We start from the raw sequence: 63,508 nt of genomic DNA, 5'->3' as shown, positions 1-63,508 counted from the left end.
CAACGATCACCACTTTGGATCGGGGGCTTTTCATCTGGGCGGGCAAGTCGTGTAACCGCCCAAAGAAATGGAAATGACGCAGGCCCATCGGTTGGCCATCGAGTGGGAGGAACATGGGACAGGCCCAGCATGTAAGACAGGAGGTTTGTGGGAGGTTTATGGGTACAGATAAGAATGCGAATCCATCTATTGGGAGTAGGGCTTGGGTACAGATGTCAATACAGCCAAACTAATCGCAAATCGTGTGCAAAGTCCCCATAAATACACATAATTATGAGTAATCTTTATAAATAAATTACTTAACATTATGGGAAAGCTTCCTATTATGGGAAACCACCTAGATAAACTATATATTGTAACTATAAGCTGTTCATACCATGTCAAGCATTTATAATAATTTATAATTTGTTCATTCTCAGAATAATTATCTTTGATTGCTTCTAATATTTTCGTGGAAAATGTAAAAGATCAACATTCCAAAACTCAATTAGGGAAATTTTCGATCACAGATATACACCTAAGTACACTTATTTTACACTATAATCTCATTATCAACAATATCTATTAAGCTTCTTAAGCAATTACCTTTTATTGCACGTAAATACAGGGTATTAAATTTTTTTTACGTACGAATTCAAAGCTTCAATGAAAGCAAGATAAATAAGGCAGTTTGTCGATGTTTATAGTAGCTGTTAAGTAAGCAGTAATCCTTCGATATAAGATTCATATTTGATATTGGAAATAACATTTTTTAGATAAATCACACCGTCAATATAATACTTTTAATGATTGCTTTATTGGAAACGTGAAAAATCTAATTCTTCCTGCTATCCTTAGAAAGTTTAATAACTTTAATTTTTTAAGAGTGTATTTTTAATGTACAGGGTATTTTCGACGTCAACTTCCCTTGTTTAGTTTTTTGTCTTTGGAAAATCAACAACCTTTGTTGTGATTTTTCCGCACGTGCAGGCACCGAACATGGGAACCGCAATTTAATGCAACATTACAATTCCAGAAAAGTATTTTATTGCATGCTAATTGATCGGATTTTCACACCCTGGAGTTCTTGTTAATCGACGGAGGCCAGTCCCAAAAGGTTTCTTGATCTGTTTTGATCTTCCCATGGGATTAGCAAATATCTCAGACTTTTTAGCAATTGTAATGAACAAATCGAATGAATATTAATGAAATGGAACCATTCGTCGAGGATGAACGCCTGTCAAAGTGATTTTACTTATTTCTAGTAGATGTACAAATCTCGCAACAGTCCCAAAACTTAGCAAAAAGTAGCCCAACTTTTTAACCCCTATATCTTTATGGCCCCCCACAATCGCGTGCTACTGACGGCTATCGTTTTTCGACACGGGAAATCGATCAGTCGTTGGTACACAGCGCATATAAATCAGTTAGAAGAGTGCGCTCCATAAATCAAGTATACGGCCAAGATAATGGCCGGAATTTGCCGGGACTCGAGAGCGCCACTCCGCCCTGAGTAGTTGAGATATTGACTATTTTGGCATCACTTTGAACCGGTTACCCTGTCAATCTGTCAACCTATCAGTCAGCTGTGGGTCGCATAAATCATACAACCAACTACGTCTGTAATTTGGATTTGACGTAGAAATGTATAAGAAAACACCACAAAAACCAGACTGGTTTTATCTCCGCGACACTTCTGGTTTGGACCGCATTTGATCGACCCCATTTGCATGCAAAGAGTTTTTCTGCAGAATCCCAAACTTGGGGAATCCAAAGGTGGGGATTTTTTATTGGGATTTTCCTCAACGACACGCTCTGGCTGCATGCCATCTGCTGTCTGTCTGGGTCAGTCTGGGAGCCCTCCAAAATTGCGGCTCAAAGTACGATTTGCTATTAATCACTTCAATAGTCATTTCCAAGCACAGTCTTCTCCCCAAATGGCAAACACGCGTCAAACGGCTGATCGATGGCGCAGAATCAAAAACGAATAAGTTACGAACTATGATGATCCAAGCAGACTAATGCAAATCAAATCAATTTTTTATGAAGGCCGAAGAATGCTTACCCTTCTCCTTGGAATTTCACAACAAAACGCTTCTCTTTCTGTGTGAAAATTCTCCTCGTGTTTCCTTCTCCTGGAAATTTAAAATTAAACGTTTACAATTAAGGCGAAAATAATAGTACAACTACTATGTTTACAAAATATATTTGTATCATATTTCAAACCAAATGCTTGTATTTTTACAATTATATCATCACTTTGAACCTCTATATAATATGTGATCTATTTTCCCTTGTAAGTAGATTTCGCAACGTCATTTCGCACCGACATTAAGTCTAGTCTGATGAAAAATATTCACATAATAGCAATAACATTAAAAATTGGGTAACCCATGATTTGGCTTAAATTGTTTTTGATTAATAGATGTAAATGGAACTTAATTTGTCAATTAAAGATGAAATATATAAAAATTTACTGAAAGTCATACTTAATGAATCATCAGTCATGGCGATCTATTGAACTTAAAGTATTTTTACAGGATTAAAGAATATATAAGCTGAAATTCAAACCTATATATTGTATAGAAAAGAAAGCGTACTTTGATGACACAGATATTTTAGAGATATTGATTTGACCACAATTGTATATCGATCTGGTGTAACAATTGATCTCTGCCCGATCAACATTGCTGGGATACTTTCGCGGCATTCGTTATGAATATTTATAGGTCGCTGACTTGTTCAGGTGATTGGGCGGCGATTATGTGTCGCAGTTAGATATGTAACACTCGTGCGGTCAATTTGCATTACTCATACGCAGCGTAAGCCCCCGAAGGGGAACGGTGGGTAAACACATTAGGCAACAATTAAATGTACATAGCTAACCCGCCAGCAAGTCAATTATAATTTTGAGCAAATTTAATTTGCTTTTAATTTCGCTGGCGTGCGGATAATTTGGTGTTTATCGTTGTGCTGTCTCCCCGTTGATTTCCCTTCTAACATCTTGAAAAACAAGAAGATTCCGTCGCTTGAGGCCTCTTCTTGGGTCTTTGGACCGCATCATAAATCTACTGTGCGCGTGGGCGGCCTACTTAAGGTGAGATTATACATATATTTTGGCGGCCCTTGAGCATGGCCAGATTTCGGCAGCTATCTGGTTGGAGAAATCTCAAGGTGTGCGGGTATTATGATAAGGGGAAACTCATCTCTCCTTGAGGGTCACATGCCGGAAAGGCTTGTCCATTTGTATGCACTGCTTATGGCTCACAATCAAACATGGACAACACGTAGGTTAACTGTTTTCGTACAGAGAGAAAAATCATCACGAAATGGATTTCCGATTGTCCGTTTTTGCTTGGCTTGCAAAGCCTCATTTGTAAAGAAAACAAACAAAAACAAGAGAACGCTATAGTCGGGGCCCCGACTATCAGATACCGTTACTCAGGTAAAGGAGTGCAGGAGAGGAGATAGAAACTGATCACGCATAACTTTTAACGAATGGTCCGATTTGAAAAATTTCTTCACATTTCGATAGGTATTGATAAACACAATAAAACTGCATTTTTACTTTTCCGAAATATTTAAATTTTAAAATCGTATATAAGCGATTGTGGGCGTTAAAGGGGCGTGGCACCATTTTGAAACAAACTTGCGCTGCGTAGGAACTTCAAAATCTACATGCAAAATGCCAATCTTCAGCTTTTATAGTTTCCGAGATCTCAGCGTTCATACGGACAGACAGACAGACAGACAGACAGACAGACAGACAGACGGACAGACAGACGGACAGACAGACGGACAGACGGACAGACGGACATGGCTATATCAACTCAGGAGGTGATCCTGATCAAGAATATATATACTTTATAGGGTCGGAAACGCTTCCTTCTAGCTGTTACATACTTTTGCACGAATACAATATACCCTTTTACTCTACGAGTAACGGGTATAAAAAACATAACAATTATTTACACCATTGATATTCTATTTACTTGAGGTTTTCTTTGTTTAGTGTTACTGATTCTGATTAATAAAGAATCTAATGATTTATATTTAGAAATTATAGCATTATCATAATAACCGTGAACCATATATATATCAATCAAATAAACACTATTTGGATAAGAATGTGTGATATATAAATTATTATTACTAAGCAAAAAAAATATATTTTCTCTGTGCATCGGTATCTTTGGATCTGAAACTGCATTGTCAAGCGGGTAAACAAAGTTTAAGTTAAGCTCAAGCAATTGCAATGAATGACAATCGCCGCTCAAATAAAACTGTTAATTGTGCATTCAGTTAATTGTATAAGATCCCAAACATTACGCAAGTTGATCAGCCGTCGGCCCCGCCCCCTGGACAACCCCCGCCCCCTTTACCGCCCGGGTGCAGCGGACTGCATTGAGGCGTGTAAAGTACCCGACGTAAGGCTTCACGTGACTCAAACCCGTCGATCGGGTATCCAAATTCATGATCGGTCTGAATTTACGAGACATTCTGAGGTCAGCCTGTGCAGCTTTGGGAACACTTCGGATGGAGGAAGTTGGCGTAAACCGTGTCACGGACCAAGTTCAATGACGGGCAGGTATCGGGTTACTATCCTTGCCAAGAATCGACCCAGGAATCCCCGCCATAATGAGGCACCATTTTCGAAAGAGGTTTCTTCTCCTCACGTGATCCGAACCGCTTTGATCCGGTGAACAGTTTTGGGGGAGTGGAAAGATGAGGCGTAGCTTGTTTTTTTATCACGGCATTAACCGCAGTGGCAACGAAACTGAATTAATTTGGTCACATGACCGAGCCAGAAGAAAACAAAATGTAGATATATACCTACACAAAAAAAACAAAAACACATAAGCATCTGGCAGTCGTATATTTTTATCCATATCACACACTCATCAGGGGTACTCAAAAGCTATGGCGAAAGTTGCTCGACTGTAACTTAAAAAGGGAAGAGCAATACAAAATTATGGGACTGCAAATGTTGTCAATAAACCAATAATGATACTTGCTCTAAATGTTCTTCGAAGAATTTGATTTTTTTGATAAGGAATGTTTGATTTTCATATTATTTGAACAACCCACAACCTGCACAAATCAAAAATAAATAGAAAATCAATAAGATAAATTAATTAGAACTTTATTTAATAAGGATTAAATTAAAAACCATTAAAAAATTCAGATCAAAGCCATTTCTAAGAACTTTATATTGAAGGGAAAGACCATCCCGCTATTGAGTAACCCGAGCGGCGCTTGTTAAAAGGTAAAGCATATTCCAAATCATCAAAATGGTAATTTCGAATGGCCAACAGGCCAGGTCGTGTGACTTGTTTGTGTTTGCCGCTCTACTCAAATTTATTCGTTCAGCCAGACATAACGCAAGTCATCTGAATATTGGGGAGATATTATTTCCCCCGCAGACAGCTAATAATCATTATGGACAGGTACACCCACACAGGAGCCACCAGAGCGTGCTATCCAGATTATGGACCATTATATTTTAGACAATTGTGAGGTGCTAAACTGCTGGCGTTCGAGCCAATTAATTTATGGTCCCAAAGTGCCGTGCTAATGACTTGCCAACAAGCCGGGCAAATTAACAAATCAATTTTGGAGTGATAAACAAAAAGTCAAACAAGAGGAACAAAAAGCGGAAACAACAAACAGAGTCAACAGTTATCGGGTACAAACAATTGGCATTGCAATTGGAATGCCATGGGAATGATAAAACAAATTAGCCGACAGGCTCTATTAAAAGTAAAATGTGATGGACTGTTAATAGGTGGTGTAGGTATAAAATCCCTGACGGAAGTCGGTTCAATGCACGCCGAAGCAAAACAAAACAGGGCTAACATGGCGTATGCGCAATGCGGCTGCTTCACGTGACTCGTTGTTGTTACCTGAGAAATTCAAGATACCCCTTCGATCTCGGCTAGGGCTTGATTTGCATTTGTTTATGCCGCCTTATTCAATTCAAATCCAGCAGGTGCCTGAGATTGGTGGGATTAGCTTGGGCTTTGCAATGTTTTTGTTTGCGATAAAAAAAAGCAGCAAGTGTCACGCTGAAAAGCGTAGCACAATTTCTGTTTGACTTTCTGGCGGGCAAACAGCGCTGAGTTTATCGCACTTGGCCTAGGCAGAGACCTAGCAAATATGCGCCAATGGGCCGGCCCAAATATTGTGTTTATGAATCCAATCCAATATCAGACGGTCTCGTCACCGCCGCTGGAACCGCATTCTTCGGTCGTCCCTCTGGCATTTAGCAATGCAAATTTACCGACTTCGAGGTGCTGTAAGATAGGGACTGACATATCTGATGCTTGATTAATGGACCATGATTTATGTATGAGCCACTTGCCGAAGCGGGATTCTCCGGTTTTCTTGTCACGAGGAATTGCACGGAGATGCATGCACTATCTTATCTGTGCTGCACTCGTTTCCGCAACAATATTTGTCAAATTAGAGCGATGTGAGACATCTGCCTGGTACTTTATTTGCGTACCAGGCGAACGCAGAATGCAAAGCGAGTGACTTTACGTCTGCAACTAATGTCCGTCCATATAATTATTTATGACTTGGACGGCTACGGCTACTCAATTAAGCGTGTTCCATTTCGACAGGTACCATAAATTCAGACAAGCGTCAAGTGCCCCGATTGAACTTTTATGAGGCCCCAAACTTTCCACAGTTGAGTACAATCAGCTTTTATTTGGACAAAGTTGTGGGATCTTAGACTTACAAACTAGAAGAAAGTGATTAACCTTCGATGAACGTACAACGTGTAGTACAGTGTGGAGTATAGTGTCGGGCCTATAAGTATGCTACAGTATGTTGGATCATTCATTTTTTTTATTTGAGCAAACGCACGCTGGGCGCACTTTCCAATGGCGTCTAAAAGCGATAAACAAACAAGTACCGGCCCAAAACGAGCCGGATGCAACACTATTTTTGTGACTTCAAGCGGTGAACTAGGGGCTGTGAGTGGTTCTATGAGTGGATATGCACACTAATCCTCCAGCGTTACGTTGCGGAAAAGATAGGACATGGACTCCTTGTTGTGGATACGGCGTATAGCCTCAGCAATCAGAATGGAGATGTCGATCGTCTTGATCTTATGGCACTGCAGCTTCTGGATCTCGTGTGGAATGGTATTGGTGACAACGATCTATTGTAGGGTAGAATATATAATCAGATTACAAGTGATTTTTATGGAAATACACTCTGGGACACACCTCATCGATAGGCGATTCATCCAGTTGACGCGGTGCATCCGAACTGAGCAGACCATGCGTGGCCAGCACGTAGATCTTGCAGGCTCCGTGCTCCTTCAGCATCTCAGCGGCGGCCACAAAGGCCTGCACATCGTCGATCAGGTCATCCTGAAATAGTAAAGGTAAATGAAAATGAATAAAATGGCATTCCACACGCAAAATATATTTCGGAAGGAAACGAATACTTACCACCATAATGGCGATGCGTCCGCTGACATCTCCCACAATGGTCAGTGGTGGCTTCACCTTGACAATGTGCTCCGGAACACCCACCGAAACCGAGGTGGTTCGCTGCCGGTTGCTGCTGGTTGGGGCGTGTTGTGGAGTAGAGTTTCTAGTGGTTAGTGTGCGGAAGTTTCACGAGGTTTGTGGTTCGAGTGGTGCAATGTGGTGCATTGTGGTACATTGTGGTACATTGTGGGTTGGTTTTTGGTGGTGTATTTCATTGGTTGGTCGAACCGTTATCGAAACCAAAAAAGAAAAGAATCATGTGGGTGGGTTGGGGTATTTGTGGAGTGGCGTGGGTTGGTGGAAAAAAGTACAAATGTCAATTGATTAAAAATTATAAATTAAATGAAATGAAACAATAGTTAAAAATACGAACCTAGGCGCCGCTGGTAAGCACATTTCAACTGAATTTCCTAATAAATTGCTATACGCACTGCATAACACAAATAAAGAGAAATTTCGATTGTTTTTCTGTTTTTTGAATTTAAAATTTTGACAAGTGGACTGCTCCCCATGCCCACCAAAAAGTATCGAGGTTTTTGTGGCATGTGGGGAGCGTAAAAATAAAGCAATAATATTTCCAAAACGCAAAATACAAAAACACTTCAAAAGTCAATAAAGCGGTCAAATAAGATAAAGCAGATATAGCTCAAAAATCTACAAAAACGTGTCAGCCCTGGCTGTGGAGTACGAACATAAGCCATTGAAGAATATTGCAACACTTATGTCATGGCGATTGTGATTTAATGGTAACGTGCGTTTTAAAACAATATACAAGTTAGGGGCTTAAAAAAGTTTCCAGGTATATATGAATTAAAACAAGTTAAAAGTTAGTTTTCTTATCAAAACTATTAACTTACCACTTTATTAGCGGTATTATAAAAACTGCCAATAAAGATTGTTTTATTCAATCAATATCATGTTAATAATTAGATTGCAGCAGGTATTTATAGGAATAAACCCCTTTGGAAACTGTAGCCATTAAAAATGTATTGAGTCGTTATGCTCTATTCATAACACTTAATATAACAAATGGATGGTCGACATTCGAGTGATCTTTGATAAACGAAACAGGGTGTAGTGCAGAATGCAAAATAATCGATTTCAAGTTCGTCCAGCTTCTGTCATTTACGGACCCGAAAACTAACAAAACAAGCTAACAGCAAACCAAAATTAAATAAGTACTAGATCAAACAGAAGCCTTAAAAAAACTTTACAACTTAAAAAAATCAGCGAAGCCTGCTTCCAAGATTAGGGGAATGCAACTCACCTGGTCGGAGGAGGGGAGTACCGACCGTCGACCTCATCGGCATCCGTCTCCTTCTGTTCTCCATGAATGACGGCCAGGCCAAGACGCAGTCGCTCCGCATAGGAATTTGCCTTTTTGGCCACGCCCGGATTGCGGGCGACAATCACCGAGTTGCGATAGTCAGGAATCTACAATGTGTTTTAAGTTTGATTCTTTCCTTAGGTTAGAGAACTTAAAGTACTCACGCTCTCCTGAATATATTGGAGCAGAAAGGGCGATGCCCTCAGATTGTCCACAGGTATGTCGAAGAATCCCTGGATCTCCTTCTGGTGCAGATCCATGGTGATGATGTGCGTCAGGCCCGAGGTGCACATCATCTTAGCCAGCAGCTTGGACACGATGCAACCGCGCTTGCGCATCTTGCATTGCTTGGAATACGGCAAGTATGGAATCACTCCCACAATCGAACGGGCCGAGGAAGTTTTGCAGGCATAGGCCATGATCAGCAGCTCCATAATGTTATTGTTGGCGTCCCTTTATGACAAAAAGAGGGTAGTTAACAAACTGATACGAAATACTCATTTAATGCTTACTTAGTGCCCGTTTGGATAATGTAGATGTCCTTGCCTCTTACGGAATCACTAATCTCCACAATAGTCTCCCGATTGGACTTGTGGAACACAGAGCAGCCTCCATTTTTAATGCCCATACGCTCGGCCACCATGTTGGCCAGATCCGGATGCGAGTTGCCATTGATAATGACAATGTCCGAGGTGGATGTATTGTCCATGTCGCTCCTGCAACGCTTTGGTGGCCTTACGCTGCCTAATCTGTAAGTGATTCAAACGATTAGAACAATAAAAATATAAGGAAAGGATAAAACAAAACCATAACAAAACATTAAAAAGATGTTTAAGAAAAGCTACCTGCGTTTGGACATGCTGACTTGGGTTTTTTGGTTTAGGAGTTAAGATGTTAAGAAAATGGGGTGTTGGCGGGTTCATTCACTGACATAATCGTTAAAGTAACACACACGCAGTCGTTACGGTTCCCACGTTGCGATGTGCGACCGTATCGATTAGCCCCAGTGAACCAAATAGCCCCCGGCTCAACGCAATTAGTACTGCCTCTCCTCTCGGTTGCCCAGTTCTGGAAACTGCTCTCGCTGCGGCGGAACCGAAAACCACAGGCGAAGCAAAGCCCCTAGCCGGAAACTACTGCGAATTATCGACCAAACAGAAGGCGACACACGTGAGTGGCGTGGCAACGTCAAAGTGCCAACATGCGAATCACGGTTCCGGAATCCGCAGCCCGGATTCCAAGGCAGTCTGTGCGGTGCGGAGGAAGCGGCGAGGAGCGACCAGGAGCTGCCCAGGATTAGCAGATAGAGATCGACCTCCATCGCCAAGACTTCGCACGCGACTTCCCCGTCTTGGAGACCCACTCGAGAAAAGTGAAAGCCCATGTCGGCGCTCTAAGGAGGCGTTCGCTAATTGAATTTCTATTTTCGATCCTGCCCCGGGTCAGGTCACTGAGCTGCCACTCCAAAGAAAGCAGCCTCAAAGCAAAGAGAAGTTTATGGGTTGAGACGGCGGAATGGGCGATTCAGGTGAGTGAAATTGCCATAAATGTGCGCCACCGATAAGAGTTTAAGGGAATTCCCCCGCAGAATGAAGGTGAAATGCACTAAGGCTAATAAAAATATACTATTTTAAAAACTCAAGTAAAGAAAAGCAATGTATTCGAAAAAAATTAAGTCAATAATCTACAATCTTTGGGTAAAGAGCCTTTATAGATTTTATTCAGAATAAGTGTAGGTAAATTAAGGAAACTAAATTTGCAGTAGAAAAATAGCTTAGGTATTGTCAAAGGCTTCTAAACCAGTTATAAATACATAGGTAAAACCATGAGGGAAACATTGACTTAATCATCCCTACCAAAAGTCATTATACTTCCAGTTAGGGTATAAATGAAGCTATTTCAAGACCTTTCAAGTCTCCAGACATTTACCTCCGGCGCTCAACTCAGGATTTTGTTGGTTTGGGTTTGGGGGCCGACGCAACCGCGAGGCGACTATTCAATTTTAGACGTTTGACGTCTCGAGTTGTTCGAAGCTCAACTAAAAGGCGTTGGCAGGTGCAGCGAATGCAATGGAAACTTGCGGCACGCATATGTGGCACAAGGAAAGAAGGAGCGGGATGAGGAGAAGATGCATTGGTTTAAAGATAGCAGCTGGGTGGGATTAGAAGGACTAGGCACCTCAGGCCAAGAAAGTTATGACAGGCCAGGCTGAGGCAGAAACCTCGAAGGATTAGGGCCACAACACTCGACTCAGTTGCAATAGAAGAACCTAGATTTTTGCCAGAGAAAGACGCACTAGCGGAAAAGAGTCATCATGTTGGGAATAGCCTGCGATCCGCTCCAGCACACGAGCATGTACGAACGCGGCTCAGATGGTACTAAAAGTGATCTAAATTTAGAAATTAAGTAGTGCGAGCTCCAAAAGTGATAGTCAACTTAGATTACAAAGGCTGAGATCAAGAACCAATTCGTATTCTTGAGAATGTTTGATTGTTTGTTTAAGTTTAGTTTTTGATTCTTATCAACAAATTCAGAATTCAAGACTACTAGTACTTAGTTCTTTTCAGTATTATATTATATTATTTTTCAAGGAGAAATACCGTAGCTAACTCTTTTAAATTGTTATTCCCTTACAGATAGCGAAGATAGCGATGGAGAGGGCGGCCTGGGAAACGTTTCCCGGGTTATCATCCGACCGCCCGGTCAAAGTGGAAAGGCCAAGAGAGGTCATCTCTGTTTCGATGCGGCATTCGAAACAGGAAACCTCGGAAAAGCGGAGCTGGTGGGCGAATTCGAGTACGATTTGTTTCTGAGACCAGACACCTGTAATCCGCGCTTTCGCTTCTGGTTCAACTTCACCGTGGATAATGTGAAACAAGATCAGCGAGTGCTCTTCCATATTGTAAACATCAGCAAGAGCAGGAATCTGTTTTCATCGGGACTGACTCCATTGGTGAAAAGTTCCAGCCGACCAAAATGGCAGAGGTTGTCCAAGCGGCAAGTGTTCTTCTACCGATCGGCCATGCATCAAGGACATTATGTGCTGAGTTTTGCTTTCATTTTCGACAAGGAGGAGGATGTCTATCAGTTTGCATTGGCCTGGCCATATAGTTACTCCCGTTTGCAGTCGTATTTGAATGTAATTGATGCCAGACAGGGAGCAGATAAGCGGTTCACTCGATGTGTGCTTATAAAATCGTTGGTGAGTACTAAGAGGATCTTGCCAAAAGTGTTCCCCAAGATTTTTAGTCGTATTATTCAAGCAAAATCGCAATGTGGACCTGCTGACCATCGACCATGTGACCTGCAAACAGCGCTCTACAAATCGTTTGGATCGCAGCTTTATCCGGGTGATTGTTATCCTTTGCAGGACGCATTCGAGCGAAGCTCCGGCATCCCATGTGTGCCAGGGTTTAATAGAGTTCCTTGTGGGCAATCACCCCATTGCCGGCGTCTTGAGGGAGAACTTCGTCTTCAAGATTGTGCCCATGGTGAATCCGGACGGGGTGTTCCTGGGCAACAATCGATGCAATCTGATGGGTCAGGACATGAATCGCAACTGGCACATTGGATCGGAGTTCACGCAGCCGGAACTGCATGCGGTAAAGGGCATGCTAAAGGAGTTGGATAATTCGGATGTAAGTACAAGCTTTAAGGGCATAATTTCAAATAATCTCGTGATACTCGCTTTGATTGATTTTTGTATACGATCTCAGTTGGTAGCATATCAAATTATCATACCAATACTAATTAGTCATCAGCTAGAAACTTTAATATATGATATTCTATATTATCGCCTAACATAATAGTAACAACCACCTTCGTTTTAAGTGTTAGTATTCAATTATCAAAATTACTATTCGTCAAAAAATAGAAAATTGACAGATAATGAATGAGACAGCTTTCATTATATTTCGTAGGTAATTTAAACTATGCATATAAATTCATCTTGTAACTATTTACAGTTTTATAGCCCATAAATAATTATTTACTAATTTTAAAAATCATTGAAGTAGTATCACATGGTTATCGTACAAGCTGAATCTAAATTTGTGACTATTTTTTCAGACCTATCAGATTGACTTTGTGATCGATCTGCACGCCAATAGCAGCATGCATGGCTGCTTTATTTACGGGAACACCTACGAGGATGTGTACAGGTACGAGAGGCACCTGGTATTCCCGCGGCTCTTCGCCAGCAATGCTCCGGATTACGTGGCGGACCACACGATGTTCAATGCGGATGAACGAAAGGCGGGCAGTATGCGGAGATTCAGTTGCGAGAGACTCAGTGATACGGTGAATGCCTACACCTTGGAGGTCTCCATGGCGGGTCACTACCTCAAAGATGGAAAGACTATATCTCTGTACAACGAGGACGGATGTGAGTATTTGTTAAGCAGATATCAGTTTGGTTCCAAATCAAACGCTTTGGTCTTCCAGACTACCGCGTTGGCAGAAACCTGGCGAGGACACTGCTGCAGTACTACCGCTTCATCAACATCCTGCCCATGCCGATAGTGACTGAGGTGCGGGGCAAACGACGGGGGCGAAACCGCCATGCCCACCACTCTAGATCTCGCTCGAAAACCCGCTACGAGGTGAAGCCCCGACCCAAAACCCCGCGATGCCACGCCCCCATTGCCTACACAAACCTCAGTATCTGCTACGATTCAGGGGGCGGTGGAGGTGGATCCTCGGACGAGGGAGGATTCTCACCCGCTCGACCTTTGGCCCCCGGGAGCAGCAGTTTCAGTGGATATAGAAATTATAGGAGGGCTGCCACAGCAAGTTGCTCCCAACATCCTGGGCACGATCAGTATTCCCCCTTCGCTTTGGGAGCCCTGAAAACGGGTAGTGACCATGGAGGAGGCGGAGGCGCAGGAGGTGGTGTCAAAAGCAAGAGATCGGCAGCGGTCACTATCGAAGTTCCTCTGCCCGTAAATGTACCTCCCAAACCATATCTCTCCATCATCGATTTGAATCAACTGACCAGGGGAAGCCTTAAACTCAAGTCCAACAGTTTTGATGCCGCCGACAGAAGATAGGATGAGTGGTGATTTGGTAAAGGGTTAGTGATCTCGATCGTTAAGGATGCGTTAACTTAGGGTGCTAAGTTGTTTTAGATATAATCAAGTCTTTTCTATGCTTCTTGCTTGTTTTTCTAAATAAAAAGTTATAACAATGAACAAAAAAAATTGTAATTTACAATTGTAATTTGATGTTGGTAGGATCAAAATCAATAAGTAGTTTTTCATTGTTTATTCTACAACTTTGAATGTAAGATTCAAGTCTTAAGGCATATAAATTTTATATTTTTTTAATATTAAATGATTTTCAATAGCTTAATTGATATTTTCAGTTTCAGAGATTTCGATGTTTTTTAAAAACTAGTGAAATTGCGTAAAAATACGTAGAAGAAAACTAAGATATTATTTGTAATTTACTAACAGATCGGCTTACTGAAAGAAAATAAATCTTTTGCAATATTTAAACAGTAAATCGATTTACAACAGTCAAAACCATAATCCCACTGCATTGAGTTCTGTTTATAAATAAATTTTTTCTCTTTATAAGTTCAGCATCTGAGTCCTCAAATTCTTCGAATTCCTTTCAATCGATTACAAATATTATTAAACAAATGAGTGTCCTTATAAAGGTATTCAGGGTTCTGATCTCTGAAAGCTAACACAAAATGTATGAATTTTTTGGTTTCATTTGATAAGAATTCTCGCTTGTAAATATACTTTTAAGATTAAAAATTATAAGTGTCCTTGAGTAAACATTATTGTTTTGTCCAATTATTGTTGTAGTCCAATTAGAATCAATTCACCCCCTCTCCTTTATATCCTTCTTCTAAACAAACAGTTATGCGACAACTTTCCACTCAGAAGAGCGAAGGGCAACAAGTCGCGCGATTGAGCAACACTTTTGAGTGATTTGGCTTATCTATGGAAGCTTTGTTGTTGCCTGTTCGCAATTTGGCTCGAGACCAAAAAAATAACAGATTTCGCTCATTTGGCGACATGTGAGTTTTTTATCACACATTTTAAATGCGGTTATTCACTGTTTTGTACATATGTAAATATAGCAAACAAAGAACCGTAATGAAATTGAGTGTGACTGAATTTCACTCGCAGCGCACGTGAGTGTAAAAGTGCCTTTGTCAATCACTCAGCGCTAAGCAGATGGATTAGCGGTCTTTTTTATCTTATCTTTTATCAAACACGATATTATTATAACCTCCATGGAAATGGAAATGCAGTATACAGCAGACACTCACTCACGCAGGGAAAACACGCGCGAAAAGTGTTGATAAGAGCGCAACTTTGCTGGCGACTGACCAAGAGCGAGCTTCTCGACTGATTAACGCTTTCAATTAACACCGATTCGGAATCCGAATCAATAAAAAAGCCAGTGCGACGGCACTTTTTACACTTCTTTTTCTTATAAATAAAAGCGAATGACTGTGGGCGACGTGGAGCACAAAAAGCGAGACCTATTCGGCGTTGCCAGATCGCAGCAATGAGGTGGTGGTTGAAAACAGCTGTTGCCGTTTTGAGTGGAAACGAGTGGGGCAATTGGGAATAATTTCAATAAATAAAATTTAATTTTATTTTAACTTAACTTATTCGCAATTCTTTTAGTTAGCAACAGTGGAGGATCGAAAACGTGGGCATTAGAAAAACCACGGAACAAAAGAAAGATTAATAAAGAGTGTATTCTCTCTTCATCTTTTTAAGTATTTGTGAGATTTAAAGAAAAGCTGAAATTGAAATCAAAATACCTATGTATAAATTGTTTGTATCTCAATTATGAATCTTAAAAATAAATTAAAACCAAGTTTAAATTAAAATCAAAATTATTCCACATATTCCTTGCAGTTATTTATTTATTATGTTTAAATTAATTCAATTTCACTTCATTAGGATATAAAGCTAGGATGTTAACAAAAATAATTAAAATGCTGGGATGTTGTGCAAAAAATAAAAAAAGGAAAACAATTTGTTCTTTCAGTGTACACTCTCTTATTTAGCACTGAGAACAGAGAGAGCGCAGAAAGTGGAGAGCAAAACAAAGTGGAGAGACAAACGGCGATGAAGTAACAAAAACGAGAACGGCAAACACAACAACAAAAGCGAGGCTAAAAATAAAATGCAAACACAAATTCCAGTAGAAAAAAGTAACAAAAAGGGGGTGAGGTTTCTATCTCTTGTTAGCACGCAATTGATAAAAAAAAAATTGGTTAGACAAACAGAACAAGTAATTGAAATCCATCAACCTGGTTAAAATCTTCGCGGGCACTGGAATAAAACAGGGAAAAATGGATTAAAAACAAAGTTAAGGGGAAAAATGGAAATATAAATGAAAAAGGAGGCAAACACACGCAAACAGCGGGACACTAATTAAATTATACATGGAACACAGAGAAATCAAAGAAAAAAGCGAGAAATTAGCCGCTTTTAAGTTTTACTTGTTCCGCTGCAGCAGCATGTTGTTGTTTTTCTGGGGATTTCACTGTATATTCTGACGTTTGTAAGTTTATATTAAGAGTTAGTCTCTTTTTGTTTGCCTATATCCTGTTTTCAAATGTTAACCGGCAGTCAAAAATGGATCAAGATTTTATTGTTAAAACAGAGCCACAATCACACACTCGCTATCAACTATGAATAATTAGTAATTACTCTTTTTTGCACGACACTCCGACTTTCACTTCCGAAAACTATAAAATCCTCTCAACTTATTCAGTTCGATTTGGTCGAATTAGAACAGCTGATTAATCGAGTTTTTATTATCGATTGCCAAGAGCTTTGTTTAGTGATGGCCTTACGAAGAATCGCGATAGTTCGTCGTAGCCATGTATATGACTCTTCACACTAAACTCTTGTTGCGTTCACACCGTTGTTGCAATGCCGTAAACTAAAACAGGACGTAAGATTTCGTTATATTATATCAATAATATAGTATATTTTAATATTTGTTCATGTAAACAATTATATGGTATGGTGGTACTAAGGAAAAACCTGAATCCTTGGGAAAAGTGTGTTTAACCAAAATCCTGAACATCTAAATTATATTTTAGAACCCTTTTGCCACAGAATACACTTAAATGGTATTTCTCATGGCTCGTAAATGATTTTATTAATTTTTTGTAGAGATGGTAATTCTATGAGAAAGTTTTTGAGCTGTGGAAATCCTTGAAAGATCTTTCTTCAGTAAGGGTTCGCTGTATCTTCGAAAACTTTAATTATGGGGAAAAGTGTGTTATCATGTGCTTCTGAAGAATGGAATTTCGGTAAAAATCCTTTGCGCAGTGGGAAGAAAAAAATTGGTATTTTGGGTAAAAGTCTTTGAGCAGTGTCACTGAAGTTTAAAATTCTGTTCAAAAGCCCTTGTGCAGTGGGTACACTTGAATGGTATTTCCCCTGCCACTCAAATGATTTCGTAAATTTTTTAGAGATTCTTCAATTCGACACTTTTCACACTTTCTTTTTTCCTTCGCTCTGCAATTTAATAGTAATGTGAAATTTTTTGTAAATGTATTTGCGATCAAGGATGAAAATAGTCCAGGCTTAAAACGTTTATTTATTTTCTCGCTATTAGAGATGGGAGAATATCAGCGATGTTATCGATTTTGAAAAAAAAATGGCCAATCTGGCAGCACTGTTAGGGATTAAAGCTCCGCTAATGAAAAAGGTGCCAATTTTGGTTAGGAGCATGTACTCGCTAAGTGCTCAATAAACTGCGATGAACAACAGGATAACTGTTTTCGGAACATCATGGTTTCAAAACTTGATGAGTTATTCTAAATACTTTTTCTTAAAAAAAAGGCGAGCTGTTTTTGAAATGTATCGGAAAATTGACATTGAATTGAAAATAGTTTAGCCAAACAAATGATAGCGATTTTGGTGGTAATAACTAAGCGGGGAAAGCCAGCGCAGAGCTTTTAAAAATTATTAAATTCAAAGAAAACAAAATGTGTGTGGGGCAGAAGGTCAAAAACATTAATTATGTTCTGGAAAAAAAAATAGTCGGGGTCACTGTTGCTACTGTGGATTGACTGACGATGTGAACAGATAAGCTTTGGAAAATCCCTACATTATGGGGCTTGTCTCAGACAAATATATAAATTCATATAAATTCTTACAAATAGCGGTCAATCGAGGATACTTTTTGACATCAGAAAAAATGTCAATAATGTTAAAATTATATGCCAAATTGTTTCGATAACAGGGCTCTGTCAATATCACAGTTTACACAAAGATTGAGTTATGGATTCCATTAGCTTATGATCCCAATGAACCGTTTAATCGTAATGGTGACTAAGATGATATGTACATATATGCATACATACTTCTTTCTGACGTGTACAATAAAAAAATATAGTATGCTTCTGTATAAAAATACGTCGCGACCTAAAATTCAGATTAGTTCACTTCAGACGGTACAACAGTTCGCATACTCAACATTATGAAATCCGTGTTTTTTGTGCTTTTTCTATCGATTTCGGTCTCGGTGCGGATGTCTTTCGTAGATAGTGTCTCCTTGACGCCAAATGCATATAATTCGGATATCCAACCTTACCTCGATTTTATTGAAAATCTAAAACGGGAATTGGCTAGCAGCACTGAACTACAAAGAATAATACCTAGTATGACGGGTATTATTAACAATTTGGGGATAGAGTTTTCAGTTGTTAAACAGAAAGTTGCGGATCAAGAAAAAAAAATAATATACAAAGATAACTTAATAAATAGTATGGCAGCAAATATTTATAATTTGAGCAGTCAGTTTGAAAATGCTCAAGGTCAAATTAATGACAAAGACAACTTAATACAAATAATGGTTAAAAAAGTTGTGGATCAAGAAAAAATAATAAAAAATATTGATAACATGATAAATAGTATGACAGAAAATATTAAAAAACTGAACAGTCAATTGGATATTGCTGAGGGTCAAATTAAAAACAAAGACGAGATTATAAAATTAAAAAATAAAAATATCGATAATATAAATTCACAAGTCACAAATCTTAGTGCTCAGAATAAAAACCAAAACAACTTAATACAAATAAATGTTAACAAAATTGCGGATCAAGAAAAACAAATAAAAAACAAAGACGAGATTATAAAATTAATATATAAAGATATCGATAAAATATCTTCACAAGTCAAAAATCTTAGTGATCAGAATAAAAACAAAGACAACTTAATACAATTAAATGTTAACAAAATTGCGGAACAAGAAAAACAAATAAAAAACAAAGATAAGAAGATAAATGGTATGACAGAAAATATTAAAAATTGTAGCAGTCAGTTGGCAATGGCTGAAGGTCAAATTAAAAACAGAGACGATATTATAAATTTAAAAAATTTGAATATCGATTACATATCTGCACAAGCTAAAAATCTTAGTGCTCTGATTTCGATCGCTTATGATCAAATCAATAGCCCAAACGATATGATTAAATCTGATTTGGAAAAAATAACCAAAATAATCGAAGTACTTTTAATGCTTAGCGGAACGGAAAGTTGTCCAATAGGCCAGAAAAATGATATTTACAAAATGAAAGTACCCGGATTGCTTTCATTCAAAGCTCCCTGCATTTCCAGTGGTTGGATGGTTATTCAAAGACGACAGGATGGATCGGTTGATTTTGCTCGGAAATGGAACGATTATAGAGCTGGATTTGGAAGCTTAACTGGAGAATTTTTTATCGGACTTGAGAAAATCCACCAGATGACCAAAAATGTGAAACACGAACTCTTTATTTGGCTAGGAATGCATGATGGATCCAGGAGTTACGCTCGCTATGATGACTTTAAAATTGGGAGCAATGACGAATTTTATAAGCTGATATCGGTGGGGGAATATTCTGGCAAAGCTGGAGACTCCTTAGTAGATTCGGTGGGGTCAAGGTTCAGCACTGTTGATAATTTTAACTTAGATGATTGCGAAACACAGAACACTGGCGGTTGGTGGTACCCCGATTGCGATTTTCAAAGGTATAAATACAAATTCGATTTAAAACTACTTTAAAATATAAACTATGTAACAAAATTTATATTTCAGTGCGCTCAATGGCCTATACTATAATGATGGAGAAGCCATGCCATTTACGGGGATTCAATGGACAACGTGGAATGGGAATCTTTCGAAATCTATTGCATTTACTGAAATAATGATAAAGCCTAAATAATTCTAGTTTGACACGCACACTGAAAAGAAATTAATGTTTTTGAACAAATTTTTATCAAATGAATTATGTTTTCGTTAAAAATATTAAACTTATAAAATTGTTTAGTGCATAACTCATAATAATAAAACCAATACCAATTTGCATACATCTTTGCAGTAAATAGGATGACTAAATATTTATTTGTTTACCAAGTTTTTTTCTTTAAGAGTAGTATGTTAAAAGCGTTTAGTCACAGATATTAACATCATATTATATACGGTGTTCTTTTCCCTAAAGATCAGTTTACCCCGGTACACCTCATCGTCATGACTGTGTCACCTTGGCCACTTGTTCTGCTCCTCATCGTGGGTTGTCCCAGTTTCAAGGCCCTCGATGAGAGGCGGATTCGGGGAATGCTAGATTTAGAACGTGATCTCTTGCAGAATCTGCGCGAATATGCCGAAAAGCTGGAGCAGAAAATCGGCATCATAAACAAGTGGGTTTTTCAACTAATCTGCGACCGGAAAGACATTTCCGGCAGCGAGCTAGCTATACTGATAAGGGAGTAATCATCAAATTGATTTAGTTCTTTGAAAGAGTACATCGGCGAGATAGACGAGGCCAGAATAGATCCGGAAGAGTACCTCTCAAATCCGCTGAATGCCTTTCGATTGATTAGACACATGCATCAGGATTGGGTCAGCTGGCAGGTTTACATGGAGGAGCAGGTGGGCCCCGATCAGGTGGCCAAGCTGGAGCTCCTACTGCCGCAACTCCCCAAAGAGGTGGCCTTCAAGAAGGCGGCCAAGGATGTCAGTAGTTTGGCCCAGTTCTACGACTACGAACCCGCTGACCTGGTAGTCCGAAGTGAACGCAATAGGTTGGAAGTTCTTGATATCTGTAGATTCCAATTAAATTGTAATATTTTTCCGTAGTCCCCTGCATCTTTCCCCTTTGGACTGCTATCACTTGGGATTGGAGCTGTATGAGAAGCACGATTACCTCGGGGCAGCCAAATGGCTCGAAGTGGCTGCCCATAATTATACCCTCTCAAAGTACAGCGATCTGTTCGATCTACTGGGAGCTCCTCGCTGGCAGGTGTATCGAGACCTGGCCAGGACCCTATTTAAACTGAGTATAAATATCTGACACTTATCAAATCAAATAGTAAACCTTAAAGACCCATTTCAGATAGAGAGTCCGCGCATGGTGCTTATGAATCAGCAACGAATTTGAATCCCCAGAATGTGCATCTTATACTGGAGTTTAGCCAGATGGAGTTGCTCAGTCTGAGGGACCCCATGGAACCCATACTCGATCCTGAACCAAGTCCCACCGCTCTGGAAAGCCACTGCCGTGGCGAAGTTCCCTCACATCACGGTCAATTGCAGTGCGAATATAACACCTGGGTCACTCCATTCCTGGAATATGCTCCCTTAAAGTATGAGATGCTGGTGGCGGATCCTTACACTATCATTTATCCGGGGAGCATCTACGAATCGGAAATATCTCACGTGAAGAACGCCTACGAACGCTGTCCTCCAAATGCCCGATTTGAGCTTCGGAAGGGAATTGTCGGGTGTTCCATCTCCGATGGATACAGTCCGGTGATGAAGCGCATCAAAACGCGGCTTTTGGACATGACGGGAATGGACGCGACTTGGGAGACCTTTTTCGTAGTGGAATACGCCCAATTAAAGACCTTTGAAATCTTTAAACTATTCCGGGACTCCAAAAAGGTAATGAATCGAGAGATAAAGGTTTTATTACAAGTTGTATTATACGTTATTTTAATTATGTGTTTTAAATTAGACACCGTATTGCAACAATTCGATTACTAAAACTTATTAATATGTTTTTATCCCATTTCAGTTCCCCAAACTCAACGTTTTGAATGTAGATTTCGAGGCCACTGTTATGATATTCGTGAGTGCTACTGACATATGTTCTGACCGGTTTTTTCAATAATTGTTTGCCTATTTTATAGCTGAAAGACGTGTCCTTGGGGGGGCCATTACACTGCCAAAAGAAGATCTTTTTGTGCAACCGAAAAGGGGAAGTGTGTTGATCACCCTCGAGCATGAGGAACTATCGACTACGATTTGTCCAAATATCATGGGCAGTGGACTAGGTAAATCCTATCGATTATCCTTCTTTCGATATATTTGATTGTCTTATCTTTCTTTTCAGTTTTGATCAAGTTTATTTTGAAGACAGAATGAGCGGATATTTCATTGATGGCGAGTTTCGAGCTGGGTGGCATTTTACTTATATATTTAACGTGCTATGCTAAAGCTCAAGTTTAAATTTAAGACTTTAAATAGTTATACATAAGCCCAGCAGAATCTTGCAGTCATTATACACAATTAAAAATCATTTAAAATCCTTAGTCTTTTTGTATAAATAGATTTTGTTATTATAAAAAAGGGGTTATTTTTCGTTTGCTTATTTCGTTTTCCACAGAAATTTAAAAATTAGTTACAGTTAAATCACTTTAATCACGCATATTGGACCCTTCGACCATTCGTTCTCATCAGTCATTAAATGATGCTGCTTAAAGGTGTTCACATTTTCGTAATTTTTCATTTATGTTGCAAAATTGATGGCTACATTAATTTTGATAGCCGCAAAGAGTTTCTAATCACGGAATCAGCAAAAATGGACTTAATGCAATTGGATATCGAACTGATAAGCAATCTTAAAATATATGCCGAGAAAATCGAGGAAAAGGTGGAAAAGCTACAGAGGTGTGTTACAGCTTATAAAATATATCTTACGTTCCCAGCTATTAAAGGTCTTTAAAACGAGTAATTAATGCAAACTGCTTATCTTTGGGATATAAACATATTTCTGTTGACATATTTACAATTTTGTATTACATTTTTCGAGCAGAATAGTTCAAGAAATAAGACAACCACTGGAGGCGGCAAGAGGTAAAGAAGAGGAGTATCTGGGCAATCCTCTTCACAGTTTTCCACTTATTCGACACATGTACCAGGATTGGAAATACCTGGAAGAGTTTATGAAGAAGCCAGTGGGGGAAGGTAAGAAAGAAAACCTACATGAGTTCCAAGAAACCTTTCCATCTCACTTTGGTTGCAGAACAAATCGATTTTCTAAAAAAGAAACTACCGGAATTACCCTGGCAGGCGGATATCGAGGAAGCCACTAGGGCGATGTTCGGAATAGCAGAAACCTATGGAATGAGGCCTTGGGAAATGGCCCAAGGTCTTATCGATAATGTCCAGTTCAAGTGAGTCCCCAAATAAATATCCTTTTATATAATTCCTAATTCCTATAATTTATAATTCCGATTATTCCAAAGATCCACACTTACAGCTCTGGATTGCTTTCAAATCGCAAAGATGTACTTCAAGTGGGGATATTTTAAAAATGCATACCAGTGGTTGGGCTATACAAAAAGCCGAATGACGGAGCAGTACTCAGATGTGTATGAAGTCCTGGGAGTAACTCAAAAGGACGTGGCTTTGCTGCAGACCCGCTGCTTAATGGAATTAGGTGAGTGATTTATTCAGTGGTAAGAGAAATTTAACATAAGGATAAGGATCTGGATAAGTCTAAGTCCAGTATTTAGTACCGAATTAACTTTTATAATTTCTGTTTTTCAGGCCAGGTGGATGAAGCCCACAAGTTGCTGTTGGCACAGCCCGATCTCGCCGAGAATGCGACAATTCTGCTGGCCCAGTTCGACTCTTTTCCGTACAAGGCAAATGATATGTCGCCCAATTTGCCTGATTACTTCAAGGAGCTCTGCCGTTCCTCGTTCTCCCCGAAACCGTCGAGACTTCATTGTCGATATAATACTATCAATTCACCCTTTTTGATTCTGGCTCCTCTGAAGATGGAGGAGATCTCTCTGGAACCGTATATCGTGGTATACCATGGCATTCTGCCCGATAAAGATATAGAGGAGTTAAAGCGCTTGGCGGAACCGAAACTGAAACCCACCTATGCGTTTCGAAATGATGAAGGTACTAGGATCAGGGGACGTACCGCTTTGGGAGTGACTCTGCCCTACGAAAATATGGACCCAACAGGTGGACCATTGTTGGATCACCTCACCCAGAGGATACGTGATATCACTGGATTGAAAATCCGCGACAGACATCCTGTGAATTTGTTCAAGTACGGATTTGGTGCTCACTACGGTTCACAATATGACTATTACAATACGACAAAATCGGAAACTGAATTTTTAGGAGATCGGATCGCCACCGTTTTCTTTTATGTGAGTTGTTAGGCTTCGAAAACCATTTATTTGTAGTCATTTCCCAATACCTTTTTATCTATTCAGCTAAACGATGACCCACAAGATGGTGACACTATTTTTCCGTACTTAAATATGAAAGTACCTGCGGAGCGAGGAAAGGTTATATTCTGGTATAATTTAAATGAAGAAACACACAAAGTGAGGCAGAGCACTTTCCATGAAGCTTGTCCAGTTTTTAATGGTTCCAAATGGGGTGAGTATTAGAAATTTGATTTTATCTTTGGCTAATAGTTACATTTTCTCAAGCCATGGCAGCCTGGATACAAGAAAGGGATCAAATGTTTATTCAACCCATAAGTGGCAAGAAAAATCTATCATTTGTTTAATACATTTTTTATTTTTATAATCAAATAAAGAGTTCAGCGATTTTTATTCTATATACCCACCATTTCATTCTTTACAGTGTGATATTTGCTAAACTTTAATTACTTTAAAGTTGCATCTTGCAAAAATTTCATAACAATTTAGTAGTGTCTATATTTTCTTAGTTTTGCTTTTGTAATAAATAATATATTATAATAATTTTTTGAATGAATAACAGAATACATTTTCCGTTAAAAATAAATTTCATAAATTTTATTATTTACACCTTTAATAACCGTATAATATGTCGAATTGGATGTCTGACTGTCAACAACTCATTTGAAGCTTCACACAACCCACAGATGTTTGTGATATAATCCGTAGAAATGATAAGTTATACCCTACTGTTATTGGTTACTATCTTCTTTGGCCTAATCTCGGTAAACGTGGGCTATATTGGTCGCAAAAACTATGTAACCTCAGCGGAGGAGAAAATGAACTTGCTGGAAAAGGATAAGGAACTCATCATCCTACTCAATAGTTATGCGGTGGAGCTGCAAGACAAAATCAACCAGCTGCAAAAGTGGGAAGTCAATTATAAATGAAATACGGACTACTCATTTTATGTTTGTAGGATAGCTAATGAGTTCAGAGCGTCCTTGGAAGAAGCCAAGGGCAGGGAAGTAGAGTATCTGTCCAATCCTTTAAATAGCTTATCCCTGCTCCGTCAAATGCACGAGGATTGGGAGCCGGTAGAGAAATTAATACGGCAGCCAGTGGGTCAAGGTTAGATCTCAGATCCTTTTGCGTTCATTTTATGTTCTCATAAATTTTAGGACAAATTGCTTCAATCGAGAAACTGCGCAACGATCTTCCATTGCAGGATGATCTGGATGAGGCAACTCATGCCTTGATTCGCATAGTTCATTCGTATGACTTAGAACCCAAAGATGTAGCCAGAGGATTGGTTGATGGGGTCCAGTACAGGTTGGTCACTTAAAATACGTTTCTAAACATCTTTAAATATACAATTTTCTTATAAAGTGGCAACCTATCTGCTAGTGACTGCTATACCTTGGCAAAAAGCTCCTTCATGGCGGGTAGATATCAAATAGCCACCAAATGGCTAAGGTTGGCCAAGAATTTATTTAATAACATGCCGCGGAAATACAACGAGGTGATCGGGCTCACCAACATAAAAATTAATTTGCTGCTTGCTCGTTCTCTAATTGCCAATGGTGGGTTGAAAAATGATTAATTGAAATTAAAATCTTTCGATACATTTTTTTTAGGCAGTCTATCCACTGCTCGTGAAATCTTAATAAAGGATACAATGTTTGGAGAAGCTGGTAATAGACTCGCCCAGCACTTCTATGAGAACCCTCCTCATCCAACTCTGAACTTGGAGACTTGGGAATCCGAAGGGGTCTTTGATGGTCTCTGTCGCTCTGTGAGCAGAAGACAGACGAATGAATCAAAGATCACGAGGCTTCACTGTCGTTATAATACAACTACGTCGCCATTCCTGAAACTGGCACCCTTTCGGATGGAAGAACTTTCGCTAGATCCGTATATAGTCCTCTATCATAATGTTCTAAACGATGACGATATGGAACGGCTGGTGCGAATGAGTGAACCATTTTTGGAGAGGACCACGGTCTTTCGTGTCGACAACAGGATAGAGCAGCTTGCCCCCAGCCGAACAGCCGATGGGGCGTGGATTCCCCGCAAGGATGCGAAACCCGAAGATCGGCAGCTGTTTCGACGCATTCGTCAAAGAGTTGGTGACATTACTGGTCTAAATGTGCACGGAGACCGAGACATTCAGTTCATGAAGTACGGATTCGGTGGTCATTTCGAGCCCCATAACGATTATTTTGACTCCAAGACCTCTTATGTGGAGACCGTTGGCGATCGCATTGCCACTGTTCTTTTTTATGTAAGTAAGAAGATCGTTCCTTTATTGATTAGCTTTAAAATATAATTTACAAAATCATTTCATCTAACAGCTTAATACTGTGGAGCACGGCGGAGCTACCGCCTTTTCTAAAATAAATCTAGCTGTGCCAACTCAGAAGGGATCGGCTTTGTTTTGGCACAACTTGCATGGCGAGTCCTACGACTATGATGAACGCACCTTTCACGGCGCATGTCCTCTGATATCTGGCACGAAGTTGGGTGAGCTGAAAAGAAGTTATTATCTAGAATTTCCTTTTATAAAAATGTATTATTTTATAGTTATGACACGCTGGATTCACGAACTAGATCAGATGTTCCTTCTTCCCACCATGCTGCCTCCTCGCAGTCGTAACTTCAGCAAAATATTTTCCAACAAAACATAAATATAATCAATAAATTGTAATAAATACGGATCAGTTTTTTGAGGTCCTCTACTAATTAATTATTATTAATTGTTTTTATAAACTCTACAATAAAATATTCATATTCAAAATATTTATTTTGAGTACTTAGTGTGTACTAAATTACTCATCGTTATTTATTAGTCATTTTCCTCCCCTCTCTTAATAGTTTTCCTCCCAATTTTCGCTCAATACCTTGAACTTCGTTTCGCAATTCGATTCTCTTTCTTGGCTGGCATTGGTCATCAGCTCATTGCACCATTAAGTGGGCAATTAAATTCAATTAGCCATACTTCTCTACCTCGCAACTTCCCTGTGGTTCTGGTTGCCATTTATTACGCCTGGCTGAAAGCACTCTTCCCCTTGCCCCAAAATCTTGCCCCATTCCTTTCGAGAGTTCCTTGGAAGTTTGCACTTCGATTTCGATTGGCGCTGCTAATAATTTGCCAGATTTATTGTTTGCTCGCTTCCTGTTTGTTTGGCTCTATAAAGGAAAGTTTTCCAATTCCATTGCCTTTTGCCGACTTGGTTTTCAATTAAGATTGATGGCGTGCACTTTTATCCTTGAACAGTGCAATGCATTTGTCTTGATTTCACCTCCCGAGATTGAGTCCTTTCATCTGCCAGACAACATATGTATGCAGGTTTTTCCCCCGACAACTGTTGGCCAAAAGGTAACGGCGGTAATTTATCAAAATTTGCGCACACCCTGCGGATGAGTGATGGGAGCGAAGGGCAGGAAGATGGCTACAATTGGCATGCGTGTGTTCCTGTTTGCATTTGACTGTGTTTTCTTGCCACAAGTGGTGGGAATGGTACTCATTTACCTAGGTACAATTTCAGGTTAATTATTTTGAGAAAAAAGTACCTTTCTCAGCTTTAACAGATAGATAATAATAGGTTTGTTTGTATATATGGTAATATGATTGAAATAGTTATGTTGTGATGGCCTTTTGAGCATAAGCACAAGTAACCAAGGCCTTTTACTACTGATTTCCAACTAGCTACCTTGTGATTATATCATGTACTCCTCTGCCCTGCTCTGCACTTGACTTAAATTGCTTTTTTCAATGCCAACGGCTGCTCCTGTACTGGGTGTACCTCCTGCCCTTCCTACTCCTCGACATCCTGTCACATGCGGAGCCAAATGTCATTTCAGCAAAATCCCTCAAGTCGTTCGTCTGCCCTTTTTGCTCCTGTGTGCGAAATGTGTTGGCAACATTTTTCTGCGGCTGCTTAAATTGCATTGGGAAATAGGTTGGGGAGCTGTATAAAAGACAATGAGCTTCTGTTTCTGTGCTGAAAGGTGCATTTGTTTCATCCGGGGAATTTCTGCATATCATTTTGGGTATCTCAAATTTTTGACTTAGTTTTAAAGGATTCAAAGTTGAACACGTTGTAACTTGTTAATGATTTATATTTTTATCACATTTAACAAATCTTTAGATGTATTATTAAAATTTTTTAAAGGACTGTAATTAGGGAATGGGTTTTTTTGAAAAGAGTTTTCTCATATGAATTTTGATACCAAGCAATTTATTAACAATTTTGTAAGCCAACAATAACAACTGCTTCTCCATTATTGCTTCTATCTTAGAGATAGATCTACAACCCAAAATCCCTTTAAGGGATTTTCTAAGATTCCCTGTCTGCTTGTTGCTCCTGTTCTAATAAAATTAAAATGCCAACCATTTGCACTCGACGGCGTCTCCCCTGAAATGCGATACTCTTTGCCCGAATCTCCGGAACTCCGTCTCCGTTGACTGTTAAAAAATTAGCAACAATTTTTCAGCATCGCATCAAAACGCGCCCGACTGTCAACCGCATCCCGGGATGAATCCACCCCCAGCCAATCTCCACTTATCAAGGAGCTGACTTACTTTGGGCTACACCTTGTTACACTCCCCTCCTCGGGAAACCGCGCACTTTGTCATCTGGTTCCATGTCCTCTTCCATCTGCGGGGTAATTTGATATGCTGTGGCTTACATTTTTTATCCGCCATTACCACAAAACGATTTACTTCCGCGTAGCAATTTGCTTTAAATTTTTATTTAAACAACAATTTGCTCGAGCGCAGATTGAGATTTCCGCTGAAAGATTTTCACAATGATATGGGGTGGAACAGCGGGGGAAGAGGGATTGGGTGGATGGGGGAAATAGGAAAATCTTCTCCACATTGTCAACTCATTGATGCACCTTCAGAGTGGCCTTCGTTTCAAGGCTCTCTGGCTGCAACGGACACTCGACAAATTAATTTGCTCTAGACTGTTGAGACAGCTGGGCGTGGTCGTGTCCTTGCTCCTTGATGAGTGTCCTTCGAATGTCTACGGTTCGGTGGAAATGTATGCATTTGTTTTAAGTTATCTTATTAATAAAAGACTTTTGAGTAAAACAAAAAGAGATTATATTACAAACAACTAACGTTCTTAGATAGGGTAATAAAAAAATAAATACATTTTTAAACCAAATGTAAAATGTATTTCTTAAAGAATTTAGTTTTAAACTTGTAAGAGTATTATTATTCGAGCTATACATATTTGGCTTTCAATGACTTTTTTTTTGGTTTTTTCTTCTTTTAAATTGGTTTCGTGTTCGCTGGTGTTTTTGCCTTTTTTGGCATCTTTTTGGGTAAGACCAACCAATTGAGGAGGGGAGTTTCCCAAAAATATATTCAATCTTCAAGGTGAAGTCACACCCTCTTTTTTTGTTTGTTCATTCTTGATTTCTTCGCTGTTTTCTGCGGTTTTTAATTTAATTTCTTGCACCTTGGCTAATTGGCAATTGGATGCGCTAATGTCGCTGACAGTTACCACTCAAGCATTTCCACCGCCCTGAATTTAAGCGCTTTAAATTATCCCCAAGGACGTGCGGAGGGGTCGAAGGGAGGGCGGTGGCTGGTCCAAACTCCTGGCGTTAATGGCTCTTTTATGGCCGCCAGTGTGCGGTCCCCGCTTCTGTGGCAGCTGCAAATATTTCGCCACTGCACGGGGATCGGGGATTCCCGGATAGGCGAACAGGGGGGCGTGGCCGGGTGGCGTCAGCCTGTTCCAGCTGAAATCTAATCTATGCAAGTCCCGCCACACATCCCTTGAATACCGCTCCATCGAGCGAGACAACTATTTTTTTTGCTTGATTTTTCACTTTTTTGCTGCCGCTGTTTGGAAGCTTAACAGTTAATTGCCCCTTGAAGAATACCGCTCCGGAGTTTCAGAGCCCCTCTGTTTCGAAGTGGACTACACTGTGACTACCTATGCGGACACAAAAGGACACGGCCGGACAATGGAGCCGAGGTCCTGTCTGTGTACTCGCTGTACTCTGTAATCACTTAATGCATCGAGGGTATGATTACTCATTTCAAATCTTTATTAGGTTCGCAGTAAGATTTGTAAGATTTTTGGGGTTTCACATTATAAAGAAGACTCTACATAATTCAGTATCCACTTTGATAGGAATTAAAACGTAGAAACCAATTCGAAGTGATCATCTAATATAAATAAAATCTTAATTGTATATTATAATTTATTTCAGTTCATATTGAGCTATGGATCCAACATAATATCCTTTTTATTCGGTATCTCATAGTGCCAAACTCTTTTTAAATCCGTGACTTGTCTGTCTCTAACCCCGTGCGTGTGTTTTAATCGGTTTGACTTTGTTGCCTGACCTGCGTGAATTCTTTGGAAGGGGATGTGGGAATGCATGGGGATTTAATTGGGGATGGGATGGGGTCAGGGGGTAACAACAACAAGGACAAACAACGTAGCCAGTGTTGCCCGCAGCAGCAGATTGAATCCTAATCGAGGTTTTGACTTTGGTTACGTTGCGTAAACACGCAACAACCGGCGGACGTAACATACACACAGTCTACTCCCCTGAAAACAGTGTATCCTGGTTCAAGGATCTTTTATGGGAAAACCTCTTCAGCATTGTCCTTTGTCGTAGGCTGTACTGTACCAGCTGCAGTGCAGTTTATTGTAGCATACTTGCAGGCAGCTGTTGTTTGCTTGTCCTTGGGGCTATTCAATGGTGTGGCCGGTGAAGGTGATTAGGGGAGATTTAACCCTTTCGATCCGTAACCTTTTACATGACACTAAAAAGTTTTGGTTTTATTCCACCTACAAATACAAGTTATAGTATGAAAAATCATGTACTTTTTTTTAATATTCCGATCTTAACAAACGGATATATAATTATGTAAATATAATATAATAAGTATATTTAACTAAAATACATTTAAAGAGATGGTTTTTATTACATTTCTCGGTCTAAAATTTGTGATATATTATGATAAGGGTAAGTTTTTATAAGTAAGTTTATAAACATAAGTGAAAAGTTGAGAGTGTTTTTAAAGATCCAATTTGGGTTCCCAAAGGGTTTAGCGCTTTAGAAGAGCTTCCTTTAAAACAGAAGATGCAATTGCATGTGGTTGAACCACTTTCTCCCCCTTTAACACCACTTTTTGCATCCCTTAACCCTTAATCACCCCCCATTTTCACGGCTTTAAATGCGCTTTTAATCGCCGAGTTGTTGGCCAGAAAGTTGAATCAATATTGAACCGCTTTTGAGGAGCAGCTGTTGACAGGCGGCCAAATGTGGATGCCTCACGTGGAGACAGAGACGGGTAGAGGAGCGGAGAAAGAGATGGTAGCAAAAAGGGAAAAGAGACGGCGAAACTTTTGACAGTTTTAAGTTTGACTGGGGAACTCTTCGTGGAGTTGGAAAATATGTGTTGGCAACTTGTGACACAAAGGCGCCGTCTCCATCTTCATTTTCACAGCACTTCCCCCTTGAAGATTTCCCGCGCTTCCAGGCTTTTCTTTACATATGCAACAATGCGCTGACTTGACTTGTCCAACTCCTCTTTGCTTTTTCCTCCCTAACCTCCCTGCGACCTTCACACAAAACTTGAACATCACGTAAGCATTTTCCAATCCCCCTCCACCAGAGAGTTTTCCCTCCCTTTCACAACTGACCCCCCACATTTGTACATACATCAAAAATTTTGTTATGTCTTTGTACGATTTTTGCTTAAATTTTGCTTTTACTTTTCGTCGACTTCTGCTGCTGAAAAGGTCAGACATTGTCAGTTAAGTGTCCATGTCCAAGCCGGAAAAGTGTTGTCCAAGATTTCGAGTGCTTTTCACAATTTTTTAGAGCCATCCTTTGGCTCCTTCCATTTATTTTTCACTGCCTTGTCTTTTGGCTCTTATTGAACGCCTTTCGGTTAGGTGTCAATGTGCAAAGCAGAATTATGGCAAATGGTATTGGAAAACTTTGCCAGCTCTCGTAGTAAATGGATATTACAATTCAGCTCAACTAGGAAGTGAGTAAGGGTGGAAGTTGTGGACTGAGGTAGTTCAAAATGTGTGGAAATTGGATGAACTTAAAGGAAGAGCCATTATATTATTTCTATAACTTAAATTTAAACAGTTACGTACCTAAACGCTTAAAATAAATATAGGATAACGTGTCTGGTCACTTTAGTATTGTAATAATAACAGATGTGTTTATTTTTTTTCGTTCCCCACATTCTACAAATTTAACATGGCAGCCTTTTTTAAGTGAACTCTCTTTCACTCAATTAACTTTTAAATTTTTGCCTTATCAAAATCCAAAACACAAAGCACAGCCACCGTGACATAAATCAGAAAATCAACAACTAACGCGAAACGGTATAAAAATCAAGTTATGGGGGCTAGCTATACATATTTTGATTTATTGGCTGCTGGCGTGACTCTCTATCTGAACAACCCTACCCCTAATAGGTATACTATATATGTAAGCCTCCTATACCAAACCCCCTAAGTAGACAGCTCAAAGGCCTAAACGAAGCGAAACCAACAAGAAGAACATGCGAAAACAAAAACATACAGAGTGGAACCAAAACCGAAGCCAAACAATGGTGAGCATTTTGATTTGTGACTTGCGACTTTTCACGTAGCAACCTCACATCCTCACACACATACGCACCGGGAAAATCTCCATAAAAAATATGAAAATAAAAATCACGCAACAGGATATTGAAACGTCACACATATGCCACAAGTGCGAGACCTTGGCAGTGGGGAGGGGGGGGGTTTCCAAAAAAAAAAGGGGGAGTGGCTGGGCAGGCAGGACTTCATTCGGCATTAAAACTGTCAGTGGCGCAGATTTCCTGCGGTGGCTAAGGACACCTTCGCACATGATTTATTTGCAGCTGCATTTATTTGTTATTTCGATGCGGATTCCGACTGAAAGGGGGAAAGTGAAATGGAGCAAAAAACTGCGCCATTTTGCCCGTAAACAGTTGCAGTTTTCTTCGCCTTATTTCGATCCCCTCAGCGAGCACGTGCCTCTGCGGAGTGGGCGAAAGTCCTGAGTGTCCTGGCCAATTGTCAGCCAGACGGCAAAAGGCACGACTGATTGGAACTTTGAGCCTGCAGCTTCTGGCTGCGAGGACGTGCAGCGAAAGTTTAAATAAACACGACCAGCAATGCGAATCGGTGGGGGAATTTTCCAAGCAGACTGGGAAAACAAATTAAAGTTGCTCAAAAAGTCAAGTATTAGCTTCAAGTGCAAACGCAACTTGAGTTGGCAAAGATGTAGATCAAAATTAGTATCGATATAGGGGAGAATTTTAGAATATTGTTTATTTTTCTGTTGATAGAGTTTAATCGATTTGGACAGAGCGATTAAGTTTACCTTTTAAAACAGATTTTCTTGATCAAAATGTAGTTCCTGCCAACTTTTCTGATAACTTAAAGCCATTAAATTGTAGACTTCTACTTTTTGGACCACCACATTTCTTTAAGGATCCTTACGTACAACGAGTAAGCAAAACAATGTTTTTTCCCCGATTTCGTTCCACCTCCTCAGACCTTATCGTGTGTGCCTAGCCTGAAAGCATATCCATTTCACGCCCAAGTGCCGTAGATGCCTTGGAACCGTGTGTCAAATCCATTAACCTTCTGTTTACTTTTCTACGTCCAGTAACCGCAGTGGCAGGGAAAAAATCAAAAGGAAGCTGGCGATGCCGTGGTGAAAGTGTTTTGTGGGAGAAATTTGATACTTTCACCAAATTGCGTTGCACACTTGAGGTCCTTTGAGTCAAGCAATGACTACACTCCCCCACTCTCTCATAAATCTTACCTAGGCGTTTTCAAGTGGTGCGAGAAATGGAGCAGCAAATCAACCTCACTGGACCACCCATTCGAATTACCCAACTCCCCATTCACACACACATATCCTTGGAGCAGGCGAAAAACTCTTGCTCAGAAATGAGTATTAAGTTGACGTAAATTGCGGTCCATTACATTAATCAGAGGAGGAGGGACTCCGAAATTGGGGAGTGAAGGTTGGGGGCTGCCAATTAACCTCGTGTCTCTGTTAATTGCTTTTGTAGTTTCGCTTACAATTGAACAAACATCGATGGTTTATTTATGTGGGGAAAGCAATTGATAAGCAAAAGTTATACGTCACAGAAATATGGAATGTACTTCAGAAAGTTTTTTTGTTGTTTTCCAACTTATTTTATCTCTGGTTATTTTTTGATTTCCTGGGGAAATAAAATATATTTGTAGAAAGGATAATGATTTTCCATTAAATACATTTCAAGTAGAATCTGCAATTTGAATGCATAAAATATATACATAATACCCATCTACCGAATTAAGAAAATGCAGGAATATCTTATTCGTCGATCCATTGTTAAAAAGAGAAAATTGCCGCTTTATTTTTTAACCTTTTTACAGATGGCTTAACTTTCTAAAACATTACATTTGTTAAAATTAGCTTTTTCTTATTTAGCTCACCTTCTTATTCCGCTGATGATTATTTTAATCTTTATCCCAGAAAAGCACACTCTAATGGAATTAAAAAACATAAATCTGCATCTGAATCTCGCGATAAAATAAAAACTCAACGCAAGCATTAAGCAAATGAAAACCACATCGTGGAAAAACAAAGAAAAAGGCAAGGAAAACGTAAATGATTTAAGGTCTTTATCGGACATCAGCGACCAGCTGGAAAAAAGTGGTCAAAAAACAAGGAGCCAAGGGTATGGAGTTCAAAGGACACTTGCCAGGAGCTTAAATAGAACGCTTGTAGGTGATTATGCAGCACATAATTTATGCAGGCAGCCAGGATTCAGGACAACAGAACAATGACCATCCTGCAAAAGTGGGGAAAAAGGAGCTGGCGACCTGCGACGGGCGAAACTGATTTAATTAAGCAGGTGATTAAAGTTGATGCCGGTTATTTGTAGCAGCCAAAAGAGCAACAAGGAAAGTCCGCTCTGTATCCTGTTGCTCCTTTTTCCATCTCCGGCCCTAAAAAGAAGTGTGAAAAGTGCGAGAAAAGTTTCCCGACAGCGAAACTGTTCATTTGGTCTCCTCCCAAAAAGGACAACAATGCAAATTTGGTTGGCTTATTGTGGGGGCTACGTGGCGTATGCACAACTTTGTTGTTTGCAGAGTTAAGAAAGGTCGAAAAGTGCAATCAATGGATATTAAAATTCAATTAGAAGAAGTTTAAAGATTCATAAAGATACATAAACAGGTTTTTAAAAATTAAAGTATTATATTGTAAATGTATGTTTTTTATTTTTAGTGAGCCATACAAAAATTAATAAAAATAGTTCGTATAATATATTATTCTTACTTTATTTGGCATTTATAAAATCACACACTTAAAAAAAATAGTTTAATACAAAAGTTTATTGACATACAAATTACCTATTGAACAAATAAAGTAATAAACTGACCCTTAACTAATGTTAAACCAAAACTAAGGAGTTAGAGTATAGTTGTAGAGCAAATAAGAAAAAGGATTGGAGAGTAACCGAAAGCAATAAATGCAGAACTATATTTAAATCCAAAACTATTGTTTTTATATAATTCAAAAGAACCATAAACAAAGAATGTCCTTATTTAGTTTACTTTTACAATACGTTCTTTAGTGCACTTCGACCGAGTGGTCTGGACTTTCTTCAATCCCTGGACAAATGCTTTATCATCAGTTTTGGCACTTACATTTTACACAAAATCGATTCGACTGAGGACAAGGCCAGATCCAAAACGCACTCGACAATAAAACGCAAGAATCAACAATTATGTTAATTTCCTTTGTGGGTCAATGTCTCCCCGAGTGTGTGTGTGTGTTTGTGGGTTGTATTTTATGGCCATATCTTGGGCCAACTGTCAGGCGAAGACAGCTGCAGTGGCTAAAATAAATTAACATTATTTATGAATTTTCTTTTGAACTTTACACACGATATGGGGCTATGTTAGTGGCTGCCCCTGAATTTCCCCTGCTGTTAGTTAACAGCGAAAGTCTTTCCGCTCTGTGGAGAGAGTTACGGCACTGCGCATGTCCTTCGCTCACACCTCAGAGAATATCTCGACACGTGCTTGAAGTCTGGCTGAGATATATAATGTACCTTACGCATCCACCAATCTACCTGCGTCAGAAGCCCCCACTCCCCCCGCTCCCCATATATATGTATATACGTGTCTATATGTACCTGCTTTAGGTGTTGGCCCATCGTCTTCGTTTTGGCCTCGTCGTCGTCGTTTGGCTAGAAGAGTGCGGCATGCCTAGATGTAGGTGCCAGCTGCGCCGTTACCTCTCTCTCTTACCTGTGTAGAGCCCCCCTCCACTGATTTTCCACCCCATACCCCTGCTTTTCAAGCCCCCCCTTGTGAGTTACCCAGCTGCAACCTCAACCGCAAGTAACAGTTGTTATTCGTCGTGCGTTTTTCGTTCGTTGGCTTCGCTCTCACAGATACATCCACACACACACAACATACAGATATTCTGGCCAACACACACACACAATCACAGCCAGGTTGTTGCCTGTCATGCCGACTCGCTCGCTCTCACTGGCATATATGGCCGTGCTACCTACGCTTTTTAAGGTGAGCACGAAAATGTTGGCAGCCAACCAAAGTTAAGCACCTTCGAGGGGTTTTTCACAGGGGGTGGGGCTCCATGTGTTTTTCCGACGGCCAAAGGAAAATCCCAGCTGGAAAACTTACTTTGTGATTTATGTCACTATAAAACTATATCCCTTTTGCTTGATTTCTGCGAATGAAAAATGTTTAACCCTTTTGAACGATTTTATGTTTTTTCATTATTTGCCCTGATTTTCTTTTTATGTTTTCTTTAGCTTTAGATGGCCACCATTTATTCCCCATTTTGTATTTATTTTCATATATTTTTCCTGCCCTTTCCCTCTATTCCTCCCCCATCCTGCTTTATTTTCCCCATCAACGTCATCGTCATTTTCCCTCGTCGTGTGCTCGTCAACGTCGTCTGTTCTCATCTGGTGGCTCGGCTTTCACCTTTTCCCTGCCGCTTCTCCTCTGCCCCTTTTCCACCGCTTTTCCTCCTCCGCTTTTCCCAGTGTGCGTGAGTGTTTGTGAGGTGCTCTCAGCTCGTCTGGAGTTTTTGTGTAGCGCAGGTTTAGGTGCGCAGCTTTTGCTCGTTAGGTACTCGGTTTTTTGCCAGCTTTTCTTTTTTTTTTATTTCCACTTTTCCACTGCTGTCTTAGGTAAATACAAATGAGAAAGCGAGAGAAAGAGAGAGAGAGAAAGCCGAGAGAGAGAAGCAGGTGCGCCGGGAAAGTAGAGCTAACTAAAACCCAGCCCCTGCTCCTCTCCAGAATTGAAGGTGTGTCTCTCCGAGTGCGTTAGGTGCTCCGTTTCGTCAGGGGGAAAATGCTGGGAAAAGCGGAAAATGGGGACGGGGGACAGGGGACGGGGAGTAACTGTGATTTATGCCAGCCAATGGTTGAGCTCCTGGCTACGTGTGGTAGGTAAGTAGGTGTGACACCAGTGTCGCTCTGTCTCCGTCGCTCATACGCCACGTGGGCTAAAAAATGGCGACTCGGCTACTCGCACCTATGAGCGCTCAGCTACTCGCCCAAATGGAAAGGGGAAAACTTTTCTAATTAGCCAGTGGCCAAAGGGATGAGGAGTGGGGATGGGTGGGAGGTAGCTGCGGCCACACAAAAAAAGGAGCAAGGGAAAACTTTTCTTTCGGCCCCTCGCAGACGCGCCTCTTTATGGATTTTCCGACTGCCCGCTGCTTTATTTTTCCCTTGTTTCTTTTCTTTGCTTTCCCTCCGCTTTTCCCTCCCTACATTTCCCCCATTTTCTCGGCGGTGTCAGTGTCCTCGTTAGGATGCTGTAGCATTTTCTTGTGCGCAGCGATTTTCCTTTTTCCCATTGTTGCAGATAAAATCGATAGCTCTTTATGGCAATTTAATATGACCTTCGTGGCTTACTTATACACATAAATTCTGTACTTTTGCTAGGCTCTTTATGGTCTCCTCCATGCTTCTTTCTCCTTGTAGGCTGTTTTTGTTTATAATGCTGCGTTTTTATTCGGTTTGTTGGGGCTTTTTGCAACTGCGACTTTTGATTGTTTCAACAGGTCGTATGCGCAATCTGTTGCCACCCATTTTTGGTCATCCACGGCCAGAGGTCAGGGATTTGACATTGAACTCGAATCATCATTCCTTCGGCAGTTATTGACCTCTTTCTTTGTGGCCTGAAATCGACGCGACCATCATAAACAGATATCACATGCTATCATCAATGTATCCGATAGATCCAAGATTTGCAGCCTTAGTGTTTCGGTGTCTTTCTTCAGTCGGGTTCTTTGACTCTAAGTCCTTAAGATAAGTTCAGAAAGGCAAATAATGCTGCAAAAGTTTATTATTTTATATCAAAATTCTCTTCAAATTTGTATAAAACTTAAGCTTAAAAAAAAAAAATAATAAAAAATAAATTTATCCTTTCATAATTTTCTAGGCCCAAAACTTGATCCATTGAAATTCGTTCTCAGAATTGCACAACACTTATTTTGTATTTTAATTTAATCTTAATTTGCATTTACAATTTGATTGCTAATTTCTGATCAAATATTGCTCACTCTTGTGACCTTTTAATGAATTTGAATTAAATGTATGATAAATTCATTAAAATTGTTCTTTCAGATTTTAATGGAATATGATCCAAATAATTTTTCTCCAATTTATATGTTCTAAAGATATTAAGTATCAAACCTTGCCAAAAGGTGACTGATGCTTGACAACAACCATTCTTTAAAGAACTGACCCTGCTTATGGCGGTCAAAATCTTTAGCTCGAAGCTCCCATTCCAGAACCCACTTTGAGGTTTGTCTGTTGGCACAAGAACATGTCCCACACTCACTCATTCCAATCCTTCCCCCTAAGTTCAACAATAAGTCAGGGCATTAGTCGCTTGAGAAATTGTCTGTTTACCTTGTTGGCCAGTCGCCGTTGCCGTTTCCAGTTTGCAGTTTGCCAAATGGCACTCAAAGCGTTGAAATATGAAAAATGAGACGTAGGAAGCGAAATTACAAGTCATGGCCAGGAGTGTCCTGCCATCCGGCAATCCTGCGATCCTGCAGCACCTCGAGACTCCGGGAAAAACCCGCAGAGTGGAGAGACCCAAATGAAAAGTTGAAGTAATAATTGTGCGGCGGTGGCGACGGCGACTTCGCCAAGGGGCAGCCTTACACATTTTCATTTGGCCATGTCCGGTGGTGTCCGACGATGGGTAATGTTTGTCCAGACGACCCCAAGTAGCCCAACACACGTCTCCACGACCACTGACTCATCCAGCTGCTTCTCCTGACATTTTATACTTGATAATCGAGGTATGTAAGGGTATAATGGAATTTTAATATCTAAATATCAACACAGGGTAGTAAACAGTGTTTATATAAGAAAACAAATATGAACTTCTAGAATTTTATTAATTACATTTTTATTTAATATTAATCCTAGTCCTTTTCGTGTCCCTTTTCGTTCTGAAAATTTAAAAAATCGAAATTGGACCCATAGCTTTGTTAGTAAAGAAAATGTTATCAGATGAGTCTTATAAAATATTTATATTTTCTATCATATTTTTAAGATTTTCTAAAAATCAGATAAAAGAATGACCGGTAAAGGGCAACTAAGACCTGAGTACCAGGTATTCCCATTGTCGGTGTCCTCAATTATAATATATTTTCGCTTTTTTCCACTCCGCTTTCCATCTTCGTGTTCCTGCACTCTGTCAACGGCAAATGTTGCCAGGCAGTGCTGACCACTGTCCAAGCCAAGAGAAGGAGCAGCAAAACGGAAAATGAGCGGGAAAGGCAAAGGGAAGCTGGGGAGGAACAAGGAGCAGGGACACCTCTAAGTGGGCTTCATCAGTTGCGCTTCGCTGGGCGCCGGCAGCGTCATAATCGCCCTGTCCTGCTCATCATCTTCTCGCCAATTCTCTCTCCGCTTCTTTGGTTTGTTTGCTGCCTTTTGCGGTTGCCGTTTTTGGGGTCAAAGTTCAGGCTTGGCTCTGAAAAGTCCTCCGGTCTTTATTTATCTTTAAGATTTTCAACTCAGTGCACAGGTTTTTTGTCCACACGCTGACTTATGACCACAACAATGCGTCAGTCTAGCTGCTTGAATGGTCTTAAATGTGCACTCGAGAAAAAAAGGGGAGATATTTACAAAAAAAAGGGTTCCTTAAAGAACTAAAGTCTAGCTATTGAATGGATTTAATTAAAACACAGATTTAAGGGTATTGTGTCTGAAGCAAACCGTATTAACTTATAGCGTAAAGTATAAAAATATTTAAAGCACTATGATTTCAAAATGTTGGTAACTATTTATCGATGGAAAATTAAGGGAATATAAAAATCTAGTGCTTCAAAATCGCAAGCCAACTTGCTAGTACCTAAAGAATGCTTGCAAATATAAAACTTTTGGTACCACAGTAAAATTATATCCCTTTAAAGTAAGTCTCTATATATACATTTCTCTGATGAATTTCTTTTAAGTTTTCTTCGGATTTTCTCAGTGCAAAATGCCTGAGGTTTTTCTCACTGTCCACTCGCAACTGCCACTTGCAGTGTATCCTGGCAGGCGTGTGTGAGTGTGTGTGGACCGGGGCTAAGTGGAAACTGTAGTTTTTCTTACTTAAGTCCTGGCAGGAGAGCGCGGCTCATAAAGATTTGTGTCTGCGCTCTAATGTCATAAGTCAAGTGCTGGTCGCAGTTCAAGAACTCACGTGTTCGAAGGAGTAAGACCACCTCCACGACCCCATATCCTACTCCTTTTCCGTTTGCCCTCCCTCGTAAGCAAACTCCTTGCTGGAGTTTAATTGAGAGAGGGCATTAAGCAATTACTGCAACTACCTCGGGTGGACTTTTGGCTTTAATTTAATTTGTCACACTTTGCGAGTGCAGACAACTTTACACTCTGGCCACAGCAAAGTAGAGCAGCTGGCAGGATCCCCAGGGAAAGGGGAAATTGGGGATTGTGGTCTGGCAAAGCCATTTTCAATTTGACTATGCCGGAAGTTACCTGCTGGTGCCAACATCTTACACACACATACTTCGCAGAGGGTCCGGCACTGAGGTCATTTCCTGTGCACAGGATACTCTTACTCCCTTTGTTCCCTGGGACGTGAAGTCCTGGCCAGTGGTTTTACGAGCAAGTGTCCCATGTGGCCAACAGGGACTAGATTAAATTGGCATCTTTTGTTGTGTAGTGACTTTGTTCTCGCAAATGAGAATGTGAGCAAATTAAAAGTTTGCCAACTGGGGAGTAGGTAATGTAAGTACTTTAAGTGGCGACACAGCCTTCCTCGGCGAATCTCACTTTGTCGAAAAGGTCAAGCCATCCATCAAGTGAACTCTTATTAATGCCTCGCATTTGCAGACTTTTCCAACGATTAATGAAATATTTACAAGCTCAATTGGGCAGGCAATGAATGCTAATTAATTTGCTGACTGGCTTTCTTATCTTCACGGTTGAAGAAAGCTCGAAAATTGATTGAAATGAATGCTTGGGTGCCCGAATTTAACCCTTTGTTGGGTGAAGAAAATCACCAAGTATAATTGAAAAAGTTTGCTCTCAAAAATAGTTGTCAAAAGGATTTGAAACAATTCGATAAATGCACGTCTCAGTTGCACTTGTACATTTTGGAGATGCGGTTTATGTTCGAGCTTAAACTTTTTTTACGAGCCAAAGTTTCCTGTGGCTTGTAGGCCTTGGATAATGCAATTTGGGGTCCGGCTCAATCTGATTTCGGTCGGTGGTGGGTCAGCAATTTATGATACGCACACTTTCAATTTCCCTTTCGATTTTTGTGGCCCACACTAATTGCCCGATATGCTTGGCATACTATATGAATCGAGTCGAGAGGCAGACGGAACAAAACAAGTTAATTAAACGCTTCCGTTTTCCTTTCGCTTTTTCCATGTTATCATAGTCCTGGCATCGCTGGGTCCTTTAATTACGGAGATTTGTATGCCGCTACGGACTTTCACTTCTCTGCATGTCTCAGTTTACGTCTCACATGCTTTTGGGGACGTTTTTATACCCTTGCAGAGGGTATTATAATTTTGGTCAAAAGTGTGCAACGCATTGAAGGAGACATCTCCGACACTATAAAGTATATATATTCTTGATCAGGATCACCTCCTGAGTTGATATAAGCATGTCCGTCTGTCCGTCTGTCCGTCTGTCTGTCCGTCTGTCTGTCCGTCTGTCTGTCCGTCTGTCTGTCCGTCTGTCTGTCCGTCTGTCTGTTTCTACGCGAACTAGTCTCTCAGTTTTAAAGATATCGAATTGAAACTTTGCACACATCCTTCTTTCCTTTGCACGCAGTATATAAGTCGGAACGGCCGGGATCGGCCGACTATATCCTATAGCTGCCATATAACTGAACGATCGGAAATGCCATAAGTTTGGTATTTGTAAAGTTAGGAAGTTGAGATTTTCTATGGGTTTTATATTTGGCCAATCAATCCGACTTACCAAATTTCATAAGAATCGGCCGACTATATCCTATAGCTGCCATATAACTGAACGATCGGAAATACCATAACTTTGGTGGTTGTAAGGTTAGGAAGTTTGGATTTTCTATGGATTTAATTTTTGACCAATCAATCCGACATACCAAATTTCATAAGGATCGGCCGACTATATTCTATAGCTGCCATATAACTGAACGAGTGGAAATGCCATAACTTTGGTGTTTTTAAAGTTAGGAAGTTGGGATTTTTATGAGTGTTAAGAATGCATCATATGAATATGTTTGGAGAATATAATTTACAGAATATTCTGCAAGGGTATTTCAACTTCGGCTCCGCACGAAGTTAGCTTTCCTTTCTTGTTATATGTAAATTTATTATTTATTAACATTAATTATGGTGGTCAGTCGTGTAATTGAAGAAGCATTTTGGCTCTGCTTAGCAATTCAGGGTTGTCATCGGGTTTCTGCTGCTGATGTCAGCGGCCTAATTAACTGGCCATTTGTGTGCCACACACTCCTTGACTTTTGAAAAGGGGGAATAAAGGGAAAACTATTTACCAGTTCTTAATAAGAACAGCCACATTGATATGCTCAGCATAACTGAAGCATCATTTGAATGCTTCTTACATGGCGGAATAGCAACAGAGATTTATTTCCAGCATGTCCTGATTATTTTATTTTACTTAAGCCTAAGTTATCACTTGGTTTTGTTAATCCCATTTTTATGTTTTATGCTTTTTGGTTATACAATTTCCAAGTTGTCTTTATTATAGATTAACAATATTATTTTTACTTAAACAATACTCAAAACATATATTATATATCCTTGAAAAGAAATCGGTGGCATCCTTAAATCTATTATAAAATAAGGTAGCTCAACAGATCCCATATCTCAATCCTATATAATTTCGCTGAAAAGTAGGCAACGCTTTCGGTATTCTAAAGCTGCTCACGCATTAAACGGTTTTACACGCAATTAACACGTACATCTCGCACATCTGTGTTGGTGTAAGTTTGCATACGCACTTGTTGTCGTACGTGTTAATAAAACTAATTTGATTAGCTAACTAGTGTAAGTAGCGGTTTCCACTAGTCTGTTTGCCGATGCCAGCCACTAAAACTCGAACCCCATCCCGTTTTAAACAATCTGCCATACATCCTGTGTATTTTGCGATACCTAAAACAACAAGCGAGTTGTGTTTTGGTGGGCTTTCTGGGGTTAAGAGTGGGTATGGGGGGTGTTGTGTGCCGCACACGTTTGGCATTAATTTAATCCTTCCGCAGAATAAAGTGATATCGCCACTAACAAGGCAAACACATTAAATATTTATGCAGACATCAGCATACTCATATACACATGTGTATGAGAAATTAGTCCTTTAAGGCGTGCTTGTGTGAGTGTGTATGTGTGTGTGTCAGAGACTTTTAATTGCTGTCGTCAAAGGCTGAGGTAAGAATAATTGCAAGATTGGGAATAATGTGTCAAGTTGGGTGATGGGTTGGGTGAGGCGATGGCGGAGTACATCAAAGAGCCGCCACACAGATACTCACTCAGACAGTCGCACTTTGAAGTGTCAACAGGCAAAGGACGAAACCCAAAAGGAGGCGACAAAAACAACAACATCGCCTGTTATCCATCATGGGATCTTTCACTTTTGTCAGCGAAATAACAATGGCCTCTTAATTACACCAGTGTGTGCCGCTCTCCCTAGAAATGTGGGTATTTTTTTGTAAGTATGGGCTAAGATATTAAACACATAGAGAAATAAAAGGTTTAAAATCAATGGTTAGTAATTAATGTCAGTTTTTAAAGTAGGACCAAGTTGATTTGTAGTTAATGTTAGTAGGAACTGTCTCAAAACCTTAAAAGTAGTATTTTTTTTTATTTGTAACCACATTTGATATTATTTTAATATGATATATGTAATATGTATTTCAAATATTTATTTTTAGTTCAAACGATTATTAATTAAGCTTATAGACAATATTTTCAAAACCCTGAAGTTAAAATTTTTAAAATTAACAATCAAATAAGTTATCAATAGTTAATTTTTCCAATTGTATTCTTATGTCTTCACGGACATTAGGTTAATTATTTTTCTGCTAGTGCATTTTGCAGGCATGTGATAGTGTTTGTTTAGTCGGATGTTTGCTTGACACTTTTCTTTGGCTTTGCCTTTGCTTGCCGGCTTTTCCTTTTGGCCAGCACTTGTTGGCAAGTTCTTCTTTTGGCCTTTTTTGTCGTCGGCTGCCGTTTCCTATTCATTCCTTTTTGGACTTTGACTTTGACTTCGCCTGGTTTTGGTATAATGAGCACACATCTCGGAGGAGAGTCCGCATGTGAGGATCCTCCGACAGGATGTTAATTTCAATTTAAATGCCGGCCAGCTCCTTGAGAGCTCACAATGTCCTTTGGGCCGCAGGCGAATGTCTCAAGCAACTTTGTCCTGCTTGGGTCAACTTCCTTGGCTCACTTTTGACTGCCATTCTTGACCTCCCTGCAATTGCATTGACCAAAAGTCGAGAGCCTGCGGCCTTGGCCAGTGACTTTAATTGGATTCTTTGTGCCGGTTTATTACAGCTCCAAGTTGAGCTGAATTCATGTTGTGTGTTGACTCAATTTGGCTTCCTGGAAATAATCCCATTGCTGATCTTTGGCCACTCATTTGGCTAATTAAAATGGCATGAACAAACAGAAGCTCATCCATTTACATTTATGAATTATCGGTTCAAATTTAGCACACCGTCATGCCACGCCCCCTCACTTTTCTGACAGCTCATAATTCACACATCGAACTTGGGGTTACGGGCTAAATCTTGGAGCAGCCGCGGAAATCACGTACAGCCAGGGCTAAAGTTGCCGGATCCTTGGCATTATTGTCTTTTAAGCTAACCCAGTTTCCCATCCCCATCGACCACAACAGCTAATTAACGTTAATTTATTAAATCAGTGAGCAAGTAAAGGCATCCAAGCAACTTTCCTCCAAAGGGGGACTGGGGATTGGGGCAGAGACAGCGCCAAGAGCTGCCAGAGATAAAAGTTGCACACGACTACGCTCCATCCAAGCTCAGGCTTAAGGACTTTGCGTTTTTTCTATACCCAGCAGTCGAGGAGTTCAAGGGTGTATTGGACTTATTCAAACATATAAGAAATACAGACAGGATTTCATTCTTTTATGGTTATTTGACTATAAAATGCTTAATAGCTTGGATTATTAAAATTGATTTTAGTACATCCATTTTACAAATCAGATTATTAAGTCTTATATAATTTACTTCTAAAATAAATTATTTTATATAAATGGTGATATTTATATCAAGCTGCTTACAACTTAAATTCAGACAATTATGCGTTAAAAATAAAATAGATTCATTTCCATAAAATTTGTCTATGTGTAAACTTCAAGATTATTAATATTATGGTTACATTTTCATAGGAACAAGATAAATTCAATAGTTATATAAAACAACTGACAAATTTTTGAACATGTTTATCATTTTCAAAAAGGATAAACTTGAAACGGTATTATTTAATTTAAAACCAATTTTTTTAATTGCCTACGTACTTCTTCTTGGGTATCCCATAGTCGATAAGCTCCCCTAGACGTGCCCGGCATTCTTACTTGTCTTAGCTGGAAAAGCATGAAAACCACACGCAGCAATTATTAATTCAATTATTTTAGCGCAAACAGCCACCTCAGACTAGGAGCGAGATCCAAGAATCCAAGAATCCAAGAATCCGAGAATCCAGGACCAAGACGCAGGAAGCTGTGTGGCATAAATGAGTTCTCTTTTCTGTGTGAGTGGATGAAATAGAGTAGCACAAACACAATTAAGACGGCACAGCGAAGGGAATGGGAAATGAGGGATAGAAAGAAAGGAGAGCAAATAAAGTGGCAAATTTAATTAGGAATCAGCAGAGAAAGCAGAAGTGCAGCACTCCGAATACCTGATGATAACCCACATCAGTTGCCGGACATGTGAATTAATAACAGCATCCGTTTCCGGTCAAAAATGGAGCCCTCTAGCTGCTGGACAAAGTGAATTCGGGGGCACTGGAATTATAATAATAATATTAATAATGAGTGGGCAAAAAAGCAGACGGCGGACAGCGTGTCCGTAATAACTTCCGAAATGAAGTTGGCCGTTTTATTGTCGCAGGAAAAGTTTCCTCCCGGGGGAGTGAAAATAAAGCGATACCGAAAGTAGGTAAATTGTACATTGTAAAATGCAAAAGTTTCCAAAGTTGAAGTCACCTGCTCGGGTTCCCAAACTACTAAAAAGGCGGGAGGAATCGAAACAAAGTCCCTTTTGTTTCAATTCACGTACAGGACAATTGGCCAGGATCCAGACAGGAAAACCAGGAGGGGAAAGCCGAAGCTCATCAGGCATCAAGGTATAATTTGGCCGGGGACTATTTCATTTTACGGCCAAAGTGGCGCATTTGCATAAAGTTTTATTTTCTTTGACCCGCACTTGGGGATTTCTTTGACTGCGTCTTCGTCCTTTTCCTGGCTGATTTCCATTTCGTCTACTTTGTCGCCAGGAAGTGATTTCCTGCAGCTGCAGCTATTGAAATTCAATATCTTTTGCCACGGAGGGGAGTGAAAAGTCCCAGAGGGAGTATGAACATTTCTTAAAGCCTCGGATCAGCTTTAACAAGTGTTTGCACCACATCACAACATCACACATCAGTCAGCCAACCCAGTATCCTCGGAAGGTAATTTGAAAATCAAACAAGCAGGCGGTGACTCCCTCGCAAATCCTTTCAATTGCTGCAATTTACTGGATAAATAGGATCAAAATCGAATTTAAATGGCAAACAAATTTTTCCTGATTTCGATTTTGTTGACAGAACTTTTCACTTATGTTGCTGAATAAGCAGATTATGCCGACGAGGGTAGTCTACTAGATATATCGCACACCTCCAGCCCACAAGGGGGTAAATAAATCCAGTCACCGCCTTTAAAAATATGAAAATGTAGCGTTTCGGGCGCGTTTTTAAACGCTTCAGAAACATTTTAATTAAATTTCGCATTCGCACTTGAATGGTTATCCCAGTGGCAGGCAAAACTATTTACGTGCCTGGAACAAAAGTGAAATCATTCGATTTTATTTATTTTCACTCGAAACTGAAAACTTTTCCCCACTTTTCTCTTAGCCCCCTCCCATGAAAAGAAAACTTGCGCAAAAAGGCAACCGAAAACTTTTGGAGAAAACTTTCTTGGTTCTCTCCTCTTCCACAAACATAAACAAGATTAATTTCACATGTTTTCCAGGGATGGCGGGGGGTTTTTGGGTTGGGATAAAAAGCTGCTCGAGTTATTACTTTGATTATGTTTATTCTAGTCATGAAATCCAAATGCCCGTTTCATGTGCACTTCATTTAATAAACCCATGCTCCCAAATGAAAGCGCGAAATGATTTCCATGGCATTTTTGTCTGCTCGTGCAAGTTTTCCTCACTTTGTGTGATTAGCCAAGTGAAAAAACAAGAGATTAGGCCACTATTTCCAACTTCATTTGCCTGTGGATAATTCGCGTGTGTGGGAATTATCATACCTCATTACTTACTCATTTTCAAATTAAATGAGGTGAGGTAATATACTTGTCTGATTTAATTTTAGAAGTATAATAAAAGAAGTAAGTATTCTATAGGAAATGTTACAGGATAATAATATTTATAAGATTCCTTTCAATGTTTTTTATAAGTTTGAGTATCATCATTAATATATTATTTTAAAATTTAATTTACAATTGCATTTATTTTCTGTGTAGCTTGATCTGATTTGATATTTGCACAGAAAGAATGGACGCCCAAGGCAAAGCTCTTTAATATAGCCACTAATCTAGACGCTGTCTGTGATCTTTCCACTATCTGCCAATTGCTTGGCAAATTTGGCCACCATCCAATGTATTTTTCACCATTATGCCTTCACTCATCCTCTAGGCCATATCTATATCTCAGTCGTTGCGATCTGTGGCGACTCTTAAGTGCTTTTAATTATGTCCACTTAAGTCTCAATATCGCCAGCTTCCGAAGCACGCAAATCACAGAAAACCACACACATCGGCATGGCGATTTAATAGGGAACTGGGGAGTCGGAGGAGTCGGAGGAAATGCTCCTCCACCAAACGCTCGGCGCACTCTAAATAAAGCATATCAATTTATGAAATTTTAATTTTTACACTTAATAACACGCCGAGTTATGGGCGCGCCAAGTGAAACGGGCCAAGCGAATTCGCCAGGAAAAATGGGAGATGGTGGTGTTGAGAAGTGGCTCAGGGGAACTTTCTTATAGAGACATCAATGTGAGACGCCCGGGCAGGTGGCCCCACCTCCGGGTCCGGGAGTGGGACGCATCGTGGTGCAACTTGTGTGGCAATACCGCAGACGTTGGGCGCAATTAGAGTCGCTCGATGCCCGCTATATTTGGCCCCGACGGACTCGCGGATTATGCCACAAGTCGAGTGGTCTCACGTTTAGAAAATTCACCGAAGTCGCGTATCAACCCCTAAACTGGAACAGGCTATTAAAAGTGTAAATTATATCGCAAAATGTATTTCTTATTTTTTGCATAGTATTTTATTATTTGTATTTAAGGTTTTATTTCTGCACTACCATGAAAGAAAGAACTCGGCATCGGCTAACTAAATAAAAGACACCATTCAAAAAGATTTGTATATAAAATTATTATTAAAATTATAAGACTAGGGGGACATCATGGACTTCGATTGACAATCAACAATCCACATGAAATATACACAGATTTCTGCAATACTGACACATTAGTCGCACCCAAAAAAAAAATACATACATTTCTTGCCCGAACTGAAAAAACTCTTCGCTCAGTTCGAAATGCTCCAATCAAGAATTTTCAATTTCAATTAAAGAGCGTAGAAAATTGAAAATTCTTGGCGGAAGATTGAGTAATATGTTATCCCCGTCTGTTTCTGTTCCTCTCTGTTTTTCTCTCAGGGCGTTCCCGGATGAACGTTTAAATTTTGATAATGTATCTACGACAAGTTCCCTGAAGATCTCTGGATCAAATTTGGCTGGAATTGCTGGGGGTGCTGGTGTCCAGCTCCGAAAACCTGTCCAAAAACTCAGGATCGCTGGAGATCTCGATGGTTTTGTTGAGATCACCGAGCATCTGGGCGATCAGTCCCTGTTGTTGTTCTCGAAATTGAGCCTGTAGACGCTGATTTTCCTCCGCCTGCCGAAGGACCAAAGATTTTAGGAGGTTCTTCTGTTGCTGGAGGTCATTCTCCTTAAATCCGGGTCGTTTGTGGGCGGCCACTGGAGTCCTAATGCTTTTCGGCACATTCAAGTTAATGGGTTTTGCCGGAGGCTTCCGTTTTGCAGGCAATGCCTCACTTTTCTTGGTCTGGTTTAAGCGTTTTGGAGCCACTTTCACATCGATGTTGCGTGGCTTTTGTGTAACTGTCCAAGGTTTGGCCACTTTGGTAATTCTGGGTGCATTGGGTCTGCTACAAACAGTGGGAATAGTGATCACCTGGCAGGGAATCGGTTTGGGGATCCGGCTGGGAACCCTGGCTTTCAGTTTATCTTTTTGCCCTTCAGTCCATCCAATCTGTGAATCACTTTTAACAGCCAAAGTAAGATGGGGCACTGGAATCTGAACCGGGTATCTTCGCCAGAGTTGGTGGTGCAGCCTGTAAAGATCAGGACTGGTGGTGCAGCGTTGCAGTGGCTCCGTGACCAACTCCCTTCCTTGAGAACTCTCAGACTTTGGTGGATCCAATTTGGTTACCCATCCACTCTCCGAGGTGGCCAACTTAACAGGGGTTACCTTAATAACCGCTCGCTGTGGAGGAGTTGGCGGAGCATCCTCTAGCATCAGCTGAGAAGTCATAAGAATTGGCACATTCATTGGCGCAGAAATCTGCACTACCATATTGGCAGTGTGATCGTAGATCATGGTCTCCGATTGCACCAATTTCTGGCGAAAGCGACCATTCACGACTAGGCCATTGGATCCATAGAGTATTTTGGTACTGGTTGATGCATTCTTTTGTTCAACTTTTGGTGTATCCATCAGATACTTAGGATTGGACAGCTTGTTTCTCTTGAGAATAACTTCATTGGTCAGGGCGCACAGGCGGAGGCGCATCATCTCCAGCCGTTTCTTTTCGGTCATCTTTAAGGATTTTAGAAAATAGAAATAAAGATATTATTCTGAAAATAATTACCCACCATGGGAGGTAGGATGGGCTTTCCATCCAGGCAGTATCCCGACTCGAATTCGCGACCTACTATACTATCCAGATCACTTTGGAAGATCAGCTGTTGTATTTCTTTGTCCATTGCAGAAAATTTCGTGTAGAAATTTCAGTTATCGAAAATTATATGTGTTCTATTGGGGAATATTTTCAAGAATTTATTTGTTGTGTGATGTGTAGAGTAAAGGAATGGAATGAAGTGGGGAAGGAATGTGAGTTAAACCAACATCGGGTGACAGTTGTGGATTGAGTTTGTTTGCTACGAATACTTTTCTGCACACGAAAGTACGGTAGACCACAGTCGAAATAAAATGGTACCTTTAATGCCAAGACATTTAGGGATTGGTTTAAAACAAGAAAGTATTTGTGAATGAGGAAAAACATTTATTCTTAAATATGTTTTGCTATTAAATGTTTAAGCTAACTTATTCTAACTTATTCTAGCTTTGTTTATAAGAACATTTATTCATTAAAATTCTATTATTTCCTAAAATATAAATTATAAAAACCTGTTTTCCAAAATAAAAGGGAATATATCCTTCAGATAACATGTAGCTTAAATCGATTGTTTTTCCGAGTGCACACCACATGCAATCCCCCCCTCCATTTAACAGCTTTTCCGTACTTTTGTGTCCTATCCGGACGGAGTCTGACAAATGCGCCGCTCGTCGCCGGAGCGTGCCGCAAAAGGTACGTTCAGTCTAGCGTGGAGCGGCAAACAAGGAGTCCAAATAAAGTCCACTCCATTACCGACAGGACGTTTGTCCTGGCCGTACATACTTATATAGTGGACCGTCTGGAAATTTGTCTTGGCCGGTTGTAGGTGTGATTTGTTTTTTAAATTTTGCACTGCCTTTGGGTTTTCAGAGTTCCAGAAGCTGGCCAATTTGTCTCCCCCAGTTGGTTGACTTTTTATTTGCAATGGAGTCACGTAGCATTTTCACTTGCATACTCGTACTTGGCCAGCGACATGCGGCAATTTTCCACTAAATTTGCCATGTCAAACATATTTGGGACGAACCTGCTGCTCCGGGGCTCATAAAGAATTCAAATTAATACATTAACAGCTTCGGATAAGCGACCTTCGGGGAGAAAAGTGGGTGGTAGACTCCACCGACAGGTAATAAACGCCGAGTTGTTCGTGCCAAAGTCTCGAAAGTTTTGCTCCAAGGCAATTTGCCTCAAGTGGCAATTCGGGAGCGTGCCAAGTGCCTTGGTAACGGTAACAGCCCACGGATTACAAAAACACGGCAGCGGGGTGGGCCCAAGTGGGTTAAGGCGGGGCATTCTACGGTTAACCGCCAGCACCACAAAAGGTATTTATCTCATTGTGCGCAGATTAAGAGCTGCTCTCAAATTAGGTGAGTGTCGTCACGTGACGCAAGACGAGATCTAGATTGAGATGAGGTTGGCAAGAAGTGAAAGGTAGTTGAACGAGGAAGGTGGCTCGAAAAGGGGGTCTATACTTCGTCTGTCAAGATACCACATTTAAAGCATTCAACGTGATACACAAATGCAGCAAGCTTTGAGCTGGTAATACAACATTGTTTTGAAAATATATATAGTAATTATAGATTTTACAATAAACTTGCATTTTATTTTACATGGATTGAATCAGAACGAATGCGATAAGTACGTGTAGTTCTTCAAAATAAAATCATGAAATAATCGATTATAATAAAACTACTCGTGTTTCGATCTAACGTCGTTAAATTCGTTACCAAATATATTCAATCGATTGGCATTCACATTCTTTTGTGCTTTAACTTGGACACAAATTTTAAAGCGACATTTCTTAAAGAGGTGTCGCAAAAACCTATAGTTATTCGAAGATTTCAACTTCACCCCCCTGAAAATCTACACCATCCTCTGGTTATGCAAAGCTTAACCCTACACCTCTCTTTGTGCAGAAACCAAGCCAGACTCCGCTCCGGTTACACTTCATAAATTTAAAGAATTATGAGCCGTGACCCAGACGGAAGCGGAATGCAACCGCAATGGCAGCACGTTCATCGCCAACTGGCCAGGACACAATGAGTCCCCAAAGGAGGTGGAGGTCAACAGGTAATAACGGTTGCACGATTGGTTGGTCTTGACAATTTCTGTTAAATTTACAACCCCAGTGGGCAGGGGCAGATATCAGAGTGCCCCCCGGATTGGATTACAACCGTACTTTTTATTTTATATCCCAGTTTTATGGTCGGACAATCGATGAAAGTTGAGCATTGATTTTCGCTGATTCTGTTGGAAGTTCAAGAGTCGCAGGCTGAAGTTCAAAGCGGTGGCAATCGCTTTAATTGAGTTGCCACGAGCTCATGCATATGCAGGGCTCAATTAAAAGTGCGCCAAGAAAAACCAAGAAAGACAAACACAGGCATAAGGAAAACTCCTTGGAGGGGTGAAAAATGTCTGCAAGTGACTCAAGTCGAGTCGAGTCTCCTGTCTGTTGACATTTCGCGGTATGGAAAAAATTAAATTAAAATGCAAATTAGGCATTCCCGAGGAGTCTGGCCTGCAGTCTGCTATTCCCCCTTTTTTCGTTCTTACTTTTCCTCCTTGCGTCTTCAGCAAAAGTGACAAATTGTTGTAAACACTGCAAGTTACGTATACGCCTCGCGGGACCAGGACTGTCACCTACGAAACGAGGAGTTCAAAGGACGAAAAGAGAGAGAGAGCTTTACCTATTGTATACATATTTTAACACAGCCAAGAAGTCCCGACTTAGGGCCAAGATGAATGTTTTTATTTCTGCGCCTTTCGCCGTCCTTCTTTTTCTGCGGTAAATTATGCAAAGTAGTTGCGTAATGCTCTTGTTACAATAATTTAATCTTGTAATCTGTTTCTGTTCGACTCCCGGCAAGTGCCATAAATAATTCAGCTGGCCTGCTGCAGATGCCGCCGAAAGCTGGCGATGGAAATATCCTTGAAGGAATCTTTGCATTTTTAATTTCAAGGTAAACAAGCGCAGATAACTTCGCCGCCAGAAACGGAATCCTAATGAGCCTCTTCTCAAGGTGACTTCGCCCACTGCCTTTAGTACTTTGGATTGACATTTCAGCGAGGCTGAGTCAGTTAATTCAATTTCCGCAAGCTGAAACAAAAATAAAAGAAGAAGGCACAAAGTTTATCCAGGCAACCCCTTTTTCGGATTCTTTGCTGTGGGGAATGGGGTACTAACGAACCCCATTTGCGGCAGGCTAATTATACCATGAACATCCTTTGAAGAGCTCTTTAAAGAACACAGGTTAACCTTTCTATGTGATAGCGAAATGTTTTTATATTTCGAAAATTCCTGACAATTTTCTGACATGTGCATTTGGTAATGGGATTTTCTTCAGCTCAATTTTTTTTCCAACAGCTAGGACTAACGTTTTTTTCACCTAATTACCCCCGTTTCATCCTTTGAAATGCTCTTTAATCAGCTGTCACAAAATGTAAATCCACCGGCAAAAAAGAAATCGCAGACAACATAAAATTTCAATAACATTCCCGGCGTGTCTTGTCCTTTGGCACAAGGTGCACGGAGCACACAGAAGCAATAACAACCCGAGGATACGTTTTTTGGGGCAGGAAGGAGCCGGAAAACAGGATCCGAGCGGAAGCAATACACGTTGACACGTCGCACGGATACAAAATGTGGCGCTGTTAGTTCCGCAGTTTCGCTGGAGACAAAGGACATCGGCGTAATGTAACGGAAACTCTATTGAATTGCGATAAAAATCGCGTTTGCCAGCGAGAACCCTTTGAACCGCCCCGCCTCCTTTTCGTCCTTGGGCTGCAGGAGGCACGGGCTTAGCCGTTTTAAAGCATACTTTGCGGCTTGTCAACAGGCGGCAAAATTTATTGCAAATGTACGCCAAAAGAGTTGCACGAAGTTAGAGATTATAGTGTATTTTGTCGGGAAGTTTTACTATGTCAATGGTCTAAGATTATTATAGGAAAAATACTAGCGAGAAATTTACTTAAAAATTGTATTATTCATAGTCTTATGCAATATTTACTTTATTATATTACTTTAAGAAAGGAAAAACTTTAACAAGTAATTTATAAATATATAAGTATTTAATTTAGACTCAAGAAATCTATTAAGGATTTAATTTTAAAGCAGTTATATTTTGTATGGTTTTATTCCCCAAAAAGAAAATATACATATTCTATAACTTTTTATTCAGTTTGAAACTTTTCTTTCATGTTCTTTCTTCTCAACTTTGTAAAAGTATCATTGATACTAATGACAGTATATTAAAAAGAAAAATCTTTTAATTTAAGATATATCTCAAATTGTGATGTCATTATTAGTAGAGTGACCAATATTCGTGGACTTTTTCAGTGGCTTTCTATATCCACTTTGGAATGCTGTTCCCGCTGACAATGTTATCGTTACGGTTATTGATTGAAATTTTTTACACTTTGCTTGTTGCCACATTGGCTCCCCTTAACCCTCTGTCACGAAAGGGGTATTGACATTTGGCGACGGTGGGCAAGGGTTAAGAGAAAGCGACAGCTGTTGCCATTTGTGTCTCGGTTTCAAGCAGAATGAAAAACCCAAGGAGCAGTCATCATCTGGGGCAGGTATTCTTAGACCATTTCCCCTTGGAATCCATATGGCTCCGTTCTGGCTTACACGCACATCCTGTCACTGGCAGGACCTTCGCCAAAGGACCATTCACATCACCTACACAATGAGAGCGGAGACGCACAATGGCCACATCAATTGTGCATTTCATTTAACTTGCCACGCCCGTGTGACTTTTAAGTGTTGCCGTATACGGCATACGTACACCCCCTGAAAACCCCCCTTGAACCCCTTTGGACTCCCCCTTTTCCCGGGATTCCCCGAGTGCTGGACATGACAGCTTCTGCATGAGCTGCTCGCTCTCCAAAACTGCCCCTATGGCAAACATGTTGCTGCCAAAAGGCCGAAAGCCAAAGCCCGTTGTCTGTAGGTTTTTAGGTGTGTTTAGGTATTATCTTGTGCTGGGTGTGATGCGGGGGAGGAGCGGGGATTGGGTCAAGGGGTGGTGCTGGTGGTGAGCATGTGGCATTTGGCCCCACCCCCCGCCCACAGCAAACTTTGTGTGCGTTTGTGTCATTGTTAAATTTTGCGCTCGAACGATCTGCAACGGATGACATCCGTATGGCAGGCAAGTTACTTTTTGATTTACAGTATGCTACTTTTTATACCCCGTATTCGGGGCGACAGCAGGGTATATTGTTTTTGTGGAGAAATTTTAAAAAATACAACGAAAAATGTGAAAATTGATTTGAGGAATTGATTTCTTTGCATTGTTTATAAAACTGCATTCTTAATTTTATTTGTTTTTATATCTACTACAGAATTAGAATAAGATGCAGCTTATTATTTTTATTATTTTATTAGATAGTTAATACTTTTAGGCTTATTTGCAAGTTCTGTTGTTAAGATAAAAGTAAGTTTAAAAGTGAGTAATAAACTATCTGGTTAAAAATCTAAAACGCTGATTAATGGGTACCTAAATGACATCAAAATTCTTTACACATTTCTAACTTGTTGTTCATCAAACGCCTGGCTGCCCCGCCTGACCTCTGACCTCCAGTCCAGCTTCCTGACCCCGCTTTCGGAAACCCGAAAATTCTCCCTGTCCAAGGTGCAGCAAAGGTTGTCACAAGTCGCCCGCCTGTCGTTTGTTGGTTGTTGGTTGTCGGTTGTTGGCTGTCGTTAGCATTTGGTTTAAATTGCGCAAAATGCGTGTAATTGCTGGAACTGACGATTGAATGAGCCCGTGTATTAGGAGGAGATGCAGACCGAGATGGCAGATGGAAGCCAGTCCTGGCCCGTCCAAGATTTAAAGTTTCTGATTTGATTTGAGGCTGAGCTCTATCTCCATCTCCATCTGTATCCTGCATCCTAAAAACCCCATCCTCGATCAACCGGCTGACTGTAGTAATTATGAACGCATTGTTGTGCGAAAAATTGAGTTTCAGTTTCGGAGCTTTCGAGTTTGTTTAGCTCTAAACTTGTGCCGCACTACTTGGGATTCGGGGATGGGGTTGGTCTCCATCTGGAAGTGGACTCAGTCTGATGTTTCCGTTTCCGTTTCGGGCTGGCAGCAAAGTGAAAGTGTCCGGAAGGCCAGAGAAAGGGAAGGAGAATCTAGTGAAACTTAAGCAAATTGATAAACGTCTTAGAAGGGGTTGCCAAATGAAAACATGACTCATGGCTGAGTGGTTTTATAAATTTAAGTATGTTTATGTGGATAAAAAAGTATACAGATTAAGTTTTGTATTGTATTTAATTTCGTAATTCGTAAGATAATTTGTTTAATAGTATATAGTTAAATTATTCAATAATTAATATAAAATAATTATTCATTAAAATATTTTTTTCAACCATTCATGTTTCTTTACTTCATGTATTGTTCCTTTCAAATGTTAACCTTTACGTTGTCACCTTCTCCCCATTTTCATTTTCACTTTACGCTCAAATAGGCGCAATTAAAAAACTCCTTTCCCTGCACTTTCCATTTTTGCATGTCCATTTGCATTTGCAATGCCTGTTATTATTGCTGTTGATAAAAGATTGCACAATGTTTACTCGCACCACCCAAAACCCACCCAACACAGCCTTTAACCCATCGCATTGCAACATTTTTCGCAGTGTGCAATGCAAATTTGCGGCCGATGCGGTAATTGCCGCTCATTATGGTCAGGCAAATGTGGCCATTGCCATTGCCATTGCCATCGCCATTTGCCAGTTGGCTGGGAAAACTGGGAATATGGCCCGAGCCGAGCTGATAAGACAAATGCAGCTCCACCTGCCACGCCCACTCGGCACCAAAGCCCCCCTCGTTGCACTCGCTTTTAATGCAATTTTTACATTTCGCCCTCGCAAAAGAGGAGCTGGCCAGGAATCGGTCCATAAGTCACTTTAATGGGCTTTCAATGAGGTGTGCCCCGGGAAAATGGCATGGGGCTCAAACATTACGCAAATGCATTAATGGCATTTTAATGTTGAGGTATTCCTACAGGCCGGTTGTGTGACCCCCATACCCAGGTACGGGTTAAGGGCCAGCCCCGGAATTTCAGCAATTTACCCAAAATTAAAAAAAAGCGAACCCAAACTTTAAATGACCATAAAACAGTTTGACAAAACTTAAAGCCACAAAAAGGTAGTTGTCGTCCCAGGAAAATGATAAATTATTTCTAGCCAAGGCCGCAGGAATTTTCTGCTTGCCAAGTGAAAAGTTAAGAAGCCAAAATTGGGGTGTGCTAGTGTTAGGTATAAAATTCGGGAATCGTTTCCCAAGAGATTTATTGGGGACTTTGGTTAACCGAGGTTCGTTGGAATTTATGCCACTGCGTTTGTCATCTCGCCAGTGCAAAGGAATTTCAAAGATTCACACCTCCAAAAAATATGCATATGCCTTGAAAATGTTCACCCAAGACACATGTCCGATTTAATTTGCTGGAAAATTTAAACAATGAAAACGGGGGAAAGCATAGGAATTAATTCCCAGCCACGGAATGAACTTTGACACCTCGTGCAGCAATTTTGCGGTGGACAAACCTTTTTGGGACTTTGCAACTTTTATGCGAATCCCATTCGCTTCTGCTTTTTTTTGTTTGTTGGGATTTAATGAGCCCGGACCGATGTCGACAGCAACATTATTATTCCAAATAAAAGCGCATTATGCTGGATTATCAACTCAAGTCCGAAATGGAAATAGAGCGGGTCCCATATGGCGAGAAAGGTAGGAAATGCGAAAACTTAATTTCCAGCTGGCACGCCATGTATGAGGCCGTCGCATTCCACTGTCCTGGATAAAGGACACTGGACACTGGATACTGGACACGGGACATGAGACACGGGACACTTGACCATTCCCACCCCCCGCAGAAGGTTTGGCTTAATGAATGTGCCGAGTCGTCCTTTCCACATTTTCGTGTCCCTTGCCACAATTTCCTATCCTTTCCTCTCCGCTTTGCAATTAAATGTGAAAATGTTGAAAATAATTTGCATTACGTCCCTGGCTTATCGCCTGCAATTAAGGTAGTTTCTGGAAGGGTTCTATTTACTCCACAGGAGGGGGGAATGATTTTTTGGGGAATTTAATTACTGCAAGGATTTAATTATGTCATCCCCGGTGGAGCTTAGTCCCACATGTCAGGGGAATAAAATTAAAAATGTAAAAAAAATGTGGAGGTCTGCCGGAATCTGGCAAATTGTTCAATGAGTCGTCAAGTATTTTTTACTGCCGACAAATTTGCTTGATCTGGTGGCCAGAGGACAAAGCCCAAAAATCCACACTCAATTTACCTGCATTGTCCTGGATGCACTGACTCCATCCCTTGGTTTTATTGGGGGATTTTTGCACTTGAGATTCTGGTGGCCATGCGTTTTTCATGGCTTCTGTGTGTGTTCGCTTATTTTAAATGCAATGCAAAAAATCGCGTGCTGACAATGAGCGGAAATGAATTATGTTTGAGGCTCGACACCTCTTCCCCGGAATTTTTGGACCAGCCCTACTCCATTTCTGAACCACCGCTGAGGTGGCGGCCATTGTGCAGCATTGTGCGAGTGCATTTCGCGCTGCACATTCACAGTTTATTGTTGCCACGCGGAGGCAGACAAATAAATCAATGACAGCGCGACTTTATTGTTTCGCTCACAGAAATATTGCCTTTATAATATAAAACAGCGGCCAGGCAGTTCCTCTCGATCGTGCCTGGCTGATAAATAATAAAATACCTATAGGAAGTATCCCCACGGGAGGTGGGGATCGCCTGCCGAGCCGGGCTCCCTTTATATAAATTAAATGGGCTGCGGTCTGGCCATCTATTGACAAATTTTGAATGATGTACGGCAATAAAAATCCATTAATTGTGGCCTGCAAAGAGAGAACTGAACCTGATTTTCTCATGGGACTTGAAAAGGTTCTAAACTAAATTTGTAATCGGGAAACTAACTTTTGTAAGACCTTTTTTTAGGTTTTATTTGAAACAATGTTCTAATAAATATATTCAATGAATAATTGATTATTAAAATTTTTTAGGTATAAACTGTCAAACGTTTAATTTAGCAGTTTACAATTTAGCAAACCTCAATTTACAGTAACCATTATAATAACAAGAATTTTATTTTATTTCACTTTAAAATTATAAAGAAATCAATTTCCAAATCATAACCCCAAAAATTCTTTTAAATTGGATCAACATTGTACTTTCCTTAAACTCACTTTTCTGAGCTGCTTTGCTTTAACTAGGGAAAACCGAAACCTCAAGCAGCTCTCGGCCTTAATCCAACTAATACGACTCAATTTAAACACCGCTAAATCAACAACTGCCACTCAGGAGAAGTCGGGGAAAAATGTGGAGAAAGTACAGAGGAAAACCCCGTCCAAATTCCAGCTCCGAAGATTGAATAAACTGTGAGTAAAATTAAAAGTGCCACAAGGAGCGGGAGGATGGGGCTTCAGTCGAAAGACGAAAGCAGCTGGAGTGCAAGCTCGTACACCTACAGGACATCCTCCCAGCATTCTGAAAAAGTTCCGTCAGAGTGTGCAACATTTTTACGCTTCTTTTGGTTCATTTTCAATGCATTTAACTTGAGTGACTCTTTAATCCTTGTAAGTATCTTAGCGGGAAAGTACGTGAGGGGTGTGCAGGGGGTTGCAGAGCATTTCAGGACCCCCATGTCCTTTCCATCCACCTCCCCGCTGCCCCTGGCATCTTTAGCTACAATATTTATTTACCTTGCGCCTTTTGTGCCCACGTGCAGTTTCTTTGGGTTTCGTCTTCGGTTTTTCCTTCATCTATATTGCCCGACTCCGCTTCCTTTCCCAATTTTGCTGTCGTCGCTTTGCAGCTACGTGTCCTGAGTCCTTGAGGAAAGTCGAGAAAGGGGGCGGGGCTGTCTGCCACTTGGCATATTTTAAATACATTTCATGCGCTCCTGAGCTCGGTTTTCCTCAACCGAAGCTGCTGCTTTTCCTGCTCGAGGATATTTACTTCTTGAAAATATGTTTACTCGTGTTGTGCATATTTTAATCGTTTACTTTGCCACAGACTTTTTCGGCAGTGCCTTCATCCCCTCTCCCAGCGTCTTTTATATGTGTTTTTCCTGTTTGAGTTACGTTTAAGTTAAATAAGCCATGCGAGTCCTTTCTCGGCTCCCGTTTCCTTTTTGACTAATTTGAGCTGGGATTTAAGATTGTTCGAGAAAAAGTCATTTAACTTTTAAGTTTGTGTAATTTGGTTTTAAAAAAAGTAAGCAGAATTGATCAATCCAGCGATATGCGCTTTAAGAATAGATTTACAGATTTTTATTGCTTTTGTGCTGTAAAGCCAATTTTATTTGTATATATTTATTTCTATACGTTGTTTATTATATTTACACCTCCATTTTTAAAGCAATTGAAGAAGTAAAATGTCTACATTCAAAGTAATCGCATTAGCTGTTTTTCATTAGCGACTAAAGTAAAGAACATAAAAATAAAACTCAAGAACAGGTGTTTACTATTTATCTGTCTGCACATCCCACACTTTTCTTTGTTATTTGTTTCCTGTGGCTGGCTGGGAAATTTATAATGAATTCTAATGAGCTGCAGCAGATACGAGTATCTCACTTTCATCCCAGAAGCCCTGCGGCGATTCGTTAGCTCACGAGATGCGCTTCGACGCGTTTTATCCGCGCGGTGAGCGCTGGTTGTTATTCGGATGGAAAGGAGGTATGGGTTTTAAAGCGGACAAAGTTTGGCTCACAAATAGCCAAAGGCTCCCATGAGTTGTCTGCCAAAGTTTGCCCTTAAATGTCTTGAAAGGAATGGTATGGGAACGGGATTTGAAGAGTGCGGGGGGGAGGAATTTACATGTGCCGAGCTTTGGGCAGCACTCACTTCATTGATGTTTATCGAATATTAAAGGTAATTCCCATACTCATATACTGAAAATGTTCACCCCTTTGGCGATTCCCCTTTGATTGCTCAGTTTGTCGTAAAACTTTGGGCTCTTCTTCAACTCCAACCCTCCGTAAGCTTTGATTCCCGGGGAACGCCTGCCGAAATTATTTCAATTAAGTTTCTTACAAACCAACCACTCATTCCAAGGACCCCTTGAAAACCCCCAGTTGGAAACCTTCCGGGCGGACTTTCTTTCATTAGTTGCTCTTGTTTTTGTTTCGCCCCCGAATATTTATTGTCAGGTTCGATGGCTGGCAAAGTTTTTATTGCACGCGCCCGGAGTTTGCCTCTTGTTTGTTGGCTTTTGATTATTCAAATTAAGCTTAATTGTTAAGGTGGCCCGAGTTTCATTGAGGGCCGATGGGCCATAAAAGTAGTCGTTGAGTTGATTTAGATTGTTCAGGGATTATGATCGTTATTGGGGCAGCACTTTGGTTTAGTTTTCGTTGGTGAATTGATTCCGTTCGGATCGATTGTTCGGCCATTCAAGTTCGGTTTGAAACCCACTTGCTCTTGTTTGTAGTTGGAAGCCCCAAAGAGCGGAAGCGTTTTCAGTGCCAAATATTTTTTGCTTTTGCCTCCAGAATTTTGCGGTGTACCTTTTTGTGACACTCCCCTTTCCGGTGGCCACTCTCAAATGAGCAAAAAAAAAGGATTGTTATTGGTTGAGAGGACTAGACTAGAGGATACCCATTACTTAAAAATGTTAGCTTTACGTTGCATTGAGAACATCGTATTTAAAATAAATCCATATATTTCAGCTAATGAAATCATGGCAAGTAATTTGGTCAACTCTTTGAAACAAAAATTGTTAAGTGATTATATTTACCTTAAGCCATATAAAAAAGTGTACTTTTTACTATTAGATAGAAGACTTTTAAATAACAAAGATATTACCTTTTAATTAGTCTTTTTTTATACACCTTTGCTACATTAAAAAATAATTTTTTTGGAAGTATTTTTTAACGGTTTGTTTTGCTCTGATTATATATAAATGTTTTATTATCATTAACTACAATTTTTAAGAACACGTAAGTCAGTATATGTAAGTATTAGTATACCCCAACTTGATTTGTACAATCTAATATTACAATATACCCCAGTATAATCCGAAAATAAAGGGTGTTTCAAAAATGCAGCCCAAAAACACACACACTCGCTCCCAAAGTTGACCAGCGGGTATGGCGCGAAATTCGTGCATTAAATGGAGTGAACTTCCGGTTGGTAAAAGCTGCGGCATCGAGTGCCGGCTCCTCCATCGCGGGTATTTCTGGTCAGGACGGGACGCGGGATAGATGGAATCAACTGCTGAATTTATGCCCACTGGCCAATAATCCATTTTTAGGGCCATCAACCAAACCGAAATATTGGCTCATCCATTGTTTCCGTGCTAATTGTTTGGGACTACTTTTGCCAGCAATTTGCCAGTGAAAATCCCTCTTTGATTCTGCCATTTTTCCATTCGCAGTGCCACCCACTTTCCAATTTTTGGTTTTTTTTTTTTTTGGAATAGGGGAAGGAAGGTGGATGGATTTGCGGGCACAGCTGCTGCGAAGGCTTGCAATTATTTTGCA

The 63,508-nt window shown here is 40.2% G+C and overlaps 8 protein-coding genes across 20 annotated transcripts; 5 read left to right on the top strand and 3 right to left on the bottom strand.

Annotated features, from left to right (window-relative positions):
- Positions 1–6,670: 6,670 nt before the first annotated feature.
- LOC108043490 (phosphoribosyl pyrophosphate synthase-associated protein 2) lies at positions 6,671–16,597 on the bottom strand. Of its 12 annotated transcripts, none has more exons than XM_044458478.1 (9): positions 16,497–16,545; positions 16,094–16,115; positions 9,324–9,560; positions 8,976–9,264; positions 8,752–8,918; positions 7,858–7,914; positions 7,443–7,557; positions 7,215–7,361; positions 6,671–7,147 (listed from the first exon to the last, which is right to left on the bottom strand). In XM_044458478.1, coding segments are annotated over exons 1-9 (1,194 nt in total). In that variant the 5' UTR covers positions 16,498–16,545; the 3' UTR covers positions 6,671–6,988. The 12 variants fall into 12 exon arrangements, with proteins under 12 accessions (XP_044314413.1, XP_044314410.1, XP_044314416.1 ...); XM_044458475.1 differs by having other exon boundaries at positions 7,443–7,587; positions 16,497–16,544; XM_044458481.1 differs by lacking the exon at positions 16,094–16,115 and having other exon boundaries at positions 7,443–7,587; positions 16,497–16,597.
- Positions 10,065–15,088, top strand: LOC108043489 (cytosolic carboxypeptidase 6). 2 transcript variants are annotated; one of them, XM_017122217.2, is made up of 5 exons: positions 10,065–10,339; positions 11,448–12,013; positions 12,075–12,449; positions 12,880–13,195; positions 13,255–15,088. In XM_017122217.2, the coding sequence occupies exons 1-5, from the start codon at positions 10,327–10,329 to the stop codon at positions 13,857–13,859; spliced, it is 1,875 nt and encodes a 624-aa protein (XP_016977706.2). In that variant the 5' UTR covers positions 10,065–10,326; the 3' UTR covers positions 13,860–15,088. The 2 variants fall into 2 exon arrangements, with proteins under 2 accessions (XP_016977706.2, XP_016977709.2); XM_017122220.2 differs by lacking the exon at positions 10,065–10,339 and adding an exon at positions 10,602–11,186.
- Positions 16,598–19,308: 2,711 nt separating the features above from the next.
- LOC108042603 (fibrinogen C domain-containing protein 1-like) lies at positions 19,309–20,011 on the top strand. Its single transcript, XM_017120942.2, has 2 exons — positions 19,309–19,817; positions 19,885–20,011. The coding sequence occupies exons 1-2, from the start codon at positions 19,324–19,326 to the stop codon at positions 20,009–20,011; spliced, it is 621 nt and encodes a 206-aa protein (XP_016976431.2). The 5' UTR covers positions 19,309–19,323.
- Positions 20,012–20,313: 302 nt separating this feature from the next.
- LOC108042604 (prolyl 4-hydroxylase subunit alpha-2) lies at positions 20,314–22,379 on the top strand. The gene is given in 8 exon segments (XM_017120943.2): positions 20,314–20,486; positions 20,577–20,870; positions 20,926–21,125; positions 21,182–21,729; positions 21,863–21,916; positions 21,978–21,987; positions 21,990–22,121; positions 22,181–22,379. Coding segments are annotated over 8 exon segments (1,440 nt in total). The 5' UTR covers positions 20,314–20,316; the 3' UTR covers positions 22,213–22,379.
- A 170-nt stretch (positions 22,380–22,549) lies between these two features.
- On the top strand, positions 22,550–24,662 carry LOC108042606 (prolyl 4-hydroxylase subunit alpha-1). Its single transcript, XM_017120944.2, has 7 exons — positions 22,550–22,737; positions 22,883–23,034; positions 23,093–23,243; positions 23,316–23,509; positions 23,620–24,239; positions 24,306–24,474; positions 24,528–24,662. The coding sequence occupies exons 1-7, from the start codon at positions 22,649–22,651 to the stop codon at positions 24,605–24,607; spliced, it is 1,455 nt and encodes a 484-aa protein (XP_016976433.2). The 5' UTR covers positions 22,550–22,648; the 3' UTR covers positions 24,608–24,662.
- Positions 24,663–24,966: 304 nt separating this feature from the next.
- LOC108042607 (prolyl 4-hydroxylase subunit alpha-2) lies at positions 24,967–26,949 on the top strand. Its single transcript, XM_017120945.2, has 7 exons — positions 24,967–25,167; positions 25,219–25,370; positions 25,421–25,571; positions 25,629–25,822; positions 25,877–26,523; positions 26,594–26,762; positions 26,823–26,949. The coding sequence occupies exons 1-7, from the start codon at positions 24,971–24,973 to the stop codon at positions 26,924–26,926; spliced, it is 1,614 nt and encodes a 537-aa protein (XP_016976434.1). The 5' UTR covers positions 24,967–24,970; the 3' UTR covers positions 26,927–26,949.
- An 11,650-nt stretch (positions 26,950–38,599) lies between these two features.
- LOC108042689 lies at positions 38,600–39,336 on the bottom strand. The gene is given in 5 exon segments (XM_044458552.1): positions 38,600–38,628; positions 38,992–39,082; positions 39,084–39,157; positions 39,211–39,246; positions 39,249–39,336. Coding segments are annotated over 5 exon segments (318 nt in total).
- A 10,087-nt stretch (positions 39,337–49,423) lies between these two features.
- On the bottom strand, positions 49,424–51,207 carry LOC108042690. Its single transcript, XM_017121087.2, has 2 exons — positions 50,972–51,207; positions 49,424–50,915 (listed from the first exon to the last, which is right to left on the bottom strand). Exons 1-2 carry the CDS (start codon positions 51,080–51,082, stop codon positions 49,800–49,802), a joined length of 1,227 nt encoding a protein of 408 aa, XP_016976576.2. The 5' UTR covers positions 51,083–51,207; the 3' UTR covers positions 49,424–49,799.
- Between the last annotated feature and the right edge of the window lie 12,301 nt (positions 51,208–63,508).

Source organism: Drosophila rhopaloa, unplaced genomic scaffold (genome assembly GCF_018152115.1).
Source record: "Drosophila rhopaloa isolate 14029-0021.01 unplaced genomic scaffold, ASM1815211v1 contig_167, whole genome shotgun sequence".
NCBI classification, from domain to species: Eukaryota; Metazoa; Arthropoda; class Insecta; order Diptera; family Drosophilidae; genus Drosophila; species Drosophila rhopaloa.
The sequence above is the reverse complement of the archived record's forward strand: the minus strand, read 5'-3'. Positions and strand labels throughout refer to the sequence as shown.

Coding starts and splice junctions, on each gene's coding strand:
- LOC108042690 (XM_017121087.2), bottom strand. CDS start 51,082: ATGGACAAAGAAATACAACAGCTGATCTTCCAAAGTGATCTGGATAGT. Junction 50,916..50,971: donor AGCCCATCCTACCTCCCATG/GTGGGTAATTAT, acceptor AAATCCTTAAAG/ATGACCGAAAAGAAACGGCT.
- LOC108042603 (XM_017120942.2), top strand. CDS start 19,324: ATGCTTAGCGGAACGGAAAGTTGTCCAATAGGCCAGAAAAATGATATT. Junction 19,818..19,884: donor CCCGATTGCGATTTTCAAAG/GTATAAATACAA, acceptor TTTATATTTCAG/TGCGCTCAATGGCCTATACT.
- LOC108042607 (XM_017120945.2), top strand. CDS start 24,971: ATGATAAGTTATACCCTACTGTTATTGGTTACTATCTTCTTTGGCCTA. Junction 25,823..25,876: donor TCGTTCTCTAATTGCCAATG/GTGGGTTGAAAA, acceptor CATTTTTTTTAG/GCAGTCTATCCACTGCTCGT. Junction 26,763..26,822: donor GATATCTGGCACGAAGTTGG/GTGAGCTGAAAA, acceptor ATTATTTTATAG/TTATGACACGCTGGATTCAC.
- LOC108043489 (XM_017122220.2), top strand. CDS start 11,126: ATGTTGGGAATAGCCTGCGATCCGCTCCAGCACACGAGCATGTACGAA. Junction 12,014..12,074: donor GTGTGCTTATAAAATCGTTG/GTGAGTACTAAG, acceptor GTATTATTCAAG/CAAAATCGCAATGTGGACCT. Junction 12,450..12,879: donor AGGAGTTGGATAATTCGGAT/GTAAGTACAAGC, acceptor CTATTTTTTCAG/ACCTATCAGATTGACTTTGT.
- LOC108042606 (XM_017120944.2), top strand. CDS start 22,649: ATGGACTTAATGCAATTGGATATCGAACTGATAAGCAATCTTAAAATA. Junction 23,244..23,315: donor ATCGATAATGTCCAGTTCAA/GTGAGTCCCCAA, acceptor ATTATTCCAAAG/ATCCACACTTACAGCTCTGG. Junction 24,475..24,527: donor TTTTAATGGTTCCAAATGGG/GTGAGTATTAGA, acceptor CATTTTCTCAAG/CCATGGCAGCCTGGATACAA.
- LOC108043490 (XM_044458475.1), bottom strand. Junction 9,561..16,093: donor CCCGCGAAGATTTTAACCAG/GTTGATGGATTT, acceptor AATCACTTACAG/ATTAGGCAGCGTAAGGCCAC. Junction 8,919..8,975: donor TCCAATATATTCAGGAGAGC/GTGAGTACTTTA, acceptor AACACATTGTAG/ATTCCTGACTATCGCAACTC.